The sequence below is a fragment of the Balaenoptera acutorostrata genome, chromosome 18 (genome assembly GCF_949987535.1).
Source record: "Balaenoptera acutorostrata chromosome 18, mBalAcu1.1, whole genome shotgun sequence".
Classification (NCBI taxonomy): Eukaryota; Metazoa; Chordata; class Mammalia; order Artiodactyla; family Balaenopteridae; genus Balaenoptera; species Balaenoptera acutorostrata.
Window position 1 is genome coordinate 40,543,183 of NC_080081.1, and position 72,089 is coordinate 40,615,271.

A 72,089-nucleotide genomic window follows, 5' to 3' on the forward strand; every position below is an offset into this window, starting at 1 on the left:
CCCCCCCCCTTTTTTTCTTAGGGCCTTTATTTTAGAAAACATGTTAGTATTTTCCACTCTCTTTAAAATGTCTATATAGGTTGCTACCAGCGGCTTCTGCATATAAAGAGATCCCAAACGCACTGCCGCTGGTGCCTAGTCCCCAGGGAGTTCTGCCTCTTCAGACACTCTCCCAGACCAGCAGCCGTGTGGCTGACAGGGTCTTCATACTCTGACCAGGTGTCAGGCCTGTGCCTCTGAGGTGGGAGAGCCAAGCTCAGGACATTTGTCCCCCAGAGACCTCCCAACTCCATGTAATATCAAATGGTGAAAGGTCTCCCAGAGATCTCCATCTCAATGCTAAGACTCAGCTCCACTAAATGACCAGCAAGCTACAGTGCTGGACACCCTATGCCAAAAAACTAGCAAGAAAGACAGGAACACAACACTCCACCCATTAGTAGAGAGACTGCCTAAAATCATAATAAGGTCACAGACACCTCAAAACACACCACTGGGTGCGGTCCTGCTTGCCAGAAAGAAAAGATCCAGCCACAAACACCAGAACACAGGCACCAGTCCCTGCCACAAGGAAGCCTACACAACCCACTGAACCACCTTACCCACTGGGGGCGGACACCAAAATCAATGGGAACTACGAACCTGCAGCCTGCGAAAAGAAGACCACAAACCCAGTAAGTTAAGCAAAATGAGAAGACTGAGAAACACACAACAGATGAAGGAGCAAGGAAAAAACCCACCATACCAAACAAATAAAGAGGAAATAGGCAGTCTACCTGAAAAAGGATTCAGAATAATGATAGTAAAGATGATCCAAAATCTTGAAAATAGAATGCAGAAAATACAAGAAACATTTAAAAAGAAACTAAAAGAACTAAAGAGCAAGCAAACAATGATGAAGAACACAATAAATGAAATTAAAAATTCTCTAGAAGGAATCAATAGCAGAATAACTGAGGCAGAAAAACGGATAAGTGACCTGGAAGATAAAACAGTGGAAGTAACTACCACAGAGCAGAATAAAGAAAGCAGAATGAAAAGAATTGAGGACAGTCTCAGAGACCTCTGGGACAACATTAAACACACCAACATTCGAATTATAGGGGTTCCAGAAGAAGAAGAGAAAAAGAAAGGGACTGAGAAAATATTTGAAGAGATTGTAGTTGAAAACTTCCTTAATATGGGATAAGAAATAGTCAAGTCCAGGAAGTGCTGAGAGTCCCATAAAGGATAAATCCATGAGAAACATGCCAAGATACATATTAAACAAACTATCAAAAATTAAATACAAAGAAAAAATATTAAAAGCAGCAAGGGAAAAGCAACAAAAAACATACAAGGGAATCCCCATAAGGTAAAAAACTGATCATTAAGCAGAAACTTGGCAAGCCAGAAGGGAGTGGCAGGACATATTTAAAGTGCTGAAAGGGAAAAACCTACAACAAAGATTTCTCTACCTCGCAAGGATCTCATTCAGATATGATGGAGAAATTAAAACATTTACAGACAAGCAAAAGCTAAGAGAATTCAGCACTACCAAACCAGTTTTAGAACAAATGCTAAAGAAACGTCCCTAGGCAGGAAACACAGGAGAAGGAAAAGACCTATAATAACAAACCCCCCAAAATTAAGAAAATGGTCATAGGAACATACATATAAATAACTACCTTAAATGTAAATGGATTAAATGTTCCAACCAAAAGACATAGACTGGCTGAATGGATATGAAAACAAGACCCATATGTATACGGTCCACAAGAAACCCACTTCAGACCTAGGGAGACACATACAGACTGAAAGTGAGGGGATGGAAAAATATATTCTACTCAAATGGAAATCAAAAGAAAGCTGGAGTAGCAATTCTCATATCAGATAAAATAGACTTTAAAATAAAGGATGTTACAAGAGACAAGGAAGGACACAACATAATGATCAAGGGTTCAATCCAAGAAGAAGATATAACAATTATAAATATTTATGCACCCAACGTAGGAGCACCTCAGTACATAAGGCAAAGGCTAACAGCCACAAAAGGGGAAATCGACAGTAACACAATCATAGTAGGGGACTTTAACACCCAACTTTCACCAATGGACAGATCATCCAAAATGAAAATAAATAAGGAAACACAAGCTTTAAATGACACATTAGACAAGATGGACTTAATTGATATTTACAGGACATTCCATCCCAAAACAACAGAATACAATTTCTTCTCAAGTGCTCATGGAACATTCTCCAGATAGATCATATCTTGGGTCACAAATCAAGCCTTGGTAAATTTAAAACAATTGAAATCATATCAAGTAACTTTTCCGACCACAATGCTATGAGACTAGATATCAATTACAGGAAAAAATCTCTAAAAAAATACAACACATGGGGGCAAAACAATATGCTACTAAATAACCAAGAGATCACTGAAGAAATCAAAGAGGAAATAAAAAAATACCTAGAAACAAATGACAATGAAAACACAACGACCCAAAACCTATGGGATTCAGCAAAAGCAGTTCTAAGAGGGAAGTTTATAGCAATATAATCCTACCTCAAGAAACAAGAAACATCTCAAATAAACAGCCTAACCTTATGCCTAAAGCAATTACAGAAAGAAGAATAAAAAACCCCAAAGTTAGCAGAAGGAAAGAAATCATAAAGATCAGACCAGAAATAAATGAAAAAGGAATGAAGGAAACTATAGTAAACATCAATAAAACTAAAAGCTGGTTCTTTGAGAAGATAAACAAAATCGATAAACCATTAGCCAGACTCATAAAGACAAAAAGGGAGATGACTCAAATCAACAGAATTAGAAATGAAAAAGGAGAAGTAACAACTGACACTGCAGAAATACAAAGGATCCTGAGCAATTACTACAAAAAACTATATGACAATAAAATTGACAACCTGAAAGAAATGGACAAATTCTTAGAAAAGAAAGAAAACCTGTTGAGACTGAACCAGGAAGAAATATAGAATATAAATTGGCCAATCACAAGCACTGAAATTAAGACTGTGATTAAAAATTTTCCAACAAACAAAAGCCCAGGAGCAGATGACTTCACAGGCAAATTCTATCAATCATTTAGAGAAGAGCTAACACCTACCCTTCTCAAACTCTTCCAAAATATAACAGAGGGAGGAACACTCCCAAAGTCATTCTGCAAGGCCACCATCACCCTGATACCAAAACCAGACAAAGATGTCACAAAGAAAGAAAACTATGGCCTATTATCACTGATGAACATAGATGCAAAAATCCTCAACAAAATACTAGCAAACAGAATCCAACAGCACATTAAAAGGATCATACAACATGATCAAGTGGGGTTTATCCCAGGAATGCAAGGATTCTTCAATATACGCAAATCAATCAGAGTGATAAATCATATTAACACACTGAAGGATAAAAAATATATAATCATCTCAATAGATGCAGAAAAAGACTTTGACAAAATTCAACACCGATTTATGGTAAAAACCCTCCAGAACATAGGCATAGAGGGAGCTTACCTCAACATAATAAAGACCATGTATGACAAACCCACAGGCAACATCGTTCTCAATGGTGAAAAATTGAATGCATTTCCTCTAAGATCAGATAGAAGACAAGGTTGTCCATTCTCACCACTATTATTCAACATAGTTTTGGAAGTTTTAGCCACAGCAATCAGAGATGAAAAAGAAATAAAAGGAATCCAAATCAGAAAAGAAGTAAAGCTGTCACTGTTTGCAGATGACATGATGCTATACATAGAGAATCCTAAAGATGCTACCAGAAAACTACTAGAGCTAATCAATGAATTTGGTAAAGTGGCATGATACAAAATCAGTGCACAGGAATCTCTTGCATTCCTATACACTAATGATGAAATATCTGAAAGAGAAATTAAGGAAACACTCCCATTTACCATTTCAACCAAAAGAATAAAACACATAGGAATAAAGCTACCTAAGGAGACAAAAGACCTGTATGCAGAAAACTATAAGATACTGATGAAAGAAATTAAAGAGGATACAAACAGATGGAGAGATGTACCATGTTCTTGGATTGGAAGAATCAACATTGTGAAAATGACTGTACTACCCAAAGCAATCTACAGATTCATTGCAATCTCTATCAAACTACCAATGGCATTTTTTACAGAACTAGAAAAAAAAAAAAAAAAACTTCACAATTTGTACGGAAACACAAAAGACCCCAAATAGCCAAAACAATCTTGAGAAACAAAAACGAGCTGGAGGAATCAGGCTCCTGGATTTCAGATTATACTAAAAAGCTACAGTAATCAAGACAGTATGGTACTGACACAAAAACAGAAACATAGATCAATGGAACAAGATAGAAAGCCCAGAGATAAACCCACGCACCTATGGTCAACTAATCTATGACAAGGGAAGCAAAGATATACAATGGAGAAAAGACAGCCACTTCATTATGTGGTGCTGGGAAAACTGGACAGCTACATGTAAAAGAATGAAATTAGAACACTCCCTAATACCATACATAAAAATAAACTCAAAATGGATTCAAGACCTAAATGTAAGGCCAGACACTATCAAACTCTTAGAGGAAAACATAGGCAGAACATTTTATGACATAAATCACAGCAAGATCCTTTTTGATCCACCTCCTAGAGTAATGGCAATAAAAACAAAAATAAAGAAATGGGACCTACTGAAACTTAAAAGCTTTTGCACAGCAAAGGAAAACATAGCCCAGATGAAAAGACAACCCTCAGAATGGGAGAAAATATTTGCAAATGAAGCAACTGACAAAGGATTCATCTCTAAAATTTACAAGCAGCTCATGCAGCTCAATAACAAAAAAACAAACAACCCAACCCAAAACTGGGCAGAAGACCTAAACAGACATTTCTCCAAAGAAGATTACCAACAAACTTTTGAAAGGATGCTCAACATCACTAATCATTAGAGAAATGCAAATCAAAACTACAATGAGGAATCACCTCACACCGGTCAAAATGGCCATCATTAAAAATCTACAAACAATCAATGCTGGAGAGGGTGTGGAGGAAAGGGAACCCTCTTCCACTGTTGGTGGGAATGTAAATTGATACAGCCACTATGGAGAACAGTATGGAGGTTCCTTAAAAAACTAAAAATAGGAGTACTGTACAACCCAGCATCCGACTATTGGGCATATACCCTGAGAAAACCATAATTCAGAAAGAGTCTCATACCACAATGTTCATTGCAGCTCTATTTACAATAGCCAGGACATGGAAGCAAACTAAGTGTCCATCAACAGATGAATGGGTAAAGAAGATGTGGCCATATATACAATGGACTATTACTCAGCTATAAAAAGAAATGAAATTGAGTTATTTGTGAGGTGGATGGACCTAGAATCTGTCATACAGAGTGAAGTAATTCAGAAAGAGAAAAACAAATACCATATGCTAACACGTATATATGGAATCAAAAAGAAAAAAAAAAAAGGTTCTGAAGACCCTAGGGTCAGGACAGCAATAAAGACACAGACAAAGAGAATGGACTTTTAGGGCATGGGGAAAGGGAAGGGTAAACTGGGACAAAGTGAGAGAGTGGCATGGACATATATACACTACCAAATGTAAAATAGATAGCTAGTGGGAAGCAGCCACATAGCACTGGGAGATCAGCTTGGTGCTTGGTGACCACCTAGAGGGGTGGGATAAGGAGGTGGGAGGGAGACGCAAGAGGGAGGATATATGGAGATATTTGTATAGCTGATTCACTTTGTTATAAAGCAGAAACTAACACACCATTGTAACGCAATTATACTCCAATAAAGATGTTAAAAAAAAGTCTATATAACCTTTTGAGTACTAGATAGGCCTTTTGCCAGTTTTATGACCCAGGAATGTCTTTCTCAAGGACCTGAGAGACATCTCATTCAAGTGTAAAGAAGACAACACCCCTATCTCCCAGTATCTGTGTAAGATTAGGAGCCTAACTTCCTGATTCCCTTGTTCCAAGTCTCAATACAACATCCTGTCATGAAGATGAGAAGTTTATTTGTTCTCTGAATAAATTATCTTAGCTAACATAGATGACCACCACAATTACTGGGTAAATTTAGGGTGAACTATGTGTTACATAGAGAGCTGTCAAGATTTCATACACGAGGACTACTTATTGTTTATCTTGAAAATATGTTTGTAATGGGTTGTGTCTCCTTGGCTACATAAAAGGGTGAAATTTCTGTGTTTACAATCTCTTTAGTGAATTTCCTGTAATGTGCATCACATTCTGTTTTAATGCTTATTCAGCAATAAAAGTGGAGACAATTTCTGGGTTGGGATAAGATTTTTTTCTTTATTTATATTTTCCTAAAAGTGTCTAGAGCAATCTTTTCCCAAACTGGACACACACACATCATCAGCAACAAGATGGAGAAATATAACACAACATCTTCAAAGACCCTGCATGCTTCCTTCCATTTACCATAACCCTCTCCAAGGAGGAATCAGGCAAAACTGAGTCTTTAGATATGGGAATTCAGGAAACATTGATTCTAAAAATATATCCAAGCAACAATCCTGCACAATAATAAGTCCATACTTTAAAAAGCTGTTTAAAGGTAGTTGGGGAAAGGGGTGGGGAGTTTTCCATTTTGTATAAATTATAACTGTGATGTGGCTAATAGTAGGATTTGTTGAAGGCATTTTTTTAAATCAACAATGAAAAATAATTAGACACTTCTACAAAAGCAAACAACTGAAGAAAAACATTCAACATTTAGTAAACTGGAGTATGGCAAATTTTTGAGCAATTGATGGAGAATAGGAAAATATATTACATTTGACCTTGATGCTTGAAATATTATTCAAGTACACAGTATTTATGACATGAAATTTGAAGCTATTAAATTATATTAGCCTGAAAGCCCCCTGAGGACAGGGGCATTTTTGCTTCTTTGTTTACCTGTTTTTTCTCTGCTGAACCCTCTTTGACTAAACAGTGCTTGGCATATGGTAGATATTCAATACATATTTATTGACTAAGAAATGACAGGCAATCTTATCCTTCTATAGAGATCTTTAAATAAAGATTTATATAAACTTTATGGAATGAGAAACAAAATTTTAATAGTATTGTGTATTGTTACAAGAGTAATCAATAAAACAATTTAAAAAATCATACCATAGTATAATGTTAAAACACTTTAAATGTGAGATGAATGAGGACTGTTATTTGGGTAGATTAGAGGTTAAACATTTTTTCCTTATAGAGCACCAATAGTTAAATCCGGAATCATTGTCATAGTAATGTTTTTAGAGCTAGGACCTTATCTACCTCTAAATATGTAAAAAGCATGTAAACAGACAGTGTTTAGGGCACTAGACAGGGTGTAGGGCACTATATAAAATGAGAAGTTGTTTTTCATTACAAACTTTTATTATTTGATTTTTCCTCCATGTGTGTCTAATATTTTGGTATAAATTAGTAAACCAAGAAAAGAAATTAGGTAAATGGAGGTAATAAAAGCAGACAATCATTGCTAAAAATTCTTAACTGGGCTTTTTCCTTGTATAAATGTATATATTTAAGCATTATTTGGTCTTTACCATAATGGTTGTCTTTATGGCTTGAATTAATTTTTAACTCAACATTTAAAAATTACTTTAAACCTTTTTAATTTTCCTATTTAGACTTGTAGTTTTAAGAAGTTAAGCTATTAGTCCCTTTGAAATATTACCTGTTCTACCCTACAAATTCTCACTTTTCCTTTTCAGAGTCCCCTAAAGAGACATCAGTGCAAAAAAGAACAATAGGGAAATAAATTATTCATTTGTTAATGAAGACCCAATAACATTCATTGAACCTAGAATTTCTCTGACTTTTGATGTTGAGTTTGAGCTTAGGATAGAAACCTACATGAGTTGTTTATTGCTCCTTCACATTCTACCTTGCTCCCTTGAAAGCAGACTTCAGTTCACTTAAGCAAGAAAGAACATAGGTGAGGAACTGAAACTGACAGATCAGGTCAATGAGACCATGCACAGTCCAGGGACTGCTTACATCATGGAAGACAAAGGCCTCTGCCTCTGTGACCAGGAAAATAAAAGGTTGTGTATGGCCTATGTTTGTCCAGTGAAGGCAGAATATTTCATACTCTTTGCCACATAAAATGGAAATGAGCCCACTCAAAGAACAGTATCATTCTTAAATGCAGAATTTCTTCTTACTGAAACTGAGACCTAACAGTTGGCATGCTGAGACTTAGAATTGCAACTCTCTGTGATAGCACTGAAATGGAGGTAAAGAAAGATAAAAAACTTGAATGGATGCATGTCAACCCTGCTAGCTGTGTTGGAAATAAGAATACAGGAGCAGAAATATCCACCCTCTTCTTAAAACTTAGGACATATTATGTGCCTAGGTCTCTGAGTTAGTCAAAGTTTCCCAACCCCTCACCACAACCCTGTAAGATAATATCTATTCCTAAAGAAAAAAAAACAAAAAAAAAACAAAAAACAAAAAAAACAGTGTATCTAGTTGGTGAAACAAATACTTAAGAAACAATGGTAGGCAAGATTGACAAAGTATAGTGGAAGTGGTACCTCAACTAGATTTTTAAAAATAACCAAGATATGGAAACAACCCAAGTGTTTCTTAATGGATGAATGGATAAACAGAATATTATTAAACCATGAGAAATAAGGAAATCATGCTATTTGCAACAGCATGGATGGAACTTGAAGGCATTATGCTTAGTGAAATAAGGCTGACAAAGAAAGAAAAATACTGTGTGGTATAACTTATATGTAGAATCTGAGGAAATAAAAGTCAAACTCCTAGATACAGAGAGTAGAAAAGTAGTCGCCAGAGGCTGAGGTGGGAGTGGATCTAATGTAAAACACAATGAGTGTAGTTGATAACACTATATTTCATAATTGAAATTTGCCAAGAGAGTAGAACTTAAATGTTCTCACCCAAAAAAAATAAATAAATAAATATTTGAGGTGATGGATGTATTAATTAACGCAGTGAGGGGAGTCCTTTCACAACGTATGTGTATATGAAATCGCCACGACACATACTTAAAGTAGTTTAAAATTTAATTTGTCAATTATACCTCAATAAAGCTGAAATTTAAAAAACAATAGTTAAGATATGAAAAGGGAGAGGGAAGGAAAATGTAGTACATAAATTTAGGGCAATAACACAGAAAAAGAGCTTAGAGTTGAAAATGAGCATAATATATTCAGAAGGAGCAAGAGGCTCTATCTCAGCTCATGCTGGGAAGCAGTGAGATCTGAAATTGCACATGTAGAGCAGAGACAGGATTTTGAAGAGATGAGTCGTGGCAGTGAATACGCTATGGGTTCCTGTCTGCTCTGAGAGCCACTCATCTGTTATGATGAAAATGTTCTGCATGTGTGTTTTCGTATAATCCTGCTTGTTATGTTTTGCAGATTGATGTTAGGTTTAAAAACAGGCTCTTTGTGAGAAGGAAGAGCATTATGAATCCAAGTGTTAAACTGCCGATACTTTTCAGTAAAATTAAAATGCTAATCCACACTCTGAATTTTGTAACTCTTAGTAAACCCTAAAGTGGGTGATTTAAGAAGGAAATTTGAAAATAATTAAGGAGAACATACCAAAAGTGTGATCATCTATTCTCATAGTAGCTGCATAGTCTCCACATTTCAGGAAATAGCAGTTTAAACAAGTGTGGAAAGGTGTGATTAGAAGTCAGTAGCTGGTTAAAGGAAGAAAGGGCATTATTGTAAGTTCTGTGGCCAACCTATAATGTAGGAACCAAGGGCTGTGAGTCCCAGCCCTCTTCCCTGAGCAATCAAAAGGCCTTCAGGGAAGGAAGTGATCAGTCCCACACAGTGCAGGTCTAGACCAGAGGTCACAGGATCAATTATAATTAAAGGACTTTTCACAGTACTGAAAGGGAATTCTTATAACTCCAAGTAAACCTGGAAAAGCAAGAATAGTTTTCTTGAGGTTAACAATAATTGAAAAATGCTTTAGCAGGAAGCAGATTATTCTCAGAAGTATTTTAATTCTTATGTTTTTCTTTTTTTCAGGAGGCAATCTATCCAGCCAGAAGAAATATTTTTCATTACGAGGTACCACTGGGATATCGTAGGATTCAGCAATATTATAGTCACCACCATGACAATGATAATTGTTTTGAAAATAGATGATGAAACCATTTGAATTATGTTTAATTTCAATAAATATTAAGAACCTGTATATTTTCTCACATAAACCATGAGTTATTTCAAAGAGACTAGAAAACATTTTTATAAATACATCAGAGCCACTTCCTATTCTGAAATAACCATCTTTGCAAAGAATTTCATAAGTAACTTTTAAACTTAATAGTTATATGAACATAAAACAGTTTATATTAAGATAAAATTTATATTAACAAAGTATAAAATAACATGTAATTAATCATTTTTTTAAATCATAAAGTAGAACACATAGCATTCTTCAGTAATAAAGAGACAGACATGCTATAAATCTACAGTACATAACTGCAAACTAATTAGCTGCAAATAAAAACTTAATTAAGCAAAATCTTAGGGCATGTTACCCTCCAAAGAGTAGGTAAGAATTTAATTGTCAGAAACGCTCAACAGAATTAGAAACGTATACTTTATTCAAATGTGAAAATATTTAGATATATTTTAGTAACTTCTGAGTGTCTTCACATGGCAATAGTATGTATATGTATGTGTATATTATTACTGGAACATAATTTCTAATAGGATCCTAATAAGATCTTAGAAATTAGAGCAATAATGGGACAATAACAACATATATTTATTTACACATCCAATTCTGTACATCCATTTATTTCATCATGATAAAAATCTTAAAAACAAGACATAAGTATTTTAGCATTTAACCCACTCTCTGGCATAGAGAAATAGCTCAATAAGGATATACTAAATGACTCTCCATTTTACTATTGATAAAGCCAAGACTCAGATGATGCCACAGAACTAGTATTCAATAAATGGTAGAGCTGGAATAAGAATGCAGGTCTATCAGATTTCCAAATCTCATGAACTTTCCATTATGATATATTTCCTTTCTCTTTTCTTTTTATCCACTTTGAAGAGTTATTCAATTATTTTATACTAAGGGCCATTTTCTTGGCTGTCACTTCTGTCAGATGGGCTATAATACCTCTCTTGGTTATCCATTTTATTTGGAGCACTTCTCACACTGAGAAACAATCTTAATTCTTTTTGGATGACTTCAAGATTCAGTCCCCTAGCCTTTCAGTTTTGTGATTTTGTTTCACCTTTAATGTCTTTTTATCAACATTCTCCTACACTGGATCTTATCATCACTAGGAAACTCTTAACCAATTAAAATGAGTTGAAACATTCCTTTTCCAAATCAAAAAAAAACAGCTTATATTTATATCAGTTAATATCAAGATACATTTTCTTCAGCTTCATACAGTCCTCTTGTTCCTTGAACCCTCTATTTTCTCTCTTTATTCCCCTTCTCATGCTCTTTTTCTTCCTCATCTCTAAGATTCTTGATCTATTGTTTCAAACATTCTCTGATTCTTCTTTTTACTAATTCCTTTTTTTATTGTTTTTTAATCACACTACCTGAGAAATATTTCCCCATCTTCTCTATGGACACATCTGGCTACTATGCACTGCTGGAGATGCCTGAAAACGATGTGAATTTGTGACACTATGGATTTATGACACCCAGCCTCACCTGGAACCTTAGTCATGACTTGTCTTCTTTTCACCATTCCTTCTTCAGTTCTTGCTCCTGTTCTTTAAAACAGCTATTTAAATATTTTGCATAAATCTCCCTAAACTCTCCTTAAATTCCCCTCTTCCCTTTTCTCCCACATTCAGTAATATCTTCAATAGTGTAGATAACATATTCACTGAATTAATAAATCTTCGAATTAAAACAGAAATTATTTAATAGATCAGGCTCTACTTCTGCCACCTGACCAATATTCTAATCTACATCTAGACTGTTCTTTAGCCCTCCTCTACCAACTTCTCAGTTTTATGTCTTCTTTCCCCTCTATCTATCCTTTGTATTTTCTTTCTTGCCCTCCCTGCTGACCCCTTTCCTTTAGTGTATAAACATCAAGTTACCGAGTTGTCCCATTAAACCCCCTCAATCTGTTGGCTCTCTAGCCTCTATCATAGCTTTCTTCTCTTCAAAACACCTCAAAAGTTTTCAACACCATAGCTTTCTCCATTTCCTCACAGCCCTCACTCAGATGACAGCAGCTTGATAGTTGCCTCACCATTGCAGTAAAACTTCTTCCAGTAAAGTTCCCCTACACTGTCTTACTACCACTAGAGACAAATTAATATTCTTTTTACCTGACCTACTAGCAGTATTTGAAATTGCTGGATACTTTTTATATGATGAATTATTTGCCTTCCTTCTACATTTCTTTCTGATTATTTCCCAATTTCCTCTGTCAGCTCTTCATTCTGTGCATTCTGTAAATGATTCTAAGGACCTCTTTTTGGAATTTTCATTGATTTTTTAAATTTTCAACTTATAATATTTACTGCTACATTCACATCAAATAGCACAGTGCCTGGCATATGGGAAGTGCATGGTAAATATTTGTTGAATAAATGAATGAAAGATATTTTTGTCTGGTAGGAGTTGCTGTGTTCAATGTTAATCTAGTTCAGAAAATTTCTAATGCCTAAAGTTATAGTTTGGAGATGGGTTTTTTTCATTAGAGTATATGAAAAAATGTTTCTCAGACTACTTTGATATTTTCTGCTTTATTTTCTCCTTTTGTCCAGTAGGAAAAAAAAGGAATATAAGTATCACAAAAAATTATTTCTTATACATAAAAAATTATACACAAATATTAAATGAGTATTAGAACTTGACTTTGTTAACATGTAAATAAATGAGTGCATGGATTTTATATTTTGACCTAATCACATTTATCTAAACTCAATTGAATCTATTTTCTTTAATGTCTTTATAGGGAGACATCTGTTAGTGAACATTTATAAGGACCAAATCCATGAAACCAATGTAGAATTCATTATCCATCTTTTGATGAGATTAAAAAATATGTGTGTGGGACTTCCCTGGTGATGCAGTGGTTAAGAATCCGCCTGTCAATGCAGGGGACACGGGTTCGATCCCTGGTCCGAGAAGATTCCAGATTCCACAGAGCAACTAAGCCTGTGTGCCACAACCACTGAGCCTGTGCTCTAGAGCCCACGAGCCACAACTACTGAGCCTGTGCACCTAGAGCCCATGTTCCACAACAAAAGAAACAATCGCAGTGAGAAGCCTGCGCAGTGCAACGAAGAGTAGCCCCCGCTTGCTGCAACTAGAGAAAGCCCGCACACAGCAACGAAGACCCAACAGAGCCAAAAATAAATAAATAAATAAATATTTTTTTTAAGAAATGTAAGTATATTTAATTTTACCACAAAACTAGAAACAAAGGTAAATTCGATCCCTGAGGTACAGGGGGATTTTCTGAAATGCTGATATTCTGTCACATAATAAGTAGTATCAATATATTTCTCAAATATCTTATGAATTAAATTACCATGAGATGGAAAACAAAACAAGAACAAAAGAAATGGCTCCAGCATATAAATGTCTTCTTCAAATGAGTCTTTGTTCTTCTACAAGGCCATGGATTAATTACCATCCTTATTCTAAGCATCTGGTTCACTGCTTTGCTTTAATGAGGAGTTAGTTTGACCCCACGCTCAAACCATCTTTATGAAGTGGTAGAAGTAATTATTATTACTTGGAGATTATTTATCAAAAGCAGGATTTTCAAGGATGAAGTGATCACTACTTATCAAAAAATTGACCTTGACAAGCTAGATAAAGTTGACCTGAACTTTAGCTAGTATAGATATGTTAAGGATAATAAATTTTCCCCTTCAAAATGAATGCTAAATTGCCCAATAAAAACATACATCATTCCTTTAAAGTGCTTACATATTAATTTGATAAAGTGAAAGCTTGAAGGTCCTGAATATAGACTCTAATAGTTCCTTATTTCCCCAGATTAATATTTATATAGTAAATGCCATGTTATTACTTCTTTAATGTCATGTTAATGCCTTAGGCATATCTGAGAAAGAGAAGTTGTGGGTTAGAGATGCCTAAAGAGAAAACTGAGAAAACTTTACCATTAACTGTTCAAGATTTGTCTGTATGTGTACATATCTATGTACTGCTACGTATATATATACACAAGTATGTGTGTGTGTGTGTTAGAAATAGATTTGAAAAGATTAGTGGGAAAGCATCACATTAGAAGAGGAAAGGAATCAAAATAACATTGATTGAAATTACCTCCTGTAATGAAGAGATATGCTTACTACCATTACCCACCCCAACAAAAGGGAGAGAAACAAACAGGTTCGAAAGCTCATGAAAAGGCTCTTTCTCATACTATTGATATTATAATCTGATCGTGATTACTCAGGAAATATCATAAAGCTGGATCAGGCTTACATAAACTATAGAGTAAGGAGACCTTGCATCTTTTCTACAACCCTTCCCCACCCCATCCCTCCCCAACCCCAGCCCACATCATTTTTGCTTAGTCTGGAAGGAGAAGGATTGAGGGATCAAGGTTTGGCAGGGAGAAGCCACAAGTAAGGTACTGTCCCTTGTATCATGCCAGTGTAAGCAGAAGGTATTCTCAGATAAGAGTGTTAGCTAAGGTGTTAGGATAATCAGCTAAGTAACAATTTCATGTGTAATGGAAGGGCGCAGAGTCTTACCAAGCCCTCAAGTGCAGGAATAGTGAAGCTTCCAAGTCCTGAAACACCAGAGGTTATCTATCAACGAAACTGCCAGCAGCTAAAGGGACTGTTTGCAACTCTAAGTCCCAGAGTAAATATTGCAGTTATGGAATGGTGGGAGCTAGTGTTCTTATTCTAAATGAGAAAAGAATGGCTAAAAATATAAAAGGACTGAAAATGCCCCAGAGGTTGAAAAATCTATTTATTTGGTCATGTTTTAGGTAAATGTTTCAAAATCTGTTTCAGAATATGTTGCTCTAAAGGGAAAGCTCTATTTCTAGTAACAATTAAGAGCTGATTTTCTAACTTGTCCTTTTATATTTTCCCACTAGCAGTATGATTTCTAAAGGCAGTGGTAGTCCTACATTCTCCAGACATCACTCATAAGCAAAGCATGCTGTGAAGCTACCAAATTATCTGTCTGTATCAAAACACAGGCAGCAGGGCTAGGTACTAACAGAGTCCACACAATCCTCTTTAGGCAGGCACCATTCTGATAGTCAAGCATTCCTTCTTTAATCAGCAAATGTGCATAGAAGGCCTACTAAATGCTAGTCACTGCTATTACTCACAGAGATACCTCCTAAGCTGTTACCTCAGCCTGATTTCATTATGTGAGTTTAACAGCTTCTCCTCCATTGCTGCTGTTTATCCTGGCACTGGGTCCTGTATGAAGGACACTGGAAGTGGAGAAGGATTCTCAAAATACAGATATGATTTAAGCAATAAACATACAATATGAACATCTATAAAAGTTTCATATTTCATATCTCCATTACATACATTGTGATAGCTAAACCATTGTCTATGCAAATTTGTATATTTCAGAAATTTTATTAATACTCTTGTTTACATTCCTAATGAAATATTAAGGGTATAAAATGCAAAAATCAAAGTTTTTTTTTTGAATAATATTTGTATAGGCTTTTAAGCAGAATCAATTGCAAACATTTATTTTTATAGATCTAAATTTGTGGCTATGATAGCACTATATGCCTTGTAGGACTTGGATGGAACAATAAAATCTTTCTGGAAAATGTTTCAAGAGACTATTGTGATTATCAGATTTCCTCTCTTTTGTGACTCTAGCACATAGCATAAAACCTGTCTTTTGTAACTTAGTATTTCTTGAATAACTGAATGAACCATGTCTCTTTATATGAAATATATATTTTGGTGGAATTATTAGCTCAGGAGAGAGTTAGAAAATTATCAACAGGTTTTTTTTTGAATGCATATTATATGGCACACTGATATAACTTAAATCTATTTTCTAATCAACCCCCAAATAGAGTAAACTGATCCACTATTATTGATTTTTTTAAAATTTAGTAGTTTTTTAAGTGCAAAGGAACAAAGATGTTTTAATATGGGGTTACTCAATTTGAATGAATGAGACAGGCTGCATAATAATCCAGCAGACATCCTTTTTTGGTAACTCATACTTACAGTTTGGAAGTAAATGCAAGTAATTAAATGATGTATAAGGGTTCAGATCTCAGTGGTTCTCAATCAGGAGGCATTTTGACCCCCAGAGGGCATTTGGTAATATCTCACATCTGAAGACATTTTTGGTTCTCACAAATGGCAGGATGTTATGGGCATTTTTGCAGTAGAGACCAGGAATGCTGATAAACATCCTGCAATATGTAAGACAATCTCCTACAACAAAGAATTATCGGACCCAAAATGTCAATGATACTGAAGCTTAGAAACTGTGAGTTAGAAGAGGTATTCACACAATTTGGGGTCTCAAAGTAGGCATGTAAGAACTGGTATCTAATAGTAGAGCCTTAATAATTCTCTTTCATAGTTACTGATGCAGTGACTAAACAAGAGTATTTCCATATATGTATATCTATGTGAGAAAAATCCAGAATGGCTCATACAACTGCAGATGCTAGTACATGAAAGGATTTCAGTCCATATTCGATAAGTACTCACTGACTTTCCCCTACTGAAAGATCACATTATCTTAGAAAATTAACTTACATATTCTATATTTTGGGAGTGATCTTTGCCTTTGTTGTGGTTATGTTAGCTGTTTTAATAAATAAACTCCAAAATCTCAATGGCCTAATCCAATAAATCGTTTCCTGCTCAGCCAAGAGACAAATGTGGCAGTTCTACTTAGAAGTAAATTTACTCCATGTGGTGATCCAGTGACCTAGGTCTGTTCCATTGTATGGCTGCACCATCTCTACGATCTCAGAATATCTACTTCATATATTCAGGAGAGAGCACAATCCTCTTGCTTTTCAAAAGCCCTTGCCCAGGAATTTATGCATCATTTCTGTTCATGTTCCATTGATGAGAAGTGGTGACCTAACCACACCTGGATTTAAGAATTACTGAGCAGCCATGTTGCACTTCATATATCATTAGTTTTATTTTATGCAAAGGAGAGAATAATTTTTTATACAGCTGACTTTCACTACTAGAATCCAATTCCTTTATTCCATTCTCAAATTTTAAAAGCCTATTAATTGCTGAGCACTCTACCAGATTCTAGAGACACACACACAAAAATGAATTTTCTTGTCTACCAGGGATGTACAATCTAGAAAGGGCCTTTAATCATCTCAGAGGTAATTCCTCTGAACTGAAACCCTGTGTTTGAAGAAACTCAGCAGAACACCTTGAAACATTTCTATACCTTGCTTAGTGTAAACATTTTCTCAGTGCCTGCTATAGACTGAATGTTTATGGTCCCTGCAAAATTCTTAAGTTGAAATCTTTCCCTCAGATATGATAGCATTAGGAGGTGGGGCATTTGGAAGGTAATTAGGATCAAATGAGGTCATGTGGGTGGATCCCACATGGATGGGATTTGTATCCTCTTAAGAGACAGAGAGAGCTTGCTTCCTCTCTCTGCTCTTTGCCATGTGAAGTTACCAAGAGAAATCAGCAATCTGCAACCTGGAAAAGATTTTTTAGCAGAGCTATTTCTTACCAGACCATGCTAGCATGGACTTCCAGCTTCCAGCACTGTGAGAAATAAATTTCTGTTGTTTAGATGCCACCCAGTCTGTATTTTGTTTTATAGCAGTCCAAGCTAACTAAGGCAGTACCATTTATAGTTATCCTTAAGCACATTTAATTTTAGGGAAATCCTATATGGCAAAATTGCCCTAATCAGTATCTCTAAGGGAAAGATGTGGCAAGAATGTCTAAAAACAAGACTCTTATCATAAATAGTGGTTCCCTCCTTAAAGGGGCAACTTTGGATTCTAAGGTATTTCAAAGCATAGGCCCAAAGTAGAGAGATCCATACCAGTTCTACGCTGGAAATTTAGAATCATGGACAATATGGGCCCATGGGCAATCTTTGAGGAACATTTCAAGGGCAATGAAGATTGGAGAGGTGTGAGCTATAGATATGAAGCTGAGTTATATCAGAAACTCTATACAAAATCCAAACCAATGAGAACAGATACAATATCACCTGCATGAAATAGAACCTGCAAGAATAAAGTGAGGAGGACTTCTCAGGCCATAGGGAAAAAGAGCAAATATGGTTCTTCCTTAGGTAACAATATTCTGTGGAGGCAGGGAAATTTGGGTAGCCAAGAGACACAGACTGAATCATTTCAGGTAGATTGCATGGCTCTTGCACATGGGTATTTGACCTGGGAAGAGTTGAAGGAGAGGAAGGAGGAACATGTACACTGCCAAGCACTCAGTTTAGCCAAAATAATTTAATATGGTTACTACCCTCACAAAATTTATATCTAGCAGAGGACACAGATCCTTATATAATAAACAATAATATAGTGAGATATGTTTCATATTAACATTATGAGAGGTAGCCTGATAAAAATAAAAGAACATAAGTATCAGATGCAAACAAACCTGGAAATCAGTGCTGGAACTACAACTTCTTCACTTCATTTTCCTTATTGGTGAAATGAGAAGAATAAAGGTAACTTGATATGGATTTTTGTTATGATTAAAGATAGTAAGCAATTTAAGTGGCCTTGATAGAGCCTAATATTATTTTATTATTATTGTTGTTATTATCCTGTGTCAGGGACTAGTACATACACAAATTCATTTAACCTTCACTGTATTGCATAAGGTAGGTATACTTATTACCTAATTTATATAAAGGGGCTGAATCACAGAGATTTAGACACTTGGCCAAGATACTCTACCAAGGAAATGGTTGAGTTCATTTTCAAATGCAAGTTCTAGGCATCTTGGCCAATTAATATCAATACATAGTAGCTTAACACAGTAAAAAAAAATAGTGGAGAGGGTGTGGAGAAAAGGGAACCCTCTTGCACTGTTGGTGGGAATGTAAATTGATACAGCCACTATGGAGAACAGTATGGAGGTTCCTTAAAAAATTAAACATAGAACTACCATACGACCCAGCAATCCCACTACTGGGCATATACCCTGAGAAAATCATAATTCAAAAAGAGTCATGTACCAAAATGTTCATTGCAGCTCTATTTACAATAGCCAGGACATGGAAACAACCTAAGTGTCCATCAACAGATGAATGGGTAAAGAAGATGTAGCACATATATATAATGGAATATTACTCAGATATAAAAAGAAACAAAACTGAGTTATTTGAGGTGGATGGACCTAGAGACTGTCCTACAGAGTGAAGTAAGTCAGAAAGAGAAAAACAAATACCATATGCTAACACATATATATAGAATATAAAAAAAAAAAGAAAAAAGGTTCTGAAGAACCTAGGGGCAGGACAGGAATAAAGATGCAGACGTAGAGAATGGACATGAGGACACGGGGAGGGGGAAGGGTAAGCTGGGGCGAAGTGAGAGAGTAGCATGTATATATATACACTACCAAATGTAAAACAGATAGCTAGTGGGAAGCAGCTGCATAGCACAGGGAGATCAGCTTGGTGCTTTGTGTCCACCTGGTGGGGTGGGAAAAGGAGGGTGGGAGGAAGAAACAAGAGGGAGGAGATATGGTGATATATGTATATGTATAGCTGATTCACTTTGTTATACAGCAGAAACTAACACACCATTGTAAAGCAATTATACTCCAATAAAGATGCTCAAAAAAAAAAGAATAGTGGGTCAAGGGCAAATTTAAAAAAAAAAATAGTGGGAACACAGATGCATTTACCACATTTCCTTTGTTTATGAGTATAAATACCTAAAGCATCGTAGACTAGAAGGAGTTGATAATTAGTGCATCTAACTCTGGAAAGCCTTGGGGATAACTTGAAACTTGAATACCATCAGATTCCCATCTCTTGCTCTTACCTCTGCTTCCCTCTATGTGTTCATTTCTCAGGGATACTTGAAACTCAGCCAGCATCAGCCGGGTGCTTGCAGTATTATTGCCTTTTGGCCAGAAAGGAAAAATACACTTATTTTCCCCAAGTTCTATGTGAACAATACCTAGGAAGGGCTGTCCAAGATTGGGCTAATGTGCAGTGGAAATTATGCTTAGAAAAGAGCAGGTGGGAGGAGAAACCCAAGCAAGGTTACTGGGCTTATGGGTGCTGAGGTACATAGCTATTAAAATTTGTGTCTTACAAAGGATAACCAAGTACATTTGTGTAGGAAGAGAGAAAAGGGCTGATGATGTCTAGGATAGCTTTCATATCCTGAAAACCATATAAACTTCATTTTATCCTATCACGTAACTTTAAATGAATTCATTATATCACTAATTATAGTTTTATTTGATACATTTTGGAAGACTTCAATATATTATATATGACATCTGATGGAACGAATTTGACTAAAATGAATATTTCTGTGTAGAAGATAGATGGGCACAAAGATGTAAAATACCATGAAAGAAAGTCTTAATCCTTCACAAAGGTTATCTGAATGATTTTCCTGATTATTTCTATCTTTTAAAAAGGTACATATTATGTGGTAATTGTTCTTTTAACTACTGACACAATTAATGCTTAATGCATGAGAAATATAATTTATGGTTTTATTTGGCATGTACTTAAGCACCTGCATAGCAATTACTGGTGTGACATTTTTGTCTGCACTATAAAGCACTGCACATCCTCCCTTTCATCAGTTTAAAATTGAAACAAGGAGGTTGGCTCCTTGGGTAGTACCTGCCCTGATCTTATCTAGTAGAATGAAAATATGATTGCCTTCCTGACACTATAAATTACACTTTCCCAACTCTAGCACCCTTCTGCAACAGAAATCTGCACCATTAGTGTGACTCTTTCATGCTATAGGAAGTTGTTTTACCTTTACAATACTAACATAGAAAATCTTCATCTCTTTTTTTCATCTCAAATTATATGGCAATTGAACATCAGAAAGGAGTATTTTTTATGAAACACACTATGTAACATTTCTCCCTATTGTAATGACAAATATAAGGATATGATTCAAATGGTAAGTGAATATCAAAACTCCAAAGTTGAATGAAATTATATCAATTTCTTCCTTCACAATAAGTAGTTATATGGCTCTCATGGGTGAACTTTTTCTTTAACTTTTTCCATTTACAATGAATTGGAAACACAAACAGTCAATAACTGTCACTGCCTTGAAAGTCAAGGTGAAATTCTTGTTTGTGTGGTCTCTGTAGACATCTTCATGCCGAAGGTTGTGATTTCTCCAAAGTTCTTGTTATACCCAATAACCTCAAATGTTTTTTGGATGACACTCTGCTCTGGTATCTGCTTTTTCTCTTTAACTGATACCATTCAACTTCTTTTATTGTATATATTTTCCTTTTTCCTGCCTTTCTGTAATGTCACTTGCTTTTGCTTCTATTCATTATTTTTTTTTGGAACTAAAAGGAAAAAAAAAAAAAGATGCTTTAAAATTCTCCTCAAAATACTTTCCTATCAAACTGCTCTTGAAAAAAAACTATTTTTCATGACACAATTGAAGAATAAACCATGGTTAATACCTTATTTACACAAACTGAAGGCTGTTGTATCCGTGTTTGGTGACCTTGAAACAGTATTGTGCTCAGTGCCCTTTTTATAACCTTAATTACTGGGGAATACAGAGCTTTAAAGAAAGGCTAACATTTCACTTTAACATCCACAATAATCTATTATAAAGCCAGCTAAGCCAGTCCCCAAATACAGAGAAATGTTATTACATGCTCAGCTAGCTGTCAAGGGGCCGTGAGTCAGTGGCTTACAGTTATCCAAAGTAACAAGGTTGTTCAGAATTTCCTCCAACAAAGCGAGCCAGCTTATGGAAGGATTAAGCTCCCTTTGATTAGAACAACTGGAACATGTCCTACCCTTTTAATTAGCATTCCCTTTTGCTTGGTGGAGGCTGGTAATTTGACACTCACATTAGGCATCTCAAGAAATGATTAGGTATTTTGTCCCACTCATGAGAATTAAAGCCATGGTATATACTTCTGCATCAAATAAAATTTGAGCTGCTGAAGGATTTATGTTCAAAACCCTGTAAAATCCCAAGGGCACTATGCCTCTAATAGACAAAATGTAATAACACTCCAATATAATGTGTGGCAGGAGGCTTGGTTAGCCTTCAGGCATAGTATATTACCCTAAGGCCATGCTCTTTATGCTTTCTATCTTTGGGAACAAAAACTTTTATGTCAGCTTTATTGATATTTTACAGGTTTACATTTTAATTCATACCTTAAGGCAATTCAGAGAGAGAAGACCTCTATGTATGCTGCTGGATTACTTAGTTGGTGAGTAAATATAATTTTTCAGTGACCACACTAAACAGAGCAGAGCTGAGACTATGTGGAGTAGAAAAAGGAGATGGCCTGCTGCCATTTGTCAAGAAGCACACCTTCTATTTGTAAACAAATATAGAGATAAATATCTCCCTTCCCCAATTTACAGGCTGCCTTTACTTACACCCTTCTGGTATTTTTATGTATCCCTATTTTCTGGTCTTAATTTGAATTTCCTTTTCCATTTTCCTTATCGTATATCTTTTCTCCTCTCTCTCTCTCACCCTCCTGTCCCCGTTTGAATGGATAAATATCAAAGAAGTCATTTCCCATTGTGAAAATTACCTTGCGTTTCTCCTCATTTATGTGTAGCAAAAATGGTGAAACTTAAAATCAACTTGTGGAAAAGAAGATTCTGTTAAATACTTCATGTAGCTATCAATACGACTTGGGAAAAGTAAGAATATTAAAAAAGTAACAATTCAATTAGAAAAAGATGATGTAATTCGATTTTTTCATCTTTAGTACCTTCTCTTCTAAAATTGAGTAGCTATTGCATCTACTTTATTTCCAAGCTACCAAATTTAGATTCAAATTTCAGAATTTTTTTCAAATTATTTTCAGAGAATTATATATCAATGAAAGACCCTTGTTTATTTTAGGCTTTCAAAATGTATCTAAGTATTTCTGGTGCTTATACCTGTACAGTAATCTATTTAGTCAAAGCGCTATGAGGTGTGACTATTGTAAGAGACACAGAAGATATTAGAGAAGTAAAATGAAATTTCTGTCTAGCTCAAGGAACAGATAGGATAATGGTAACTTCTATTTAAGCAGCAGCTACTAAACTTGCAACTGAAAAAGAAGTTTTGTTATGACCAGTTTATTCAGAAGCCATAGCCTTTCTTTATCTTCAGTTGTTTTTGTGTGTTTCCTTATGTTTTAAGGTGGGTTAGAAGGACTGTGTTGTGTGAGAAACAGGGGGCTTGATTTATTTGCCTTATGAAAGTGAATGGAGTTGACTATTCTTGTCTGAGAGCTTCTTCTGTCTTTGAGAAGTAGAAGGTGAAATCTTTAGCTCAGAGTAGAGAGATGGGTTTAGAGATATGATGAAAGAAGGTTTGAAAAGGCTGTTGTAGATAATGGGAAAGAAACTGACTTTGGAAGTAGAGAAGGTTGGATGGGCCACACTGAGGGCCTAGTTTTCTAGTTGTGAAATTTTCTAGCAACAGCTCTCAGCCAACCAGAGGTACACGACAAAAGATTGCTTGAGTAAGGATTAAAAATTTCCCAGGCTTATCTAATAGAAGGAGAAATTGCCTATGGGTTGACTAGATTAGATGTATATGAGTTTAAACAAACACTAAGAGCAAACTCATTTTCCTGTAATAAAGGCAACATCAAAAATTGTTTTCTAATACATGTACACTTTTGATATTTGAGTAATACATGGACAGTACATGTCCTCATCATGTTAGGGCAAGCATATATTTTTGCTGCTTTCCATGCTTTTTCTTTAGTCTTGAATTAAGATTGGCCTCAGAGGAACATAAAATAATTCTCTGAAGTGACAAGTATATATGTTTGTATGTTTGTATGTAACTCCTACTGCAAAAAAAAAAAAAGGTATAAATCACCTACTAACAATAGTTCTTCCAAAAGTTATTATATGGATTTAGAATCATTAGATGTGTGATTTCTGAAATTATTTTTCAAACTCCAGGGCCGCACATCTTTGAAGAATATACAATCTAAATACTAACACATGGAAGCATTTTCTCTGGGCCAAAAAACATTCTACAGAGAACAAAGATATTTGTTTCACGCCCTCACTCCCTTAACATGCAACACGTTAAGCCACTTATTATGAGACCAAAGGGGCCAGATTAATCCGATGAGTTCTATTTGTTTGGTCAAAATAGTATTTAAAACTTTTTCAATGTGAAAAGATTCCTAGTGGGCACACACTTTCCAGTTTACACATTCTCCATCCCTTTTTATAATATTTTGTACTTCAGATTCACCTATTTATATTACATGCCTCTGTAGGCATCTAGAATTGGAACTGCTGCTTTAAGACCACATTCTTCTTCATTACACCGTAAGAGAATAGTAGAATTACATTGTTATTCTTAGCAATAGTAAGGATAAAAGAGAGTGAAGAAAGCTGCTTTGTTTTAATTGAATAATAATAGTGGTCACAATTTAATGTGTGTAGATTATCTACAGATTTAAAAAAGAAAAAAAAAACATTCTTCACTATAACTATATAAGAAAAATGCTTTTATCTCCATTTTACAGGTGAGAAAACTGAAGCTCATTGATGTTCAGGACGGCAAAAGTAATCATTGTGAAATACACCTAGTCCTCTCTATAACAAAGGCCTACTCTGAGTTGCCTTAATAGACATGAAGACTAAATGTAATGTTGTATTCTTGATGGGATCCTAGAAATAAAAAAGGAAGTTAGGTTAAAACTAAGGGAATATGAATTAAGCACAGGCTTTAGTTAATATAAATAGTCAATGCTGGTTTGTTAATTGTGAGAAATGTACCATACTAATACAAATGTTGATAACAGGGAAACTGAGTGAGGGGTATTTGAAACTTTGTACCATATTTGCAATTTTCTGTAGGCCAACAACTATTCTAAAATGAAAATTATATTTAAAAAATTGAAGAAACATCAGGAACTGAAGTCAGATATAAGTGGTCCAGAGACCATGATAATATTGTTTTCCAGAATGAACTGTTTCATTTATACATAGATTTAAGTCCTTAACTCTTTAATAGTGGAAAGTTCGTTTTCTCTTTTTTCTAAGAAAATTCCAGTAGCAAGAGAGTAAGGGAGACTAAAGAGTAGTTTCCTTTTCTTCCTTCTTTTCTTCCTTTCTTTTTCTTTCTTTCTTTCCATTTCTTCCTTTCTTTCTTTCTTTCATCTTCTTTCCTTTTTTTTGTATGAAAAATAAATTTCATGTTGTTGAAAGACTGAAAGATCCCAAAAAGTGACCATATCTGTCTCTTTCACTGTTGTAAATTCAAGGCCTAGAAGAATGCGTTCTGCATGGCAAGTACCCAAGCCTTCCTCATATATTTGTTTCATGAAAAATTAAGTGATTAATAAAGAATATTAAGGGTGACTACCTACAATAAGTGCAATGCATCTATAAAAATTAATATTCTCTCCAGATAATTTTATTTGTCTTTAGATATTTGTGGGGTTTTTTCCTACTCTTTCTCAACAGTCCTACCATTTCTAAAAACTTAATCAGTATATATGTTTAAAAATAATTGTTTTAAACAAATGAGGGCAAAGAAGCCAAAAGAGGTTAATGGATTCCCTCAAAGTTTCATAGCTACTTACTGAAAGAATACAAACTAGTATATTGGCATTCAGAGATTTTTTTTCCTATTATGTAACAGTCCTTATTCTTTAGAATTAGTTATATAATAAGAACCTGGTGATATCTAATGAAATATTTTGATATAAATTATTGTTAGATAAAGCAATACAGGTATAGCTCTTAGAAATAGACCTCAATTAACACTAGTGGAAGTTGTTAATGGACATAAGAAACTATGCTAAAACTAAAACATAATGAGTAACCAGGAAGGCTATAGGAGTTTTTTTTTTTTTTTTTTTTTTTTTCACTAAAATCTTTAAAGAAAGGATATTTTTAGTCCATTTTTGAGTCATGGTTTAGGTAAAAATCATGCACAATGATTCATTGTTTCTACTTTTTCTTGTTAAAGAGAAATAAATATTATATACTTATATGAAACAATAATTTTAGCCATTCATAAAAGCAATAATACATTTTAAAAAATCTTTAGGATTGTTTCATTTCTCTATGTATAATGTGGTGTGTTCTGACATTGAGTTAATACTAATGATTTTAGAAAAATAAAAAATCATGTTTCAAAAAGAAGTAGATTGTTATAAGTGAATACTGGAATCTAAACTGTTTATGACATTAAACGCTTAATCCAAAATATTGGTTGAATTACCCAAACTTGAGCTCTGATGATTTGTGTTACCTGAGAAATTTTTCTTATTGTTAAAAATTACAAATAGGGTATAAATCAGGTATTTTTTTTTTTTGATGATGTTTTGACATTGTGGTGTTCCACCTCTCACAGTTAATGTTTTCTTATCATTTTATTTAGTCATTCAACAAATATTAATTATGCCCCTACTATGTGCCAGGTACTGGGGATAAAAAAGTGAAAATAACTGGCAGATATCACTGACCTTATGGCTCTTAAATTCTATGAGGAAGACAAACAATACACAATATTAAAAAAGTAAAATATATAGAATGTCAGATACAGATATGTGCTAATGAGGAAAAATAATGTAGGAAGAAACATTGAAATTTTAGGCAAGGAGCCTAGAGAAGTTATGTATGAGAAAGTGCCTTTTGTAAAGAACTAATCTGGAGGGGAACAATTTAGGAAGAGAAAAGATTAAAAAAATAAAAGAAGAAAAATAAAAAGAAAGGCCCAGTGATTGGAGTATTCCTTGCTTTTGGGATAAACTGTAAGATAGTCATAATTATGGTTAAAGGGAGTAAATGATGGGGACAGTAAGAGATGAGATCCCAGATGCAATGAGAGGGGTAAATCATGTAGGTACTTCAAGTTCATTGTAAGAAATCTGGTTTTTCCTTTGAGTGATGTGGAAAGATATTAGATGGTTTTGAGCAGTGAGCAAAATATCAGCTGCCTTATATTTTAATAGGATCACAGTGACTGCTATGTTGAGAGGAAACTAAAAAAGGCAGAAGAAGAAAGACTATCTAGAAGGCTCTTTCAATAGTCCACATAAGAGAAGTTGTTGGCTTGGCTCAGAGTATCGGCAGTTGTGGTGTGAAAAGTGGTCTAATCTTGAAGTGATTTTGAAGAAGAACCTAATGGATATCCTAATGGGTTCGAGGAGCAAGTCAAAGATGAGTCAAAAATACTCAAATATTTTTGCTTACATAACTATAAAAAGAAGGTTGCTATTGACTAAGATATAAATATCATGGGAGAAGAAGGAGTTAGGAAGGAATGTTAAGGCTATACGTTACTTTTGTCAAAATTATTACACATTTAAGTGCAAGTAATAAGTAGATAGTTGAATATTTGGATTTGAAATGCATAGTAGGGACTAGAATAGAAATAGAAATTATGAATTTATCAGTATATAGATATTATTTAAAACCACAAGATTGAATGCATTACCCTAGTTAATATAAATATTTAAGATGAAATTCAAAGAGCAAGTCATAGAGAAATCTAAATTATAGAAATTGAGGAGATAGAAAGTAAGCAGTAAAAATAGGGTTGATGGAAAATTGGTGAGTGAGATGCCCTGGAAGCTAAGTGGAGAAATTATTTAAGGGAGGAGAGAGTGATCCCCTGTATCAAAGGCTGTCCATAGGTCAAGTAAGATAAGGACTGAGAAATGAAAATTGGATTTAGAATCTATTTGTTGAGGTCTTTGGTAACTTCAGTAAGAGCAGTTTCTTGTAGCAATGTGGGAAAAAGAAAAACCTGATTGGAAAGTGTTCATGAAAAAAGAAGAAAAAAAATTGGAAGCAGCAGGGAAAGACAATTATTTCAAGGACATTCATAGTCAAAGGAAAGAGAAAAAGGGACAGTAACTGGGGTAAGATAAAATTTGTCATTTTTGTATTTTTTTTTAATATGGGAGAGTAATATCGTGTTTGGATACTTTATTAGTTTCCTATGGCTGCTGCAACAAATTACCACAAACTGGTGTCTTAAAACTATAGAAATTTATCCCCTCATGGTTCTGGAGAGCAGAAGTCTAAAATCAAGGTCTCAGCAGGACTACACCACCTCTGGATGTTCTGGGGACAATTCTTCTTAGCCTTTTCCAGCTTCTGGTGGGTCCAGGCATTCCTTGGTTTCCCTGGCTTTGTCACTCCAATTTCTGTTTCCTTGGTCACATTTCCTCTTCTTATTCCTTTGTCTCCATCTTCTCATCAGTCTCTTTTAAAGATACTTGTCATTGGAATTAGGGCACACCTGGGTAACCCATGATGATCTCATCTCAAGGTCCTTAGTTATGTCTGCACAGACTCTTTTTCAAAATAAAGTAACATTCACAGGGTCTGGGTTCCAGGGTACAGACATATCTGGGGGGCATCATTCAACCCACTACTGATACTGATGAAATGATACATTAGAGAGGAAAAAACTGATCATGTGGAAGAGAAGTAGAGATTTGCTAAATCAATATTCATGAGAAAGTAATGAGATGGGAATTAGTGAATGAGTCAAGCACATGATAGTCCTCCTATTGTAACTGGAAAAATCCTAAGATATAGCGGTAGACAGATGAGTAGATGAAATGATAGTTTATAGAACTCTTCTGATTTCTTCAATTTTCTCAGGCAAGACACAAATACATTACTTTAGGTAATTTTCTTTTCTTTCCAGAAGAGGACTTGAGCTGAGGATTTTTCTGCAAGCAATTTATTAAGAAAGTACTCTCAGAAGAGACCATTAAGAGAAAGGGCAGGAGAATGATAAAGAAGGAGAGGAAGTCAAGAAGGAAGGCATTTTCAGGCACAGTAAATCTTTAGCCTGATCTTGGAGGGGAATTCTGGAATGTAAATTGTACCTAAGAGTTGTACTGACCAAAGACAAGTGAGCTAGACTTTCACACAACAATATGTATCAGTCATTGTTTAAATGTTTCCCAGGGGTGGCAAATTCTCAGAACTATTCTTACAAACAGAATCCATTACCCTGAGATAGTCCTCTGACAAAAAACAACAACAACAACAACAACAAAAAACAACCCAGGTGCTAGCTATTTGAGGTAAAAACACTCTTGAAGCCAAGGGCTAAACAACAACAACAACAAAAACAAATAAAAACTAAAAAGAGATCAGAATGTTTCTCAGAGGATAATGACATTGTTAAATATAATCATTGATTGAAAGTGAAAATGAGAGAGAAGATATTGGAAATTGAGGAGAGAGAAGAAAGAATGAAATAGTTATCTAAGAGGGTAGATGTGAAATTGGACTTAGGTAATAGAGTATGACTATTGGAAGAAACTAAGAATATGCTACATTTACAGTGAGACCAGTCACCAAATTGTGACTTTTCCTCAACCACTTTCCACAGTAGGGAGAAAGATGGATTTAGCCAAGGTTGTGGTTTGACCAAAAGAGTATGGCAAAAACAGAGAGAGGAGATGCAGTGGATGGTATAGGCAAAAAAGATTTACCATAGAACTTAAGTTGGGTAAGGTCGGAAGAGAGGATGTGGAGAATGAGGGATCATGATTAAGTCAGTCATATAAACTTGGATCATGAATAAGTTAGATAAACTGAAAGTGGGTTGAAAAAATTGTTGGTGTTGGAGTGTTAGTGGAAGTAAGCTAGAAAGACAGGAAATGGCAATAGAAGAGCTGAATATTTTAAATTGTAATTAGAAAGGTGATGGAATTATGTACTGTATGATGGAGTTAGATGTAGGATCACAGAAAGGTATGGCTAAGATAGAATGGAAGACAGAATAACTGAAAGAGAGGTCAGTAAATCAAGATACCAAGATTTCAAAAAGGAACATGTATGTGGATATTGAAATCACCAAAAATTACAATAAGAATAATGTTGGAGAACATGACACTAAGCCTATAGCTAAAATCTTCAAGGAATAAGAGGGAGTAACTAGTCCCTCTTAGATGACTGAAATTCAAGGAACTGTAATGGGAAGTATCATTTGATTATGTGGGGTTCAAAGCTAGATATTATAAGGAGGAGAGAGGAAAAATATTATAGGTAGTTTAATGAGATATGAGAACAGCAGTTACCCCACCTCCAAACCCAGCAGTATGAGGACTTTGGGGAAAGCACTCAGTTCTTCCTTGAAATGGCTTCAGGAGAAGCAGTATGATCAGAGAAAGCCATGCTTCAGCTAATTAAGAAACAGTGGGGAGAAAATAATTTGATGATGATTTACCTTGAATTTCAGAGGATACAGTGAGATATTTAAGAGTTGGGAGGGGGTTTGTTCAGAAATAGTAGGATAGTTAGGATTTGGGGAATGAGGGATGATCTAAGGGGCTTGGGCTACTTGTATGATTGTCATGGACAAGTAAGAGCAACATGATAGCTTTACTCCAGAAAAAAAAAAAACAAAAAAACCCAAAAAACAAAAAACACCAGACAGATAGTGATGAAGGGAGTAAGAAGATAATGCTGAGTTGGGGAAGGGTCTTACCAGTATAAGGAAGAGATCCAGGTTTCCACTTTACTTCTGCTAATGGAGATGTAGACAGATGTGCAAAGGGGCTATTGTGCTAGGCAGGGGGGTGGCTCCAGTACTGGTGTGAGGGCTCCTCTGGATGTCTGATGACAATTGTGAGGATCTTACTCTAAACACTGACTCTCTCTTGGACTTGGCCATCTATCTATAATTTGGAAAAAATTGAAACATGTTAAATTTATAAAACCTTTTTTTACTGAGAAAACAACATGTTTTAATATGTTGTAACAAACAGGTACTTAAGTTTTACTCTTGCTAACAAATTTCTTTTAAATAATACATTTAGATGTTATAAATGGTATGGTAAATTTATATATATTTATAAATACATATTTACTACATATGGTAAACATATATATTTAAATAAATATAGCTTATATATTTATATGTAAACTATGTATTTATACTTCACATGTATGTCCTATATTTTTTACTTTTTTTCCTATTTTAATGAACTGGGAGGTCATTTAAATTTACCATACAATTGATTGTATATTCTGACTTTTCTAAATCCTGATCTGGCTGTTTCTTCTATAGCTAGAACATTACCCAATGTCATTAATTCCTCTAAGTATGTAATTAGAGGAAATCATCATCTTTTCTGCTTGCTCTATTAATTTTGATTCCTCAAGTGTTAGTTCTTGTGTTGGCTGAGTTGTCTCTCAGTGCTGTCTATCAAGTGTACTTATTTTCCTAGCTGAGATTTATGTTAGAATGCCTATAGCATCCTATGCACAGCCTGCTTGTGGGTAAAGACCTGGCAGCAGGTGTTGCAGCTTTTTGATCTATTTTCCAGGAGAGTGGCAGACGGGTGGGAGAGGAAGCAGGCATAGTACTTTAGAAGCAAATTTGGGTGTAAGTACCCCGTTTCTTCCAGTGTGTAGCCAGCTGCCTTGGGCATTACCCTGTCACTCCAACTCAGTTCCTAAACCCTGTGATCTTGCCTGTAGGTACCTGACTCCTTGGATATTGCCTGACACAAGTTAGCAATGTACAGGGGAAAATTTTCCTGGTTGCCTCTGTGGGGGTAATCAAACTAATAACACCTTTCTTTGGCAGCCACTGCATTGCCTCCTGTCTTTCTGTCTGTTTCTCTCCATGAACCCTTACTAAGAAAAGTATACAATGGCACACATTTTAAGCTATGGATTCCTTCTTTATATAGATTTTGTCTGCTGTGTTTGAAGGATTATGAATAGTTTATGAGATACTAGTTTTCCCTTTCTGGTTTTCAGTGCACTTTTGAATTTTTTTTTATTGTTTCTAGAAATTTAGTGTTGGTTAAGCAGGCTTAATATGTCATTTTTAGTCTTTGAATAGAAACGGAGATTGTCTCTCAAGAAAAGTGTAGGAACATTTGTGAAGCTAAGGAAAGGGGAAGGTTTTGTATACAGGGAAAAATCCTACAAGTGTGCACAATTTCAGCTATTCTTCATATGGATTTGAGGGAATTTCTATAACAAATAGACATAAGCAGAGTTTTGCAAACATATATCCGCTATTATCAACCTCTATCAATGTTCTTTATAGTATAACTTAGCAGTATTTTACTTTTCACAAAAATATTATTAAACGAGCATGAGAGAGAGAGAAAAAAGAAGGCATTTGTGATTATTTCCAGCCACTACTGTGTAAATTGTTCGGGCCACACTTGGGTAAAAGGAAATTGAGGTCTTTATTTGAAGGAGATATTTTAAAAATATAAGTAATAGAGAAAAAAAAAAACCTTAAATTATTAACCCTTTGTTTCTTGACCAGTATAGAGGAGTGATGGAAAGCAATTAGGCTGCTCACCTGTCTGAAGCATTGCCTATCATATTAACCTGAGGAAATGTTTTCACTACGTAAATAGCCACCTTGAGAATATATTTCTGGTGCCTGCTACTACTCTAGGAACAAAAACAACAATAAGATAAGTCATAGAAACAAATGTATTTAAGAAGTTATATGGAATCGATTTTGAAAAATCAGTCACCTTTCACTAAAACAGAGAAGATTTGGGAAAAGTATATTTTCAGTGCTTACTCACTTATTTGCAGTGTTCTTAGAACTCCAGATTCCGTGCATCAAGACCTCATATCCTAGAAAAAGTAATAAATGTGAGACTGAAGAAGTTGTCGACTTAAAAAAAGTACACAACATTGAGAGTTGTGAGTTAAGTTTTATTTGGTGCAAGATGAGGAGTGCTGCCCGGGAGACAGCATCCCAGATAGCTCTGAGAAACTGCTCCAAAGAGGCAGAGGGGAAGGTCAGTATATACGTGATTTTGGTGAAGGCGGAATACATGCAATCAAGCACATGTTTTTTACAGAACGTTTCTGCTAGTCTCGTGCAGGTTACTGCTAGTCACGAGGAGCAGACGTCACCATGAAGGATTTTAGTGCTTTTCTAGATATGAGAAGATACAAGGCTCATAAAATTGGCTCCTGAAAATATCTATCTGAAGAACTGTTCTGCCAGTTTTTCCCAGAGCACAGAGTGCCTCATTTCAGCTCTCCACCCTGAACTCCTTTCAGGGGGCGTTGAAAGTCAGCAGCTGCTGCAGCTCATGATTTAATCCTTGTAGAGGTAGATGGCAAGTGCCAAAGGAAAATGCCAATTTGTAGTTGACAAAGCAAACCGAAAAAGTGCATGTTGGGGAACCAAGAGGAAAGGTTCTAAGAGAGAAGAGAAGAAGGGAAGAAAGAAGAGGAAAAAAAAAAAAATACTGAGCACATACATGTTTGTGACAGAGCACTTATATATACCATCTAACATAATTCAGAGTGTCTCTGAATAGAACACGCACTGTGTTGAGTTTGCCTTTCTGGCAATAGTATCTCTCATTTGGCAGGCCATCTTTAAATATTGATGGCAACTTTTGCTTTATGAAGAGAAAGTATAGGGATTTTGAAAGATTCTATGAGAGCAAAACAATTTGTTTATTTTAAAAGCTATTTACAATTTGAGCTGGTTGGCTTAGAAGAATAGAAAAAAAAATCTTCTTTTGCCTCAGAAAAATATTAATGGGACTATTTATCTAAAAATGCCATGGTTGTGACAATAGAATATAGATGGGAAAAGTTTAACTAAAAATAAGTGTTAAAATAATATGCAAAAATCATGGTTATGTGAATATTGGAAGCAGCTGTGGTGTTGTATGGAGTGAGAAGAAGCAAAAAAGAAAAAGGTCCCAGAAATATGACGGGGAACAAGGGCTCATGAAACTTGATATTGAATTGAGAGCCTTATTATATAGAATACTGTTATCTAACATTCAATTTTCCATTTTTTCTTGTATTTTCACTTTTTTTTTCTTGGGGTATAGTTGTTTTACAATGTTGTGTTAGTTTCTACTGTACAGTGAAGTGAAATAGAGTTCCCTGTGCTATACAGCAGGTCCTCATTAGTTATCTATTTTATAAATATAAGTGTATATATGTTAGTCCCAATCTCCCAATTCAACCCATCACCCCTTTCCCCCCTTGGTGTCCATATGTTTGTTCTCTACATCTGTGTCTCTATTTCTGCCTTGCAAACTGGTTCATCTGTACCATTTTTCTAGATTCTACAAATATGCATTAATATACAATATTTGTTTTTCTCTTTCTGACTTACTTCAATCTGTATGATAGTTTCTAGGTCCATCCACATCTCTACTAATGACCCAATTTCGTTCTTTTTTATGACTGAGTAATATTCCATTATATATATGTACCACCTTCTTTATCCGTTCCTCTGTCAATGGACATTTAGGTTGCTTCCATAACCTGGCTATTGTAAATAGTGCTTCAATGAACATTGGGGTGCATGACTCTTTTTGAATATGGTTTTCTTTAGGTATATGCCCAGTAGTGCGATTGCTGGGTCATATGGTAATTCTATTTTTAGAATTCCATACTGTTCTCCATAATAGCTGTATGAATTTACATTCCCACCAACAGTGCAAGAGGGTTCCCTTTTCTCCACACCCTCTCCAGCATTTATTGTTTGTAGATTTTTTGATTATGCCCATTCTAACCAGTGTGAGGTGATACCTCATTGTGGTTTTGATTTGCATTTATCTAATAATTAGTGACGTTGAGCAGCTTTTCACATACCTCTTGGCCCTCTGTATGTCTTCTTTGGAGAAGTGTCAGTTTAGGTCTTCTGCCCATTTTTTGATTGGGTTGTCTGTTTTTTTGGTATTGAGCTGCATGAGCTTCTTGTATATTTTGGAGATTAATCTTTTGTCCATCGATTTGTTTGCAAATATTTTCTCCAGTTCTGAGGGTTGTCTTTTCATCTTGTTTGTAGTTTCCTTTGCTGTGCAAAAGCTTTTAAGTTTCATTAGGTCCCATTTGTTTATTTTTGTTTTTATTTCCATTACTCTAGGCAGTGGATCAAAAAAGATCTTGCAGTGATTTATGTCAAAGAGTGTTCTTCCTAAGTTTTCCTCTAAGAGTTTTACAGTGTCCAGTCTTACATTTAGGTCTCTAATCTATTTTGAGTTTATTTTTGTGTATGGTGTCAGGGAGTGTTCTAATTTCATTCTTTTACATGTAGCTGTCCAGTTTTCCCAGCACCACTTATTGAAGAGACTGTCTTTTGTCCATTGTATATCCTTGCCTCCTTTTTCATAAATTAGTTGACCATAGGTGTGTGGGTTTATCTCTGGGGTTTCTATCCTGTTCCAGTCATCTATATTTCTGTTTTTGTGCCAGTACCATATTGTCTTGATTACTGTAGCTTTGTAGTATAGTCTGAAGTCAGGGCACCTGATTCCTCCAGCTCAGTTTTTATTTTTTTTCTCAAGATTGCTTTGGCTATTCAGGGTCTTTTGTGCCTCCATATACATTTTAAGATTTCTTGTTCTAGTTCTGTGAAAAACACCATTGGTAATTTGATAGGGATTGCATTCAGTCTGTAGATGCTTTGGGTATTATAGTCATTTTCACAATATTGACCCTTCCAGTCCAAGAACATGGTATATCTCTCCATCTGTTTGTGTCATCTTTGATTTCTTTCATCAGTGTCTTATACTTTTCTGAGTACAGGTCTTTTGTCTCCTTAGGTAGGTTTATTCCTAGGTATTTTATTCTTGTTGTTGCAATGGTGAATGGAATTGTTTCCTTAACTTATCTTTCTGAGCTTTCATTGTTAGTGTAAAGGAATGCAAGAGACTTCTGTGCATTAATTTTGTATCCTGCAACTTTACCAAATACATTGATTAGCTCTAGTAGTTTTCTGGTGGCATTTTTAAGATTTTCTATGTATAGTATCATGTCATCTGCAAACAGCAACCGTTTTACTTCTTCTTTTCTGATTTGGATTTCTTTTATCTCTTTTTCTTCTCTGATTGCCATGACTAGGACTTCCAAAACTATGTTGAATAATAGTGGTGAAAGTGGATATCCTTGTCTTGTTCCTGATCTTAGAGGAAATGCATTCAGTTTTTCACCATTGAGAACGATGTTGGCTTTGTGTTTGCATATATGGCCTTTTTTATGTTGATGTAAGTTCCCCCTATGCCTACTTTCTGGAGAGTTTTTATTATAAATGGGTGTTGAATTTTGTCAAAAGCTGTTTCTGCATCTATTAAGATGATCATATGGTTTTTATTCTTCAGTTTGTTACTGTGGTGTATCATACTGATTGATTTGTGGATATTGAAGAATCCTTGCATCCCTGGGATAAATCCCACTTGATCATGGTGTATGATCTTTTTAATATATTGTTGGATTCTGTTTGCTAGTATTTTGTTGAGAATTTTTGCATCTATATTCATCAGTGATTATGGTATGTAATTCTTTTTTTTTGTAATATCTTTGTCTGGTTTTGTATCAGGGTGACTGTGGCCTCATAGAATGAATTTGGCAGTGTTCCTTCCTCTGCAACTACTTTGGAAGAGTTTGAAGAGGATGGGTATTAGCTCTTCACAAAATGTTTGATAGAATTAATCTGTGAAGCCTTCTGGTCCTGGACTTTTGTTTGTTGGAAGATTTTTAGTCATAGTTTTAATTTCATTACTTGTGATTTGTCTGTTCATATTTTCTATTTGTTCCTTGTTCAGTCATGGCAGGTTATACCTTTCTAAGAATTTGTCCATTTGTTTGAGGTTGTCCATTTTATTGGTGTATAGTTGCTTGTAGTATTCTATTATGGTGCTTTGTATTTCTGTGGTGCCTGTTGTAACTTCTCCTGTTTCATTTCTAACTTTATTGAGTCATCTCACTCTTTTTCTTGATGATTGTAGCTAAAGGATTATCAATTTTGTTTATCTTCTCAAAGAGCCAGCTTTTAGTTTTATTGATATTTGCTATTGTTTTCTTTGTTTCTATGTCATTTATTTCTGGTCTGATCTTTATTATTTCTTTCTTTCTACTAACTTTGGGTTTTCTTTGTTCTTCTTTCTCTAGCTCCTTTAGGTGTAAGGTTAGATTGTTTATTTGAGATTTTTCTTGTTACTTGAAGTATGATTGTATTGCTATAAACTTCCGTCTTAGAACTGCTTTTGCTGCATCCCATAGGTTTTGGGTCATAGTGTTTTCATTGTCATTTGTCTCTAGGTATTTTTTGATTTCCTCTTTGATTTCTTAGTTATCTTTTCGTTATTTAGTAGCATATTGTTTAGCCTCCATATGTTTGTATTTTTTACATTTTTTTTTCCTGTAATTGATCTCTAATCTCATAGCATTGTGGTCAGAAAAGATGCTTGACACGATTTCAATTTTCTTAAATTTACTGAGGCTTGTTTGTGACCCAAAATGTGATCTATCTTAGAGAATGTTCCATGAGCACTTGAAAAGAAAGTGTAATCTGCTGTGTTTGGATGGAATGTCCTAGAAATATCAATTAAGTCTATCTGGTCTATTGTGTCATTTAAAGCTTGTGTTTCCTTATTAATTTTCTGTCTGGATGACCTGTTCATTAGCATAAGTGAGGTGTTAAAGTCCCCCACTATTATTGTATTACTGTTGATTTCCCCTTTTATAGCTGTTAGTCTTTGCCTTATGTATTGAGGTGATCCTACAGTGGGTGTATACATATTTATAATTGTTATATCTTGTTCTTGAATTGATCCCTTGATCACTATGTAGTGTCCTTCCTTGTCTCTTGTAACATCCTTTATTTTAAAGTCTATTTTATCTGATATGAGTATTGTTACTTCAGCTTTCTTTTGATTTCCGTTTGCATGGAGTATCTTTTTCCATCCCCTCACTTTCAGTCTGTATGTGTCCCTAGGTCTGAAGTGGGTCTCTTGTAGACAGCATATATACGGGTCTTGTTTTTGGATCCATTCAACCAGTCTGTGTCTTTTGGTTGGGGTATTGAATCCATTCACATTTAAGGTAATTATTGATATGTATGTTAGTATTACCATTTTCTTAATTGTTTTGGGTTTGTTTTTGTAGCTCATTTTCTTCTCTCATGTTTCCCACTTAGAGAATTTCCTTTAGCATTTGCTGTAGAGTCGGTTTGGTGGTGTTGAATTATCTTAGGTTTTGCTTGTCTGTAAAGCTTCTGATTTATACATTGAATCTAAATGAGATCGTTGGTGGGTAGGATAATATTGGCTGTAGGTTTTTCCCTTTCATCACTTTAAATATATCCTGCCACTCCCTTCTGGTCTTCAGAGTTTCTGCTTAGAAATCAGCTGATAACCTTATGGGGATTCCCTTGTATGTTATTTCCTGCTTTTCCCTTGCTGCTTTTAATATTTTTTTCTTTGTACTTAATTTTTAATAGTTAGATTAATATGTGTCTCAGTGTGTTTCTCCTTGGGTTCAAGCTGTGTGGGAATCTCTGCACTTCCTGGACTTGATTGACTATTTCCTTTCCCATGTTAGGCAAGTTCTCAACTATAATCTCTTCAAATATTTTCTCATACGCTTTCTATTTCTCTTCTTTTTTTCTGAGCCCCCTATAATTTGAATTTTGGTGCATTTAATATTGTCCCAGAGGTCTCTGAGACTGTCCTCAATTCTTTTCATTCTTTTTTCTTTATTCTCTTCCGCAGCAGTTGTTTCCACCATTTTATCTTCCATCCGACTTATCTGTTCTTCTGCCTCAGGTATTCTGCTATTGATTTCTTCTAGAGTATTTTTAATTTCAGTTATTGTGTTGTTCATTACTGTTTGTTTGCTCTTTAGTTCTTCTAGGTGCTTGTTAAACATTTCTTGTATTTTCTCCATTCTTCTCCCAAGATTTTGGATCATCTTTACTATCTTTACTCTGAATGTTTTTTCAGTTAGACTGCCTATTTCCTCTTCATTTTTTTGGTCTTGTGGGTTTTTACCTTACTCCTTCATCTGCTGCATATTTCTCTGTCTTCTCATTTTAACTGTGTTTGGTACCTCCTTTCCACAGGCTGCAGTGTTGTAGTTCCTCTTACTTATGATGTCTACCTCCAGTGGGCAATGTTGGTCTAGTGGCTTGTGTAGGCTTCCTGGTGGGGGAGACTGATGCCTGTTTTCTGGTGCATGGAGCTGGATCTTGTCCCTCTGATGGGCAATGCCATGTCCGGTGATGTGTTTTGGAGTATCTGTCAGCTTAGTATGACTTTAAGCAGTCTGTCTGCTAATGGTGGGGTTGTGCTCCTGTCTTGATAGTTGTTTGGCATGAGGTATCCAGCACTGGAGCTTGCTGGCTATTGGGTGGAGACAGGTCTTAATGTTGAGATGGAGACTTCTGGGAGAGCTCTTACCAATTAATATTCCATGGGACCAGGATTTCTCTCATGGTCCAACATCCTGGACTTGGCTCTCCCACCTCGGATGCACAGGCCCAACTGCTGGCCGGAGCTCCAAAACTCTGCAAGCCACATGGTGTGGAAGAAAAGGGGAAAAAAAAAAAGAAAAAAAATAGAAGAACTGACAAACGAAACCCTGAGACAAATGGTAAATGCAAAACTGAACAGACAAAAACACAAAGAAACACACACTCACAAAAAGAAAAAAAAAAAAAAAAGAGAAAACAAAAAAAGAAGAGAGCAACCAAACCAATAAACAAACCCTAAAACGAAAACAAACACAAAAAACTAAACTCACCAAAAGAAAGGAAAACAACAACAACAAAAATGAAACACAGAGAGCAAACTAAAAAAATGCAAAGAAAGACACGGCTCGCTGCCGCCATCTTGAACTGCTGTGAGGTGCTTGGCGTGTCTGTGTGTGGCTCTGCACATGGGTTTGCACATGGCCCTTGAAGCTACAGTGTCGGCAGAAGCCGGTTCACACTAGGAACTCTGGTGTGAAGGGCTGGGCGCGAGGCCTCTGCACGCAGCCACCTATGAGCAAGTGCATCTAGACCAAGCACAAAGGAAAAAGAAAAAGATTCCCCAGATTTTGCCAACTCATCACTCCATTTTGGTCTGTCTTCTCTGAGGTTCATGGAAGTTTATTATACCTTTAGCTCGGACAACAAAAAGAGAAATAGCCAATTTTCTATAGTGGTCAAGACTGGAGAATAAACTCAAGAATACTGTTTTTGGTTACATTAAAAGTACTGTGGCTGATTTTTTTTGAGAGGCTCAGGAACTGGCTCTACAGGTTTTTCCAACAGGAGATTTCAGGATGTCTGCAGCACACTAAGACACTATGGAGAGAAGATGGCGGAAGAGTAAGACGCAGAGATCACATTCCTTCCCACAGATACAGTAGAAATACACCTACACGTGGAACTGCTCCTACAGAACACCCACTGAACGCTGGCAGAAAACGTCCGACCTCCAAAAAGGCAAGAAACTCCCCCCGTACTTGGGTAGGGCAAAAGAAAAAAGAAATAACAGAGACAAAAGAATAGGGACGGCACCTGCACCAGTGGGAGGGAGCCGTGAAGGAGGAAAGGTTTCCACGCACTAGGAGCCCCTTCGCGGGCGGAGACTGCAGGGGGCGGAGGGGGGAACCTTCAGAGCCACGGAGGAGAGCGCAGCCACAGAGGTGCGGAGGGCAAAGGGGAGAGGTTCCCGCACAGAGGCTCGGCGCCGAGCAGCACTCACCAGCCCGAGAGGCTTGTCTGCTTAGCCGCCGGGGCGGGCGGGGCTGGGAGCTGAGGCTCGGGCTTCGGTCGGATCGCAGGGAGAGGACTGGGGCTGGCGGCATGAACACAGCCTGAAGGGGTTAGCGCACCACAGCTAGCCGGGAGGGAGTCCGGGAAAAAGTCTGCAGCTGCCGAAGAGGCAAGAGACTTTTTCTTGCCTCTTTGTTTCGCGGCGGGCAAGGAGAGGGGATTCAGAGTGCCGCCTAAACGAACTCCAGAGAAGGGCGCGAGCCGCGGCTATCAGCGCGAATCCCACAGCAACAGGGGCGCAGAGGGAAAATCGGAGAGACTCCCGCACAGAGGCTCGGCGCCGAGCGGCGCTCACCAGCCCGAGAGGCTTGTCTGCTCCCCCGCCGGGGCGGGCAGGGCTGGAAGCTGAGGCTCGGGCTGCGGTCGGATCGCAGGGAGAGGACTGGGGCTGGCGGCGTGAACACAGCCTGAAGGGGTTGGCGCACCACAGCTAGCCGGGAGGGAGACCGGGAAAAGGTCTGCAGCTGCCGAAGAGGCAAGAGACTTTTTCTTGCCTCTTTGTTTCGCTGCGCGCAAGGAGAGGGGATTCAGAGCGCCGCCTAAACGAACTCCAGAGAAGGGCGCAAGCCACGGCGATCAGCGCGGACCCCAGAGACGGGCGTGAGACGCTGGGGCTGCTGCTGCCGCCTCCAAAAAGCCTGTGTGTGAGCACAGGTCACTCTCCACACCTCCCCTCCCGGGAGCCTGTGCAGCCCGCCACTGCCAGGGTCCCGGGATCCGGGGACAACATCCCCGGGAGAACGCACTGCGCGCCTCGAGCTGGTGCAACGTCACGCCGGCCTCGGCCGCCGCAGGCTCGCCCCGCCTCCTCCGTACCGCTCCCTCCCCGCGGCCTGGGTGAGCCAGAGCCCCCGAAGCAGCTGCTCCTTTAACCCCGTCCTGTCTGGGCGGGGAACAGACGCCCTCAGGCGACCTACACGCAGAGGCGGGTCCAAATCCAAAGCTGAACCCCAGGAGCTGTGCGAACAGGGAAGAGAAGGGGAAATCTCTCCCAGCAGCCTCAGAAGCAGCGAATTAAAGCTCCACAAACAACTTGATGAGCCTGCATCTGCTGAATACCTGAATAGACAACAAATCATCCCAAATTCAGGAGGTGGACTCTGGGAGCAGGAGATATTAATTTTTCCCCTTTTCCTTTTTTTTGTGAGTGTATATGTATATGCTTCTGGGTGAGATTTTGTCTGTATAGCTTTGCTTTACAATAGCTTTATTTTACTTCACTATATTATAGCCTCTTTCTTTCTTTCTTTCTATTTTTTCTCCCTTTTACTCTGAGCCGTGTGGACGAAAGGCTCTTGGTGCTCCAGCCAGGCATCAGGGCCGTGCCTCTGAGGTGGGAGAGCCAACTTCAGAACACTGGTCCACAAGAGACCTCCCAGCTCCACGTAATACCAAACGGCAAAAATCTCCCAGAGATCTCCATCTCAACATCAAGACCCAGCTTCACTCAACGACCAGCAAGCTACAGTGCTGGACATCCTATGCCAAACAACTAGCTAGACAGGAACACAACCCCATCCATTGGCAGAGAGGCTGCCTAAAATCATAATAAGGCCACAGACACCACAAAATACACCACCAGACGTGGACGTGCCCACCAGAAAGACAAGATCTAGCCTCATCCACCAGAACTCAGGCACTAATTCCCTCCACCAGGAAGCCTACACAACCCACTGAACCAACCTTAGCCACTGGGGACAGATACCCAAAACAATGGGAACTACGAACCTGCAGCCTGTGAAAAGGAGACCCCAAACACAGTAAGATAGGCAAAATGAGACGACAGAAAAACACACAGCAGATGAAGGAGCAGGCTCAAAACACACTGGACTTAACAAATGAAGAGGAAATAGGTAGTCTACCTGAAAAAGAATTCAGAATAATGATAGTAAGGATGATCCAAAATCTTGGAAATAGAATAGACAAAATGCAAGAAACATTTAACAAGGATGTAGAAGAACTAAAGAGGAACCAAGCAATGATGAAAAACACAATAAATGAAATTAAAAATACTCTAGATGGGATCAATAGTAGAATAACTGAGGCAGAAGAAAGGATAAGTGACCTGGAAGATAAAATGGTGGAAATAACTACTCCAGAGCAGGATAAAGAAAAAAGAATGAAAAGAACTGAGGACAGTCTCAGGGACCTCTGGGACAACATTAAACGTGCCAACATTCGAATTATAGGGGTACCAGAAGAAGAAGAAAAAAAGAAAGGGACTGAGAAAATTTTTGAAGAGATTATAGTTGAAAACTTCCCTAATATGGGAAAGGAAATAGTTAATCAAGTCCTGGAAGCACAGAGAGTCCCATACAGGATAAACCCAAGGAGGAACACGCCAAGACACATATTAATCAAACTGTCAAAAATTAAATATAAGGAAAGCATATTAAAGGCAGCAAGGGAAAAAAAACAAATAACACACAAGGGAATCCCCATAAGGTTAACATCTGATCTCTCAGCAGAAACTCTGCAAGCCAGAAGGGAGTGGCAGGATATACTTAAAGTCATGAAGGAGAAAAACCTACAACCAAGATTACTCTACCCAGCAAGGATCTCATTCAGATTCGATGGAGAAATTAAAACCTTTACAGACAAGCAAAAGCTGAGAGAGTTCAGCACCACCAAACCAGCTTTACAACAAATGCTAAAGGATATTCTCTAGGCAAGAAACACAAGAGAAGGAAAACACCTACAATAACAAACCCAATACATTTAAGAAAATGGGAATAGGAACATACATATCGATAATTACCTTGAATGTAAATGGATTAAATGCTCCCACCAAAAGACACAGGCTGGCTGAATGTATACAAAAACAAGACCCATACATATGCTGTCTACAAGAGACCCACTTCAGACCTAGGGACACATACAGACTGAAAGTGAGGGGATGGAAAAAGATATTCCATGCAAATGGAAATCAAAAGAAAGCTGGAGTAGCAATTCTCATATCAGACAAAATAGACTTTAAAATAAAGACTATTACAAGAGACAAAGAAGGACACTATATAATGATCAAGGGATCGATCCAAGAGGAAGGTATAACAATTGTAAATATTTATGCACCCAACATAGGAGCACCTCAATACATAAGGCAAATACTAACAGCCATGAAAGGGGAAATTGACAGCAACACAATCATAGTAGGGGACTTTAACACCCCACTTTCACCAATGGACAGATCATCCAAAATGAAAATAAATAAGGAAACACAAGCTTTAAATGATACATTAAACAATATGGACTTAATTGATATTTATAGGACATTCCACCCAAAAACAACAGAATACACATTTTTCTCAAGTGCTCATGGAACATTCTCCAGGATAGATCATATCTTGGGTCACAAATCAAGCCTTGGTAAATTTAAGAAAATTGAAATCGTATCAAGTATCTTTTCCGACCACAACGCTATGAGACTAGATATCAATTACAGGAAAAGATCTGTAAAAAATACAAACACATGGAGGCTACACAATACATTACTTAATAACGAAGTGATTACTGAAGAAATCAAAGGGGAAATCAAAAAATACCTAGAAACAAATGACAATGGAGACACGACGACCCAAAACCTATGGGACACAGCAAAAGCAGTGCTAAGAGGGAAGTTTATAGCAATACAAGCCTACCTCAAGAAACAGGAAACATCTCGAATAAACAACCTAACCTTGCACCTAAAGCAATTAGAGAAAGAAGAACAAAAAAACCCCAAAGCCAGCAGAAGGAAAGAAATTATAAAGATCAGGTCAGAAATAAATGAAAAAGAAATGAAGGAAACAATAGCAAAAATCAATGAAACTAAAAGCTGGTTCTTTGAGAAGATAAACAAAATTGATAAACCATTAGCCAGACTCATCAAGAGAAAAAGGGAGAAGACTCAGATCAATAGAATTAGAAATGAAAAAGGAGAAGTAACCACTGACACTGCAGAAATACAAAAGATCATGAGAGATTACTACAAGCAACTCTATGCCAATAAAATGGACAACCTGGAAGAAATGGACAGATTCTTAGAAATGCACAAACTGCCGAGACTGAACCAGGAAGAAATAGAAAATATGAACAGACCAATCACAAGCACTGAAATTGAAACTGTGATTAAAAACCTTCCAACAAACAAAAGCCCAGGACCAGATGGCTTCACAGGCGAATTCTATCAAACATTTAGAGAAGAGCTAACACCTATCCTTCTCAAACTCTTCCAAAATATTGCAGAGGGAGGAACACTCCCAAACTCATTCTACGAGGCCACCATCACCCTGATACCAAAACCAGACAAAGATGTCACAAAGAAAGAAAACTACAGGCCAATATCACTGATGAACATAGATGCAAAAATCCTCAACAAAATACTAGCAAACAGAATCCAACAGCACATTAAAAGGATCATACACCATGATCAAGTGGGGTTTATCCCAGGAATGCAAGGATTCTTCAATATACGCAAATCAATCAATGTGATACACCATATTAACAAATTGAAGGAGAAAAACCATATGATCATCTCAATAGATGCAGAGAAAGCTTTTGACAAAATTCAACACCCATTTATGATAAAAGCCCTGCAGAAAGTAGGCATAGAGGGAACTTTCCTCAACATAATAAAGGCCATATATGACAAACCCACAGCCAACATTGTCCTCAATGGTGAAAAACTGAAACCATTTCCACTAAGATCAGGAACAAGACAAGGTTGCCCACTCTCACCACTATTATTCAACATAGTTCTGGAAGTCCTAGCCACAGCAATCAGAGAAGACAAAGAAATAAAAGGAATCCAAATCGGAAAAGAAGAAGTAAAGCTGTCACTATTTGCAGATGACATGATACTATACATAGAGAATCCTAAAGATGCTACCAGAAAACTCCTAGAGCTAATCAATGAATTTGGTAAAGTAGCAGGATACAAAATTAATGCACAGAAATCTCTTGCATTTCTATACACTAATGACGAAAAATCTGAAAGTGAAATTAAGAAAACACTCCCATTTACCATTGCAACAAAAAGAATAAAATATCTAGGAATAAACCTACCTAAGGAGACAAAAGACCTGTATGCAGAAAATTATAAGACACTGATGAAAGAAATTAAAGATGATACAAATAGATGGAGAGATATATCATGTTCCTGGATTGGAAGAATCAACATTGTGAAAATGTCTCTACTACCCAAAGCAATCTACAGATTCAATGCAATCCCTATCAAACTACCACTGGCATTTTTCACAGAACTAGAACAAAAAATTTCACAATTTGTATGGAAACACAAAAGACCCCGAATAGCCAAAGCAATCTTGAGAACGAAAAATGGAGCTGGGGGAATCAGGCTCCCTGACTTCAGACTGTATTACAAAGCTTCAGTAATCAAGACAGTTTGGTATTGGCACAAAAACAGAAATATAGATCAATGGAACAGGATAGAAAGCCCAGAGATAAACCCACACACATATGGTCAACTTATCTTTGATAAAGGAGGCAAGCATATACAGTGGAGAAAAGACAGCCTCTTCAATAAGTGGTGCTGGGAAAATTGGACAGGAACATGTAAAAGTATGAAATTAGAACACTCCCTGACACCATGCACAAAAATAAACTCAAAATGGATTAAAGACCTAAGTGTAAGGGCAGACACTATCAAACTCTTAGAGGAAAACATAGGCAGAACACTCTATGACATACATCACAGCAAGATTCTTTTTGACCCAGCTCCCAGAGAAATGGAAATAAGTACACAAATAAACAAATGGGACCTAATGAAACTGAAAAGCTTTTGCACAGCAAAGGAAACCATAAACAAGACCAAAAGACAACCCTCAGAATGGGAGAAAATATTTGCAAATGAAGCAACTGACAAAGGATTAATCTCCAAGATTTACAAGCAGCTCATGCAGCTCAATAACAAAAAAAACGAACAACCCAATCCAAAAATGGGCAGAAGATTTAAATAGACATTTCTCCAAAGAAGATATACAGATGGCCTACAGACACATGAAAGAATGCTCAACATCATTAATCATTAGAGAAATGCAAATCAAAACTACAATGAGATATCATCTCACACCGGTCAGAATGGCCATCATCAAAAAATCTAGAAACAATAAATGCTGGAGAGGGTGTGGAGGAAAGGGAACACTCTTGCACTGTTGGTGGGAATGTAAATTGATACAGCCACTATGGAGAACAGTATGGAGGTTCCTTAAAAAACTACAAATAGAACTACCATACGACCCAGCAATCCCACTACTGGGCATATACCCTGAGAAAACCATAGGTCAAAAAGAGTCATGTACCAAAATGTTCATTGCAGCTCTATTTACAATAGCCAGGACATGGAAGCAACCTAAATGTCCATCGACAGATGAATGGATAAAGAAGATGTGGCACATATATACAATGGAATATTACTCAGCCATAAAAAGAAATGAAATGGAGGTATTTGTAATGAGGTGGATGGAGTTAGAGTCTGTCATACAGAGTGAAGTAAGTCAGAAAGAGAAAAACAAATACAGTATGCTAACACATATATATGGAATCTAAGGGAAAAAAAAAAAAAAAAAAAAGGCCATGAAGAACCTAGTGGCAAGACAGGAATAAAGACACAGACCTACTAGAGAATGGACTTGAGGATATGGGGAGGGGGTGGGTTGAGATGTGACAGGGTAAGAGAGTGTCATGGACATATATACACTACCAAATGTAAAATAGATAGCTAGTGGGAAGCAGCCGCATAGCACAGGGAGATCAGCTCGGTGCTTTGTGACCACCTAGAGGGGTGGGATGGGGAGGGTGGGAGGGAGGGAGATGCAAGAGGGAAGAGAAATGGGAACATATTGTATATGTATAACAGATTCACTTTGTTATAAAGCAGATGCTAACACACTATTGTAAGGCAATTATACTTCAATAAAGATGTTTGAAAAAAAAAAAAAAAAGACACTATGGACTGCTCTCACAAAACAGAAGCAGTCACATGGCTTTGGACTTTGCCTTTTTCAAGGAGTACACAAGTATATTTTCTTATTCTTAATACAATAGTAATTTTCGGAGTATTTATTAATGTTGAATAAGAAAATGATTAGTTATGAGTCACAAGCCACAAAACCAGGGGGCTGCTTTTGTACTGCTGTCTTAATTATAAGCAACATTCATATACTTTTTCTAATATAGGCCCTAATTCCAGTAGAATAGTTGATATGCTTGTTTATCTATAGCAAATATTCTTTAAACAATTACCTAGAATGATTAAACATTTTTAAATGGGCTGCATGTATTGCTATTGCAGAAATGTTTTTCTTTTTGCTTTGTAAACATTTATCTAATTTTTTTCTGATTATAAAAATAATTTCTATTAATTCATTGTAAAATAAATTGCAATATACAGATAAAGAAGAAAGTTTTTCCTATCCTCACCACATAAACAGTTTCTATTTTTGTAAATTTAGTTTATAGTAAATTTTAAGCTATATTTTATCAAAGCTAGGATCTGACTCTAAATATTATTTTGCTTCTCAATTTTGTAATTCAATTACATATTGTGAGCATTTTCTCACATCATATGTTGTTCAAAAATTTCAAAACTCACAGTTTTAATTTTATAAATGCATTGTATTTTATTTATATGATAAAACTGATCATGTACCCCCATTTTTATGCAGACCTAAATGGAACTGATTAAAGTTTAACACAATAGTCTGTAAAAAAAAAAAAAAAAAAAAAAAAAAAAATGCAAAGAAAGCATAAAACAAACACACAAATAGGATTAAAAATAATAAAACAAAAGAAAGATGGAAGCAAAAGGGAAAGGTACAAAACAATACAGAAGTAAAGTAAAAGTAGAAAAATATAAAATATAGTTAAAAATAAGACAAAAATTAAGAAAAACAAAGAAAAAAACAAAAACAAGGAAAAAACATAATATAACAAAAAATACAGTAGAAATAGGAAAAAAGATTAAAAATGTATTAAAAATAAAAGCATAAAAAAGAAAAAATAAATAAAAATTAAAAGAATAATAAAAAAAGAACAACAATAGAGAAAAATGAAATATATATATATATATATAATAGTAATACTGCTGGTATTTTCCCATGGCCTCAGCTGTCATTGTCCTTGCCTCAAAGTGAGCCACTGCTATTCCCTGCCTAACCAAGAAGTCCTCCAATACTTTTAGCTAGGTCTCTGGACCTGCTGTCAGCTCTGTGGGGCAGCTCAAACTCCAATCTACCCTTACTCCCACGTGTACTTGCCTCCAAAATCCATAGTTGCCACCAACGTCCACAGCCTTGATTGTGGGAACACTCATTGTCTATTCATATATTTCACAGATGCAGGGTTTACCAAGCTGATTGAGGGGATATCATCTGCTGTTCCTGTGGCTGCACAGAGAGATTTTCCTTTGGTAGCACTTCCCCAGGAGTTCAGCTTTGATTTTGGTCCTGCCTCTGCCTGTTGGCTACCCTCAGGTGTCTGTTCCCCACCCAGGCAAGAGGGGATGAAAGCAACAGCTGATTAGGGCTCACTTGCTCTCTCAAGCAGAGGAGAGGTGGGGGGAATACAGAAGTCACAATTGTGATGTGCAGGGAGTGCCTGCAGAGGCAGCATCAGCAGGAAGTTGCTACAGACTGAGGCATGCAGTGCATTCTCCCGGGGAAGTTGGCCCCAGATAGTGGGACCCTCAGCAGTGGTGGGCTGGACAGACTCCTGGGAATGTGTAGGCAGTGACCTGTGCTTGCACACAACCCTTGATGGCAGCAGTGGCAGCGTTGCCCACCCCTGAGGTCCAAGATAACAGCCGGGGCTTGCACCCACCTCTGGAGCTCATGTAGGCGGTGCCCTGCTGTCTGTGAGTACTTGGAGCAGGAAGCTTTTCTCCTCGCTCAGCCCACAACAATGGTCTCTTGCTTCTCTGGTAGTCCAGGCTTTTTCCCAGATGCCTTCCTGTCTAGTTGTGGCATACTAGCCCCCTCAGGCTGTCTTCACACTGCCAACCCCAGTCCTCTCCCTAGAGGGAGGAAGCCCAAGCATCAGCAACCAGCTGCCACCCGCCCCAGTGAGTGAGCTGACAAGCATCTCAAGGCTGGGGAGTGCTGGTTGGCACCAATCCTCTGTGCAGGATTCTCTCCACTTTCCCTCCATAGCCCTGTTGCTGCCCTCTCCTTTGAGGCTCCCAAGCTCCCTCCCATCCCCGCCAGTGAGGGGACTTCCTAGGGCATGGAAACTTTTCCTCCTTCACAGCTCCCTCCCAGAGGCACAGGTCCTGTCTCTATTCTTTTCTCTCTCTCTCTCTCTCTCTCTTTTTTTTTTTTCTTTTGCTCTACCCAGTTAAGTAGAGAATTTCTTGCCTTTTTGGAAGTCTGAGGTCTTCTGCCAGCATTCAGTAGGTGTTCTGCAGGAGTTGTTCTACATGTAGATGTATTTGTGGAGAGAAAGGTGATCTCCACATCTTACCCCTCTGCCATCTTGAAGCTCCTCCTCATGTATTTTCCATGATTACTCTCAGAAGCACATACTATCTAGATCTTATCAATCTCTTTTCTTCTTGGAAACACATGATAACTACATTTCCACACTTCCTTGAACTTAGGTGGGAACTGTCACTGTTCAGCAATGTGGGTGGAAGTGAAGTATACCTTTGTTATCCTGGTTATAAAGTGTTTTATGTCTTCCTCCATGTTTGCCTTGTTTTGCTTTTTGGGCAGCTGGATGCAGATGATACATATATAAGAAAGTGTGTGTGTATATATATATATATATATATATATATATATATATATATATATATATATATATGTCCTGTATATAAAATTTGTCGTAAGGAGATAGTAAGATTCTTCTGGGGAACATTTAAAAGAGACAGACGCTGAGCCTCATACTCAGAAAACCTGGTTTAATTGGTTAAGACAGCAGGGTATTTTAAACCTCTATACGTAAATTCTAATGTGTAGCAAGGTAAGCTTTTGGGCTTGGAGACAATGTGGTATAATGTGGTATAAGTGGGACTTGAGGAAAATTTATATCCCTTTAAGAGACAACTATCCTCAAGAGTGGTCATTACAGAATTTTTAGAAAGAGAATCATTCAATATTACAAGAAGGACTGTTTCTACTGAGAAGAGAAGCTCAGTAAATTTGTCCATTTCATGTATTCAGAGGCAACTGAATGTCTCCAGTGCATTTCTTAATTCCTCACTATTCCTGAACAATGATGTCCCAAATTTCACATAAAAACTCTCGACATGCTGTGAATATATCTTATTGTATATTTCAGTACCACTTAAGTTCAGATTCTACATCTGATATTAAACTACATAAACTCTGTTACCATGAGAAGAAACCCAGTGGTTCTCTAACCCATGCTTTTATCTAACAATTTAATTAAGTGAATACTTTTCTTTAAGCTCTCCATTAAATTTAGAAGCAGTCAACTCATATCAGTCTTTCAAAAGTGTCCACTGCAGCAGCCACTCAACATTTTGCTTTCAATAAGCATTTCATTCCAAGTACCTACACTAAATAGTTTCAATAATGTTTCACCATTGTGTGCTAGAGATTACCAGTGTTTCTTCAAATTATGTTAAGCAGATCTCCATTGCCTTCAAGCCCTAGGTCAGAAAAACAATTTAGATTCTCATTTCTTTTAGCTTACTTTTTCCTGAAACCATTTCTTTAACCAATTACTATATTGGTCACTGTTGTTAGTTGCAGACAATATAATTCCCTCAAGCTAGGTTTTTAAAGAAAATAATAGGTAGGGTACAGAATTTATAGGAGTGCCTTAGAATTTTAATAATACATAGGATAATACACCTAAGATAAATGTCCAAACACATATAGGATTTTTCTTGTTAGTCAAGAAAATAATTTTGCGTCCATCTGAAAGACATCTTCCCATCTATACTGACATCTATGCCCACATAGATGCCTACACCTAGGGACATCCCTAGGAAATTGACAGTGGCTCCTGTTTCACTGGTGTTCTATAATTTCTTGAACTTGAATAGAAATGTTTCCCTGTTCTCTAATTGAAATTTAGCGTTTTATTAAGTTTTGAATGTAAACTACAAACTGCAATAGTATTAACACTACTTAAGACTACCAAAGAAGTCAATGGCACAAAAATAGTTAAGAACCCCTGCTTTAGAAGAACTAAATGTTTCTGACTCAAACCCTGATTTCCCTGAGTGAATGTTCAAAACTTGCTCCTTTTTGCCTTGTATATCTTGAGTAAGTGACTGTTGGTGGAACCTAGATCACATGAGGAAAAAAAAAAAAAAAAAACAACTATAAGTGAATATAGGTAATATAGAGCATTCTAGTATTTATAAGAAGGCATTTAGGAATTGAAGTAGGTATGGAGTAAGCAAGTTGCTATGTACTAAAAGGGCATAAATTTCCATTTTCCTCTCACAAATATTAAAAAACAATTACAAAATGCTATTTAAATAATTTATGCACACTTCCTAGCTGTATAAATTAAAACGTTTTAATGGCAAGCAACAGAAACTAAGAAAATCTTTAACAAAAGTGGATTTACTGGCAAGATAATTAGAAAACTCACTGAATTGAAAGAAGTGATAAAAAAAAAAAAACCCTGAAGAATAGAAGGACATTTGACACTTGACATTTCCCTTAGATAATAATTTTGCACTTTTTAAAATAATTATTTGCTTTAAGAGTATGAAATACCAAGGCATTTTGGTGTCTCTGAGTCCTCAGGCTCTGAGGGGTAAGAGGGAACTGTTATTGCTCCCCATATGATCACCACAGACTCCAGGGGAGGGATGTAGCCTGGTTACTTTTGGGTAATGCGGAAAGTTATCTCTTCTCTGACACCACATCTGCAAGCGTGAGAAGGGTTGCTTCATTACTGGTGGGCAGAGATGGAAGTCCACCCTTCCCATGTGGTCTCTATCCATATGTTAGGTGGTGAGGAGGGGGCTTGTTACCATTTGGAGAGGATGAAATTTTCATGACTCTCTACTCAGCCTTTTTTGACATTGCCCTGGCAGTTGTGTTGGGGTACCTCCTTACAGCCTCTCCAGTGTGGAGTTCTAAGCTTCCCACTAAGATTTTTTCTGGTTTGGATGAGGATAAGGCCACATTTTTTTCTGTGATGTTGGTTGCAGCAGAATAGTTACTGTCTGAGTTTTCCATCCTCTGAGGCTATTCCTTTCCTCTCCCTTGGTTAGATAGAATAGTTGTTTTTCTAATTCCATAGGCATTTCTAAATTACCAATTTCTCCATTTTTTATTCCATAGTATCTGAGGTAAATAGAAAATCTTGGAGACTCACCATTGTGATATTTCTTAGATGCCAAGGTCCCTAGCTGGTCTGCCTTCTTCTCTCTATCTTTCAGAATCTTCGTTTGTTCATTTTATATATAATATCTAAAGGTTTTAATTGTATTTAGCAGGAGAAATAAGAAAAATTATTGTTTTCTCCACCTTCCCAGAAACATAAATAATTTATATTTTTGTCTTTATATAATTTTAAATGTCACTCTGACTTCAAGGAGATAAGTAAGAAATGTTACTTTGTTTATTAATATTTACTGAACACTTTTTAAAGGAATACTATTCCATACCTATTGTTTACTATCTCACTTAAACTTCCCAGTTGTAGAAACTGAGCTACAGAGAAGTTCACTTACTTGAACTAAGTCACACAGCTAATAAGGATCATAAGCAGGATGTGAAACTGGAAAATTTGGCTCCAGAGCCCTTTTAAATGCTTCTCTATACTGTCCCTCCCATCATTAAATGGATTACCATTGGTCTAACAAGGGTCAGGTGCCCACCTTGGACTGTTCACTGTTGCTTGAGAAGTTGCATCTGTTACAGAATGAAGAAAGGAAGAGTTGCTTGGAAACCGAACACAAGAAAAGACACCAAGTTTTCATGTTTAATTGGTGCCATGATTGGATCATAAACTACCATATTCTTGACCAATAACTCAGCTATAGACTAATGTCTCCTGTATTCCATAAAGCACATATAATTCTCATATAATTTACTGTCCTTTATTTAATTTCCTTTGCAATTTATCATTGCATCAACTTCTAACACAAAGTTTAAAAATCTTATCTATGTACATCTGATATCACTAAACTATTTTAGATTAAAAGTGGCTATATTCTACTCTACTATTTTCTTTAAAGATTTTCAGATCTATTTTCAAAACTGAATAGAAGTAGAGAGAACATTTGAACATTTGGAAAACCACTTTGAGTTTCACCAAGGATGACATCTACCTGTTATAGCTACTTGTTTGCGGAAGTAGCTGTCACTATTCCAATGTTATGTCTTAGGTATTACACTGTATTATTTGTAACAAAAGCTGAATGTTTAATACATTTTAGGGGTAATTGACATTACTTTTCTTCATAGTTTATTTTCTGAATTTAATTGTATAAGTTATTTTTTATCCAAAGTCTTTGTTATCTTTTCTTAATAATTGTGCCTAAATTGACTTTAACATTTCCTTAAAGATCCAACAATATAACTCACATATGCCCTTAATTGAGTACTAACTATATCAAGTACTATATTGTGTTCTAAGATAAAGGGAAAGAAGGCATATTTCCTTCAGGTAAGCCAACACTACTTTGACTATATATTTCATTAACACAAGACACATACATACATATATGAAATAAAATAAAACAAATAATTAGTAGAGTGTTAGCTTGCCATAAAACACATCTTTTTGTATATATATATATATATATATATGTGTATGTATATCTATATCTATATCTATCTGTATATACATACGTAATCTTTTGGAGGTTTTATATATATGTGTATATAAATATACATATATATATATATATCCAAGCATAAATGTATGTGTGTGTGTATATATATATACACATACATATGTAATGTTCTTAAATATGCATATATATATATGATAAATGAAATATATATTAATTGATATAGATACTTATATAGATACATATGTGAAATAAACAAAATATATATTGTATATATCTATATCTACAACTTTATTTATACCTATCTACCTCCAAGAAACAGAATGGAGAGGTTACATCTTCTGTTCATTGGAGATTTTATACATATATATATACATATCACAAGTGTGTATGAAAAAAATAAGAGCGATAGTTATAGCATGCCAGGAGAACACACAATACATACATATATATATAAACAAAGAACAAAATATTCTAAAAACATGTATGGTAACCAATTAATGGTACATCTTGAAAAACACTTTTGCATTTTTCCTCTCACATAGCCTGCTTTTTGTTTACAACTCAAAACACTATTAGACATACCTGTGTTTCCCCTGATGGAGAAATTTTTTGTGAAGGGTGACGATAGGCCTTTGAATCGGTTTGATGTGTTAGAGTACAAACAAAGAACATCTAATGGTGTCTTAGATCATAAGGGTACATGTTGTTCACATCACAAAAAATCTAGAGTAAGCACTTCCAGGTTTCATTCAATAGCTCAAAAATGTTGCTAAGAACACAGAAAAAAATTTTCCAACCTGCAACAACTTGTTCTCCTACCTGTTGGCTTTTCAACATAATAGAAGCAGCATGGCTCTCACAGCTCCCAGAGTCATGTCTTTATACCAGCATCCCAAGCTGAAAGGAAGCAAGCATACAGAAAATATGAGGTCTGATATTATCAGTTAAAAATAATTCCCCTAAGGGGGCATAGAGGGAACCTACCTCAACATAATAAAGGTCATATACGACAAACCCACAGCAAACATCATTCTCAATTCTGAAAAACTGAAAGCATTTCCTCTAAGATCAGGAACAAGACAAGGATGTCCACTCTTGCCACTCTTATTCAACATAGCTTTGGAAGTCCTAGAAACAGCAATCAGAGAAGAAAAAGAAATAAAAAGGAATACAAATTAGAAAAGAAGAAGTAAAACTGTCACTGTTTGCAGATGACATGATACTATACAAAGAGAATCCTAAAGATGCCACCAGAAAACTACTAGAGCTAATCAATGGATTTGGTAAAGTTGCAGGATGCAAAATTAATGCACAGAAATCTCTTGCATTCCTATACACTAACAATGAAAGTTCAGAAAGAGATATTAAGGAAACAATCCCATTCACCATTGCAATAAAAAGAACAAAACACCTAGGAATAAACCTATCTAAGGAGGTAAAACACCTGTACTCAGAAAACTATACAACACTGATGAAAGAAATCAAAGATGACACAAACATATAGAGAGATATACCATGTTCTTGGATTGGAAGAATCAATATTGTGAAAATGACTATACTACCCAAAGCAACCTACAGATTCAATGTGATCCCTATCAAATTACCAGTGGCATATTTTACAGAACTAGAACGAAAAATCTTAAAATTTGTATGGAGACACAAAAGACCCTAAATAACCAAAGCAGTCTTGAGGGAAAAATACTGAACTGGAGGAATCAGAGTCCCTGACTTCAGACTATACTACAAAGCTACAGTAATCAAGACAATATGGTACAGGCACAAAAACAGAAGTATTGATCAATGGAACAGGATAGAAAGCCCAGAGATAAACCCACACACCTATGGTCAACTAATCTATGACAAAGGAGGCAAGGATATACAATGGAGAAAAGACAGTCTCTTCAATAAGTTGTGGTGGGAAAACTGGACAGCCACATGTAAAGGAATGAAATCAGAACACTCCCTAACATCATACACAAAAATAAATTCAAAATGGATTAAAGACCTAAATGTAAGACTGGACATTATAAAACTCTTAGAAGAAAACATAGGTAGAACACTCTTTGATATAAATCACAGCAAGATCTTTTATGACCCACTTCCTAGAGTAATGGAAATAAAACCAAAACTAAACAAATGGGACCTAATGAAACAAAAGCTTTTGCACAGCAAGGGAAACCATAAACAAGATGAAAAGACAACCCTCAGAATGGGAGGAAATATTTGCAAATCAATCAACGGCCAAAGGATTAATCTCCAAATTATATAAACAGTTCATGCAGCTCAATATTAAAAAAACAAACAACCCAGTAAAAAAATGGGCAGAAGACCTAAATAGACATTTCTCCAAAGAAGACATACAGATGGTGAAGAAAATATATAAAATTATATGCATACAGGAGATGCCTGATTTGTGCATAAGGTCCAAAGATTAAAATAGGAATAAATATAGCTTACAGCCTTATTTTAAGAATGAATGTGAGACAATGTACATAAAATACCTAATACAGCACCTGCCTCATTTTGGGGACTAAATGAACTGGTAGTTATTCTTATCTTTATTAATAATATTGTTGGCATTAATGAATTTCAATGTCATGAGAAGACATTGAAAACCTGTATTTTCAAATACAGGTTTACTCTGGAATGAGAATCTTAAAACTTACTAAATGTCTTTTAAAGCACATTTATTAGCCATTTAGAAAAATTCACTTTAGCATTCGTTTCAAGTAAGCTACCCTGGTGCATTTAACATACTATTAATTTGCAAAGCTGATGAGCAAGAGCAAGTAATTTGAGTAGTAAAATTGTAAAAGAAGTGTGTGGACATTTAGTAATTGTACTGAGAAATTAAGGCAATTATAGAAAAAAATTCAGGCTAAAAGTGCCATTGAAGAGGATTTTTTTAAGCATTTATTATTCAGATGACTCATCTAAAATGGATAACTGCTCTGATTATTGCTCAAGACTATTTAATTTCTTTAAATGACTTAATCACTGAAAACTTCATGCAGAAGTTTGGATTTCAGGTAATTATTGAAGGAGAAAGAAAAGTTGCTTGGTAGTAGACCTCAGTCTGAAATTAGAAATAAAATGAGAACAATAAAACATGCACCATGAAATTTCTCTCAAGGTTAATGATAATTCACTTTTAGGAACTATATATTCAGATATTGCTGGCTCTTTGCAAGACCAAAGTAAGTGAAGTTTGTCTTCGGTGCATGCAGTCATTACTTATTACCCTTCGTTTTACTATGGAAACCCTCATACCCTTACTCTCAGCCCCCTCCACTTTATGCTACCAGTGACCACCTTCCGCTAAAATCCTGCTATGAACATGTCCATGCTAATCAGTGTGTTATCCAAGAATATTTTCATTTTTAAGTCTAAACTCCAATAGTGGTATGAAAGTCTGTATTTATATCAAATGTATTTTAAGCAAAGAAAGGCAGGTTGTTTTTGTTTTTGTTTGGCTTTATTTTTCAGGAGGAAGAAGAGAGGAAAGGAAGATGGAGGTACCTTCCAGTGCTTTGAAAAACTTCTAGGGAGGGTGATCATATTTCCTAGTTTTCCCAGAAGAGTCCTACTTTACATTAGTTGTTCTGGAATAATTATTAATTGTGTTCCATTTAACCTTTAAAAAATGGCGTGATTTGGAGGATAATTACAGAAACATATCTATTGATATTTATTTTATGTCTAAAATTAATAGATCATTCAGACAAAAAAAAATTAAACACACTTCACATAAAAATTTTTAAATATTTTATAAGTAAGTAATAGATACATTTGTAAAACTAATGTCCTAATTAATATGTAATGCATATTCCTTCCAGGCTTGTTTGTGGGAAAACTTCCTTCCCTCTGACATCTTGTTCCCATATAGCAAGACTTCTATAAGAATACCTATCCTGATTTCTCAACTCTGCAAGGAAAAGTGAATCACTCAATTTGTAGGTGTTTTCCACTGGTCTATATTTTTATATGTATAGGCTTAACTTTATTTAAATCATGGCATTGTATATATGACATATAGATATACCAGATAGCATAAAAGTTAGAGCTCAATAACAAAAATTAAATCACGGGGGGACCTTCAAGTTGGTGGAGGAATAAGACGTGGAGATCACCTTACTCCTCACAAATACATCAAAAATACATCTACATGTGGAACAGCTCCTACAGAACACCTACTGAATGCTGGCAGAAGAACTCAGACTTCCCAAGAGGCAAGAAAATCCCCATGTACCTGGGAAGGGCAAAAGAAAAAAAAAAAAAAAACAGAGACAAAAGGATAGGGACAGGACCTGCACCTCTGGGAGGGAACTGTGAAGGAGGAAGTTTCCATGCACTAGGAAGCCCCTTCACTGGTGGGAAATGGGGAGTGGGACGCTTCGGAGCCACAGAGGAGAGCACAGCAACAGGGGTGCAGCGGGCAAAACGGAGAGATTCCCGCACAGAGGACTGGTGCCAACCAGCACTCACCAGCCTGAGAGGCTTGTCTGCTCACCTGCTGGGACAGGTTGGGGCTGGGAGCTGAGGCTCAGGCTTCAGAGGTCAGATCCCAGGGAGAGGACTGGGGTTGGCTGCATGAACACAGACTGAAGGGGGTTAGTGTACCACAGCTAGCTGGGAGGGAGTCTGGGAAAAACTCTCGACCTGCCTAAGAGACAAGAGACCACTGTTTTAGGGTGTGCCAGGAGAGGGGATTCCTTCTCTGTCTGCCCACAGCAGACAGAGCACCACCTAAACAAGCTCCAGAGATGGGCGCAAGTCATGGCTATCAGCTTGGACACCAGAGACAGGCATGAAACCTTAATGCTGCTGCTGCAGCCACCAAGAATTCTGTATGCAAGCACAGGTCACTATCCACATCCGCTTGGGAACTGGTGCAGCCCGCCACTGCCAGGGTCCCGTGATACAGGGATAATTTCCCTGGGAAAACACACGGCATGCCTCAGGCTGTTGCAACATCATGCCAGCCTCTGTCGCTACAGGCTCACCCTGCCTTCCAATTATAACTACGGTACCCCTCCCTCACCCTGGCCTGAGTGAGCCAGAGCCCCCAAATCAGCCACAGCTTTAACCCCATCCTGTCTGGGCGGGAACAGAAGACTGAGGGCAACCTACATGCAGAGGCGGGGTGAAAACCAAAGCTGAACGCCAGTAGCTGTGCAAACAAAGAAGAGAAAGGGAAATTTCTACATGCAGCCTCAGGAGCAGCAGATTAAATGCCCACAATCAACTTGATGTACCCTGCATCTGTGGAACACCTGAATAGACAACAAATCAACCCAGAATTGAGGTGGTGGACTTTGGGAGCAACTGTAGACTTGGGGTTTGCTGTCTGCAACTGACTTGTTTCTGATTTTTATGTTTTACTTACTATAGCTTTTAGCACTTGTTGTCATTGGTGGATTAGTTTATTCGTTTGGTTCCTCTCTTCTTTTGTTTTTTTTTTTTATTATTTTTAATTTAATAATTCTTTTACTTTTTATTTTAATTATTATATTTTATTTATTTATCTATTTTTCTTTCTTTTTTTCTCCCTTTTATTCTGAGCTGTGTGGCTAACAGGATCTTGGTGCTCTGGCCAGGTTTCAGGCATGAGCCTCTGAGGTGGGACAGCTGAGTTCAGGATATTAGACCACCAGAAACGTCCCAGCCCCACATAATATCAATCAGTGAGAGCTCTCCCAGAGATCTCCATCTCAACACTAAGACTCAGCTCCAACCAACAGCCAGCAAGCTCCAGTGCTGGAAACCCCATGCAAACAATGAGCAAGACAGGAGCACAACCCCAACCATTAGCAGAGAGACTGCCTGAAATCATATTAAGTTAACAGACACCCCAAAACACACCACCAGACGCAGCCCTGCCCACCAGACAGACAAGATTCAGCTCACCAGAACACAGGCACCAGTCCCCTCCACCAAAAAGCCTACACAAGCCACTGAACCAAACTTAAACACTGGGGACAGACACCAAAAAACAATGGGAATTACGAACTTGCAGCCTGAGAAAAGGAGACCTCAAAAACAGTAAGTTAAGCAAAAAGGGAAGACAGAGGAATATGCAGCAGCTGAAGGAGCAAGGTAAAAAACCACCTGACCCAACAAATGAAGAGGAAATAAGCAGTCTACCTGAAAAAGAATTCAGAGTAATGATAGTAAAAATCATCCAAAATCTTGGAAATAGAATAGAGAAAATAAAATAAACATTTAAAAGGAACTAGAAGAACTAATGAGCAAACAAACAATGATGAAGAACACAATAAGTTAAATTAAAAATTCCCTAGAAAAAATCAATAGCAGAATAAGTAAGGCAGAAGAATGGATAAGTGACCTGGAAGATAAAATGGTGGAAATAACTACCACAGAGGAGAAGAAAGAAAAAAAGAATGAAAAGAATTGAGGACAGTCTCAGAGACCTCTGACAACATTAAATGAACCAAAATGCGAATTATATGGATCCCAGAAAAAGAGAAGAAGAAAGGGACTGAGAAAATATTTGAAGAGATGATTATAGTTGAAAACTTCCCTAATATGGGAAAGGAAATAGTCAGTCAAGTCCAGGAAGCACAAAGAGTCCATACAGGATAAATCCAAGGAGAAACACACCAAGACACATATTAATCAAACTATAAAAAATTAAATACAAAGAAAAATTATTTTAAGTAGCAAAAGAAAAGAAACAAATAGCATATAAGGAAATCCCCATAAGGTTAACAGCTGATCTTTCAGCAGAAACTCTGCAAGCCAGAAGGGAGTGGCAGGACATATTTAAAGTGATGAAATGGAAAAACCTACCACCAAGATTACACTACCCAGCAAGAATCTCATTCAGATTCAAAGAGAAATAAAAAACTTAACACACAAGCCAAAGTTAAGAGAATTCAGCACCACCAAACCAGCTTTACAACAAATGCTAAAGGAACTTCTCTAGGCAGGAAACACAAGAGAAGGAAAAGACCCACAATAACAAACCCTAAACAGTTAAGAAAACGGTAATAGGAACATACATGTCAATAATTACCTTAAATGTAAATGCATTAAATGCTCCAACCAAAAGACATAGACTGGCTGAATGGATATGAAAACAAGATCCATATGTATACAGTCTACAAGAAACCCACTTCAGACCTAGGGAGACACATACAGACTGAAAGTGAGGGGATGGAAAAATATATTCTACTCAAATGGAAATCAAAAGAAAGCTGGAGTAGCAACTCTCATATCAGATAAAATAGACTTTAAAATAAAGGATGTTACAAGAGACAAGGAAGGACACTACATAATGATCAAGGGTTCAATCCAAGAAGAAGATATAACAATTATAAATATTTATGCACCCAACATAGGAGCACCTCAGTACATAAGGCAAATGCTAACAGCCATAAAAGGGGAAATCGACAGTAACACAATCATAGTAGGGGACTTAAACACCCAACTTTCATCAATGGACAGATCATCCAAAATGAAAATAAAAAAGGAAACACAAGCTTTAAATGACACATTAGACAAGATGGACTTAATTGATATTTACAGGACATTCCATCCCAAAACAACAGAATACAATTTCTTCTCAAGTGCTCATGGAACATTCTCCAGATAGATCATATCTTGGGTCACAAATCAAGCCTTGGTAAATTTAAAACAATTGAAATCATATCAAGTAACTTTTCCGACCACAATGCTATGAGACTAGATATCAATTACAGGAAAAAATCTCTAAAAAAATACAACACATGGGGGCAAAACAATATGCTACTAAATAACCAAGAGATCACTGAAGAAATCAAAGAGGAAATAAAAAAATACCTAGAAACAAATGACAATGAAAACACAACGACCCAAAACCTATGGGATTCAGCAAAAGCAGTTCTAAGAGGGAAGTTTATAGCAATACAATACTACCTCAAGAAACAAGAGAAATCTCAAATAAACAACCTAACCTTACACCTAAAGCAATTAGAAAAAGAAGAACAAAAAATCCCCAAAGTTGGCAGAAAGAAAGAAATCATAAAGATCAGATCAGAAATAAATGAAAATGAAATGAAGAAAACAATAGCAAAGATCAATAAAACTAAAAGCTGGCTCTTTGAGAAGATAAATAAAATCGATAAACCACTAGCCAGACTCATCAAGAAAAAAAGATAGAAGACTCAAATCAACAGAATTAGAAATGAAAAGGAAGTAACTACTGACACTGCAGAAATACAAAGGATCTTGAGAGATTACTACAAGCAACTTTATGCCAGTAAAAAGGACAACCTGGAAGAAATGGACAAATTCTAAGAAAATCACAACCTTCTGATTCTGAATCAGGAAGAAATAGAAAATATAAGCAGACCAATCACAAGCACTAAAATTGAAACTGTGATTAAAAATTTTCCAACAAACAAAAGCCCAGGACCAGATGGCTTCACAGGAGAATTCTATCAAACATTTAGAGAAGAGCTAACACCTGTCCTTCTCAAACTCTTCCAAAATATAGCAGAGGGAGGAACACACCCAAACTCACTCTAGGAGGCCACCATCACCCTGATACCAAAACCAGACAAAGATGTCACAAAAAACCAAAACTACAGACCAATATCACTGATGAACATAGATGCAAAAATCCTCAGCAAATCACTAGCAAATAGAACCCAACCGAACATTAAAAGGATCATACACCATGATTAAGTGGGGTTTATCCCAGGAATGCAAGGATTCTTTAATATACACAAATCAATCCATGTGATAAACCATGTTAACAGACTGAAGGAGAAAATCCATGTCATCATCTCAATAGATGCAGAAAAAGTTTTCAACAAAATTCAACACCCATTTATGATAAAACTCTCCAGAAATTAGGCATAGAGGGAACTTACCTCCACATAATAAAGGCCATATATGCAAACACAAAGTCAACATCATTCTCAATGGTGAAAAAATGGAACCATTTCCACTAAAAACATGAACAAGACAAGGATGCCCACTCTTACCACTATTATTCAACATAGTTTTGGAAGTTTTAGCCACGGCAATCAGAGAAGGAAAATAAATAAAAAGAATCTAAATTGGAAAAGAAGAAGTAAAGCTGTCACTCTTTGCAGATGACATGATGCTATACATAGAGAATCATAAAGATGCTACCAGAAAACTACCACAGCTAATCAATGAATGTGGTAAAGTAGCAGGATACAAAATTAATGCACAGAAATCTCTTGCATTACTATACACTAATGATGAAAAATCTGAAAGATAAATTAAGGAAGCACACCCGTTTATCATTGCAACAAAAAGAATAAACCTACCTAAGGAGACAAAAGACCTGTATGCAGAAAACTATAAGACACTGATGAAAGAAATTAAAGATGATACAAACAGATGGAGAGATATACCAGGTTCTTGGATTAGAAGAATCAACATTGTGAAAATGACTATACTACCCATAGCAATCTATAGATTCAATGCAATCCCTGTCAAACTACCAATGGCATTTTTCACAGAACTAGAACAAAAATTTCACAACTTGTATGGAAACACAAAAGACCCAGAATAGCCAAAGCAATCTTGAGAAAGAAAAACGGAGCTGGAGGAAGTCAGACTCCCTGACTTCAGACAATACTTTAGACAATACTAAAAACCTACAGTAATCAAGACAATATGGTACTGGCACAAAAACAGGAATATAGATCAATGGAACAGGATAGAAAGCCCAGAGATAAACCCATGCACATATTGTCACCTTATCTTTGATAAAGGAAGCAAGAATATACAATGGAGAAAAGATAGTCTCTTCAATAAGTGGTGCTAGGAAAACTGGACAGTTACATGTAATAGAACACTTCCTAACACCATACACAAAAATAAACTCAAAATGGATTAAAAACCTAAATGTAAGGCCAGACACTATAAAACTCTTCAAGGAAAACATAGGAAGAACACTCTTTGACATAAATCACAGCAAGATCCTTTTTGACCCACCTCCCAAAGAAATGGAAATAAAAACAAAAATAAACAAATGGATTCTAATGAAATTTAAAAGCTTTTGCACAGCAAAGGAAACCATAAACAAGATGAAAAGACAACTCTCAGAATGGGAAAAAAAAATATTTGCAAACAAATCAACTGACAAAGGATTAATCTCCAAGATACACAATTAGCACATGCAGCTCAATATCAGCAAAAGAAAAAACCTAATCCAAAAATGGACAGAAGATCTAAATAGACATTTCTCCAAAGAAGATATACAGATTTCCAACAAACACATGAAAGGATGGTCAACATCACTAATTATTAGAGAAACGCAAATCAAAACTACAATGAGGTATCACCTCACACCAGTTAGAATGGGCATCATCAGAAAATCTACAAACAATAAATGCAGGAGAGGGTGTGGAGAAAAGGGAACCCTCTTGCACTGTTGGTGGGAATGTAAATTGACACAGTCACTATGGAGGATAGTATGGAGGTTCCTTAAAAAAGTAAAAATAGAACTACCATATGACCTACCCATCCCACTATTGGGCATGCACTCTGAAAAAAACATAATTGGAAAAGACACATGCACCCCAATGTTCATTGTAGCACTATTTACAATAGCCAGGATGTAGAAGCAACCTGTGTCCATCAACAGATGAATGGATAAAGAAGATGTGGCAATATATATACAATGGCATATTACTCAACCATTAAAAAAAACAAAATTGAGGTTTTTGTAGTGAGGTGGATGGATCTAGAGTCTGTCATACAGAGTGGGAGTAAGTCAGAAAGAGTAAAATAAGTATCGTATGCTAACACATATAAATGGAATTAAAAAAAATGGTTCTGATGAACTTAAGGGCAGGACAGGAATAAAGACACAGAGTTAGAAAATGGACTTGAGGACATGGATGGGGAAGGGTAAGCTGGGACGAAGTGAGAGCGTAGCATTGACATATATACACTACCAAATGTAAAATAGATAGCTAGTAGGAAGCAGCTACATAGCGCAAGGAGATCGGCTCGGTGCTTTGTGACCACTTAGCGGGGTAGGTTAGGAGGGTGGGAGGGAGACGCTAGAGGGATGGGATATGGGGATATATGTATACATATAGCTGATTCACTTTGTTTACAGCAGAAACTAACACATTATAAAGCAATTATACTCCAATAAAGATGTCAAAACAAATTTTTAATCACGAAATTTCAGGATTTTAAATTCATAGAGGTTTGTTTTCCATTCAAAGAAATTCTGAAATAGTTTGGGAAACTCTCTATGACAGCTCCTTGTAAGTCGCTATTTAAGAATCTTGTCTGCCTTTATTTTGTGCCTTCATAATCTCAACATGAGTGTTTTAAGGTTACTTCAAGAGAGAGAATAAGAGAACATGGACCATTATGCAGGGTGTTTTTATTACTTCAGCCCATAAATGACACTTGTCACTTTCACCCATGACCTGTTTGCTAGAAGTTGCCACAACTTGGATCATAAAAATCTCCTTTCTTTCTTATTACCGTGGAAGAAAACACTCATCCCATCCGCATGAAAGTTCCAACCCATCACTGCATCCAGCTCAAAAGTCCAGAATCTCTGGTGATACACAGCAGTCTCTACATTAAGTCAGATGTGACTCCATCAAGTAATCAGCCTCTGTTCACCAAGTATTCAGTGGTAAAAAAAGGTGGAATAATTGCAAAGAACACTTCTATTCAGAAAGGAGAAGTGAAAATACTTCACGGTCATTGATCGATAGAAATTTTAAAATCCCACTGGGGAAGCATTACACGGGGCTTTGATTTGTAGATGCACTAGGTACTTTCATTAATCCTTAATTCTGCTCTCAGGAAAGTACCTGCTTGCCCACTGTTTTATGTTACCTCTGACCTCAGGCTCTGGGAGTTTCTTTTCTTTTATTATCTCTCTTGATAACAACTGAGATGAGACTTTGGAAATATGGCTTTCCTTGGCTGTATAGCTTTCTAAGACTGCTTCATATTGGTCTAGATTTTTTGACTTAATGGAGTTAAGCTATTAAAAAATAATTAGCAGGTGGAGTAGAAAAATGGGTAAGACTGTTTTCTGTAAAATTCATTTTCGTTATCAAGCCATTATCAACTTTTGATCAACAGATCTAAAGCTACACTTCCAAATCTATGTATCAGTTAAAAGCTGACATTTTGATCCCTGCTTTTGGATGTCCTATATGTTTTAATTTTAACTTAGTTCTAAACTGAGAATGAAAGAAATATTAATTATTAATTTCTAAAATCTCACCAGCATTAACTATTTATATTGTATTCTAAAGGTATTAAATTTTACTTGTGTGTCCAATAAAAATGGTTTTGTAAATCATGTCTCCTCAGGCTGGTTAAACTACTCTGAAGTAAGAATGTCTATCTTAGTGGAAATCTTTTGACAAGACATTTTTGAACGTTACAGTAGATTAGGCTCCTTATTTTTATTATTCACAGGGAACTTTACAAAACTAAAATATTTTATGCATGTTAAAGTAATTTTTTGTCCATAATTCTGACTAAAAATGTATATGTATGTAGATATTAAGTTTTGGAGGAAATAACATTGAAGACAAAATTTAAAGACATTAAGATATAAGCAGCATATAGTATCTTTTTATTATGAGTTTTACTAGTCTTGATCTAGTATTTCAGTTAATTTTTAATACACAATTTCTTTGAGTTCCTTTCTGGAGACCATATAAGATAAGTATCTTGCTTAGCTAATAGTATCACTTTTGCCTTGTAGAGTCTTTATTGGTGATGTAAACTAGTTTTTGGTGATATATTTCTGCCCATTTCATGACTCAATAATTATGATCACTGGCTTCTTTTCTAGTTTATATCATGAGTGAATATTACTGTTAGTTTTTACTATTTCTCTCCCATAAAGGAAATGCCTGATCTTTTACTTAATTTGGTATAGCTACCTGTCTCATTCAATTAATTCTTTTTTAAACATAATTTTCCATAAATGTTTCAATAGCATCCAAATTCCATCTACATAAATGTATTTCCTGTATAAATATACAAGAATATATTTATAAATCACCTCAATTTCAGTTCACATTTATAATCTATTTTAATCTTTACTAAGGATATTTTAAGATATACTTCTCTGGATTTTTCCTTTTAAACATGTTAAGAACTTCTCAGATAGGAAGAAAAGTAACACCTATATAACCGTGTCTTCACAGTTGATACTAATAGATTTTTGATAGTACAATAATAGTAATGACTTACATTCATTCAGTGCTTTTTCTAGAGTGATAACTGGGCTACTGCGCTGAGACTTAAAACAGATTATAAAAATTAATCATCATAACCTCTCAAGGAATTAGATAATACACCTCCATTTTATACTAAAAACTCTAACTTTTAAGGAAATTATGTAGTTCAACAAAAAGAATGCAGCCAAAAGGCAAAGGCAGGATTCTATTGTAATGCTTTTTAACTTCAAACCTATTCCTCTTAAACCTTATTTATAAAAATTTATATTGTGCAGACCCATTGGACCAAGCATAGTGCTCAGTGCATGCTGAGTAATCAGTGGAGTTTGGTTTACCAGAACTGAGCAGGTCATATATATCAGTTAGTATGATTTTCAACCTACAGCTTAGCAACATGTTGACTGTATTGTCTTTTAAATAATATTAAAAACAAATGATGACTTTGCCAAAGTCTTTGGAATGAAAAGAACTGTATAAATGAGAGCTAATATTTTTCTGTATTCTTTAATGTCCTTCCTGTAACAGTCAAGGGAATAATTGCTTCTACAGAGCTACTGTTCTAAGGCATTCCTCTGCCTATAGACAGGCATCAACAGATGACTGTCTGCAGGTATTTGCCTGGGGGAAGCTATTGCATGTCAGTGCAAATCAGGGCAGTTTCCTCAACTGCAGGAAGTTACTGGCAGGAACCTTGCAGGCATAGGTATATTTTAAGACAGTGGAACTGCACATTGTGTCAATAACTTTATATCCCCAAATAACTAATTTTTTTACCTTGATCGGCTGTTTTATAATTTCTTTATAATACATTTTATTTTAAAGCACATTACCAGGAAATTATCAATGTCAATGATTGTGGATATGGTTTAAAACATACCTATGTGATTGTTAACTTTCTTGACCAATGTGAACACACAAAATTTGAAATAATACTCATAATAATAATTACAGCCTAACGTGCTAAATGTTTGAATGGTAAATTTAGACAATCTTTTTGTAAGATTACATTTTATAAGTGCATTTTGATTTTTAAAAAAAATTCAAAAACAGAATCCTAAACTAACATTATCATTGACATTATCATTTACATATTTTATCTGTTACTTTTTGTTCTTCAAAAGAAATGGTATAAATTTCCAATGACTTTGGACCCTGCCACCTGCCATTCTAAAGAATGTTTTCTTCTTCACAAGTAACATGATGTGCTAATTAAGTGTTAAAATTTGGGATAAGGGGTTGAGGAATCAAAATGATAATGTGTTATGGTGAAAAAAAACAAAAAAATTTTCTATTTAGATGCATTCATTTTACTATTTCTAGTGGGACAAAAATTGGTGAAATTGCTACACTGAGAAGAAGCAATGCCACCTTTTAAATTACAATCTGGATAAGGATGTATAAAACACAGGCAGTCACACTAAAATAGACTTTACTCTTCTTGAAGAAAATCAATATTGGAGCCAAATGAACAGCATCAGAAATATATCTATGTATTCCATGAACTATGGTAGATTTATTTCAATTTAAACTTAAACTTTTATATCATGAGTCTTTCCTCCTTATTTTGTAGAAGAAAATAATAATAAACTTAAAATTTTAGTTTAAAATAGTGTCTAATTAGCTCTTTGACTTTGTCTCTTCATGCTAAATAGTTATCAAGACATAGAAACAAAAACTCACAACTTTGGAAACTAACAGTGGTTGACAACTCATTGCCAGAATATGAAATATATATGAGCATTGCACAAGTTTGAAAGCAGTCATGAAACATAGACCAAGGGAAGAATTAGACATACAGTAGTTATCCCTTATCCATGCAGGATATGTTCCAAGACCCCCAGTGGATGCCTGAATCCTCAAATAGTACCAAACCCTATAAACATTGTGCTTTGTCCTATACAGACATACCTATGATAAAGTTTAACTTAAAATTGGGCACAGTAAGAGGTTAACAATAATAACTAATAATAAAATAGAATGATTATAACAATATACTGTAATAAAAGTTACGTGAATATAGTCTCTCTCAAAATATCTCATTGAACAAATTTAGTGCCTTTATCATCTTAACTAAACACTTAGCACCAAAAGTTACTGTGGCAGTAACTTTTGCAGTTCAAGGTGTGACAGTAAAACTAGCATGACTTTCTTTTTCCTTCTGCACAATTTCTTGAATAGAAGTTTCATTCTTATTGTAGATCTTAGCCACCTCAACACACAGCTTTTTTCTTTCCTTATTAAGTCAAAAACTTTCACATTTTCATTTAAAGGAGCATTTTAGGGCTTCTCTTTGGCAGATCCAAATTGCCAGCATCACTATTCTTGTGCTTTGGGACCTTTATTAAGTAAATAAGGGTGACTTGAACACGGCACTGCAATACCACAACAGTCGATCTGATAACAAAGATGGCTACCAAGCAGCTAATGGGCAGAATAAACTGGACAGAGTGATGATTCACATCCTAGGTGGCAAGGAGCAGGTCGGCCAGAGATTTCATCAGGCTACTCAGAATGGCCTGCAATTTAAAACGTATGAATTATTTCTGGAAATTAACAGCAACTCTATGGGCAATAAGTAACATAAGGAAAGCCTCTATATCCTTTTAATTGGCAAAGATCATGCCTGGATTTAACTCTTCTCATCAAAGAATGATTAACAATAAAAATCAATATGTGGCATATAAAAAATTCTTCCAAGTTAAAAAAAAAAAGACAATGTCATACTAAAAACTCAAAGGAAGAATATAACTCTGAAAACAGTATAATAAGTACATGGGAATTTTAAAACAATTATTTAGACTTCTTAAAAGATGTATTTCCTGTGAACAGAAACAGGATGCCAGAAAGTATAGGATTGACAGTAAATGTGAGTTTATTGAGAGATATATTTCAAGGAATCTAAAAACATAAATTAACAATAAAAATCTCTAATGGAGGCAGCAAAAAATAAAGTTAATCTATTGGATCACCATATCATTGTAAAAGACAAGTTTGAGAAAGAACTCAAAAATTGGGAAACTCCTTTACAAGTTACAAGCACTGAGTGCTGATACTAGGAAGCCACTGTAAATTATAAAAAATAAAATTGTAAATATGGTTATAAAACAATACAATTTTAATAAAACTATTGAAATATATAATTTAGAAATAAAATAATATACAATTAAGATATGTAAGAATATTTATACCTTTTCACCAGCCTCTCCATATTTCCTCTAGCCCTCCCCGCCAAGTCCCTGGCAACCACCTTCTACTCTCTGTTTCTATGAATTTGACAGTTTTTTTAGATTCCATGTATAAGTGATACTATGCAGTATTTGTCTTTCTCTGTCTGGCTTATTTTATTTAGCATAATGCCCTCAGGGCATTTACATATATATTTATAAACATATATTCATATATAACTATATATTTACATATCTTTTCATATATCATATATTTTAATGTTTATATATACATACATATTTTACAATGCAAAGAAGATTTATTTGCATACACAACGAGGATTAGGATACTAGAAAAAAAGAAAGTAGTCTTCTGGCAAATGGAGACGACAAAGACGTTTAAGTAGCTAACTTTAAGACTTACTACAAAGGAACACTTGCAGTGCTGCCTTCAGAAGTTAAGTTTTCACCTGATGCTTCAGCAGGCCTCTCAAACAGGACTTTTTTGCTGGACCGCCTCTTCTACTTCCTTCTGATAGTCAAGATGGTATTCCAGATAGTCTGCATTCTTTATCTCTTTATCCAGAAAATCTCCCATGAAGGCTAGGAGGTCAGTTTTACTATTCTCAGAAGTTAAGATTTTTAAGTCTTGCAGGACCCTGCTTAACATGTTCTCCACCTGCAGAGCTGACTTGAGAGTTTTATGCCACTTTCCCAACTTTCACCTATAAGATGAATAAGGTCTGAGGATCTAAAATATAACTTGGTGACTAGAATTGATAACACTGTACTGTATAATTGAAATTTGCCAAGATAGTAGAACTTAAATGTTCTCACCAAAAAAAAAAGGTAAATGGGAGCTGATGGATGTGCTAATTAACATGACTGGGGGTGGGGTGGGGAGTCCTTTCCTTTCACAATGCATATGTATATCAAACCACCAGGACATATACTTTAAACATCTTAAAATTTTATTTGTCAATTATAACCCAATAAAAGCTGAAAAAATAAATTAAACCTGAATTTTAAAATACATAAGAATAATTTTCAAATGAACAAAAAGAAAAATAAAGTCCGATCCTGGACAGTGCAGGGTCATAGAATCATGCTAAATTACTTAGCTTGGAATTGGGGTCATGTTTGTGGGAGAATTAGATTATAATAACATTGTAAATAATCATATGTATTAATATATGTAAATAAATTTTAAAATCTTAGTGAGGCAGGTGGTACCCTGGGTT